This window comes from Xenopus laevis, chromosome 8L, assembly GCF_017654675.1.
Source record: "Xenopus laevis strain J_2021 chromosome 8L, Xenopus_laevis_v10.1, whole genome shotgun sequence".
In the NCBI taxonomy this organism is placed as follows: Eukaryota; Metazoa; Chordata; class Amphibia; order Anura; family Pipidae; genus Xenopus; species Xenopus laevis.
The window spans coordinates 100,483,878-100,555,966 of record NC_054385.1 but is presented as its reverse complement, the minus strand read 5'-3'; the positions used below and the strand labels follow the sequence as shown (position 1 = coordinate 100,555,966).

General features: G+C 37.9%; 1 protein-coding gene across 4 annotated transcripts; it reads left to right on the top strand.

The window, feature by feature from the left end:
• Nucleotides 1-33,781: 33,781 nt before the first annotated feature.
• On the top strand, nt 33,782-61,425 carry mbip.L (MAP3K12 binding inhibitory protein 1 L homeolog). Of its 4 annotated transcripts, XM_018231141.2 has the most exons (10): nt 35,585-35,601; nt 36,072-36,183; nt 36,325-36,444; nt 45,599-45,814; nt 49,110-49,206; nt 50,595-50,660; nt 50,754-50,906; nt 58,484-58,581; nt 59,229-59,267; nt 59,863-61,425. In XM_018231141.2, exons 2-10 carry the CDS (start codon nt 36,148-36,150, stop codon nt 59,959-59,961), a joined length of 924 nt encoding a protein of 307 aa, XP_018086630.1. In that variant the 5' UTR covers nt 35,585-35,601; nt 36,072-36,147; the 3' UTR covers nt 59,962-61,425. The 4 variants fall into 4 exon arrangements, with proteins under 4 accessions (XP_018086631.1, XP_018086629.1, XP_041429255.1 ...); XM_018231140.2 differs by lacking the exons at nt 35,585-35,601; nt 36,072-36,183 and adding an exon at nt 33,783-33,982; XM_041573321.1 differs by lacking the exons at nt 35,585-35,601; nt 36,072-36,183 and adding an exon at nt 33,784-33,940.
• The last annotated feature ends 10,664 nt before the right edge of the window (nt 61,426-72,089 follow it).

Genomic DNA, 72,089 nt, shown 5'->3' with positions numbered 1-72,089 from the left:
TCGAATTTGTTTCTGATAAAATATGAGACAACAATGAGTTTTAGTAAACAACCCCCTTAAAGTATGGTGATCCAAATTATGAAACAATCCCTTAACTGGAAAAGCCCAGGCTCAGAGCATTCAGGATAACAGGTTTCAGACTTGTGTATAGTTAGGCCCATTTATAAACACTGGGCAAATTTACACCTGGGTTCAGGATGCAACTGTCTGAAAAAATCCAGTCACTGATTGGTTGCTATGAGATCTCTCCTTGCTGCTCCATCCCTTTCATATCATATAGAGTAAAGGCTTAAAAGTACACAATATTTGATGGTTAAGTCCTTAACCATCTTCTAAGTTGATAGGTTTCTTCATAAAATATAAAATACAAATTACTTTAAATGCTGTGGCTCATTTTAGCCTAGAAAAACTGATAGAAAGACTGATTTTTTTAACAATATGTTTGATAAAATGTTTACACTCCAAAGCTGGTGAAATATATTCCTTTGCTATGGAAGCAAACATTTCCAGCTCTGAAAATGTTATTGAAATTATAAATAATGTTATTAAAGTATGCTGTACAGGTATGGGACCTGTTATCAAGAATGCTCAGGACCTGGGGTTTTCCGGATAACGGATCTTTCTAAATGAGTTTACTAGAAAATCATTTAAACATTATATAAACCCAATAGGCTGGTTTTGCTTTCATTAAGCAATAATTATATCATAGTTTGGATCAAGTACAAGGTACTGTTTTATTATTACAGAGAAAAAAAGATAATAATTTTTAAAAATTGGATTATTTGGATAAAATGGAGTCTATGGGAAATGGCCTTTCTGTAATTCAGAGCTTTCTGGATAACGGGTTTCTGGATATGGATCCCATACCTGTACTATTTTGATATCAATTCCATTCTGAACTCTACATCTGTTTTACTGTCCTTGGATTTCAAAACAATAATTTAATTTAAATTTAATTTCTATACCTAAAAGATGCTTTATCAAAGTGCTCTTTCCTATGAAAATACAACTAGCATTCTCTCATTTACAACAAAGTGGCCACCAGAGGGCTTGTGTTTTAAGGAGTTCTGGCATTCACTCTCCTTTGAATCTGTAGGACACACTCCCTACTCCTCCTCTTGCACAGTGTGCTGCCAATTGAAGTATAAAAAGGTAGATTTAATAAACTCATTCTGGGGAACGATTTTTAGCAGATTTCATTTGGAAAAATTTGGAACAAATTTGGAAAAATGCTTAATAAATTACATATTATCAAAGTAAAGAATGTGTTATTTGTTATAAATTTTTCGTCTGTTTTAACCCTATATATAACCCTTCTACGCGGGGTGATGCTCAGTGGCATTGCTGAGCTCTAACACACAAAAGAATCTCCTAAAACAAACAAGTATTGAATTAACATGTTTAAGATCTATTTGATTCGTTCTAACTCGGGGAAAAATTGCTAAATCTGAAAAAAAGCAAAACATTGTTTTTAGATTGCAGTCCTTCCAATTTGATTGCATTTAAATTGGTGCTTTGCTCAGATTTTAACTTGCTTTTCAAATGTTTTCCATTATAATCTGTCCCGGTTTTCCTAAAGTTTTTTGTCTTCTGTAAATATTGTATAGTAGTTAGGTTGCACCTCCTATGGCCAGCTACTAATCATTCATTTTGTTAGATTTTGCACCATAGTGTACAAAAGAAGGCATTACGGACATACCTTTTAATTAATACAGTGCAATACTGTAAAGAAAATCTGAAAATTTGAAAATCTATGGATCGTATAGACGTGTTTATTAGAGATGTTGGTGCAAATGCTTGAAGTGGCCACTTATAATTACAAAAAACGAAGCATAATAAAGACTAAAGAGATCCTCTAATGCCCTAGACATGAGCCCACCCTAAATCAAATATGGCATGCCCCTCAAATGGATGAAAAAAAATGTTAACACAAACATTTTTAATGGTTAGAACTTCTGAATTTATTTTTAGAATTTTTATGACTTTTCGGCATACAGGATATGATGTCAATGACATAAGATTGTGGAGGATGAAACTTCATATCATCAGTTCGCCCAGGTTTAAGGTGACGAGGGAAACTGTGGGCAAAGAGGTAATGTTCTGTAAAATCCGCACTTTAGTGAATTTGTGGAGTAACAATCGTTTGCCTGAGCGAAAATTCTTCTGGCGATAGGGTGCAAAACTGAGCTAGCGATGGTCTCTTTCGCTAGCGAATTGTCCTCTACACATGTTAGTAAATTGGCGATGTCCCTGCGGATGGGATTTCTGGTGAATTTTCGCTAGCGACGGCCCTTTAGTAAATCAGCCCCATAGAGACCCATTCCGATTTTAGTGGTTTTAAAGATTAAAGAAACCATTTATTTCAAATCATGAATACCAAGTAATTTATGAAAACAGCCTTACAGAAAAAGCATGAACAACTAAAAATGTGGAATACTAATACGAAAACCTCAAAATCCTCAAATTTTTCATGCAAATACTCTCTAAAAGCTTGTAATAAAGAAAGATTTTACAACTGGAAAAGAACAAATCCCACTTACTTCTATATGACCTCGACAGCTTTTATTCGGCAAAGTTTTGCAGTAGTGTTTTTTGTGGGGGGCTTTTTCGTTTTAATAAATTACACATTTTCATTCATTCAATTAATTAGTATAATCCACACTTATCCGGCAAAATACAAACGTAAGCAAATTGGGCTCTTACATTGTTGCGCCTTTTCAAGTCTTTTTAAGCCTGCCACCAGTGCAAAAGGCAAATCCTCTCTTGTACACAAGTAATATAGTATAAATAAAATTGGCCATTCTGGATTGGCATCACAGTTCTTAAATTTAAGGTTAACGTGTGTATTTTTCATTTGTATATAATACTACTTCTTAATTAGCAGTGAGCTTGTGAGTACCATCCTTGGCAATGATTTGATTAGCATTCTGTGGACAACTTTCTGGCAAAAGGAGGTGCTGGAGACAACTACCTACAATTCCTAGGAGCACAATTAATATCCCATATTTTCTGTATCTGTATGGGACTATCAGCCTTTAGCAGTAAGTTGTGAACAAGTCTTAATGCACAGTTTTCTCTTGTTCTAGGCCTAATGTGGAGCTCTACACCTATCATTAAAATATTATTTCCCCCATCAGAGGTAGCAAGTTTCCCAATTGGCTCAGAATGAATGACCTAAGTATATGTATTTTACTATGTTATAAAACGACCTATTCCTAGCAACTTTACAATTGTTCATCATTATTTCTTTCTTAGAGCTTTTGAATTAATTGCCTTCCTCGTCTAGATCTTTCCAGCATTAAAATGGGGGTTATTTACCCCGGCAGCTAAAAAACAATTGCTCTGTGAGCTTAAAATTGTATTATTATTGTTACTTATTATTCTTTATCTTTCTATTCAGACCCTCTCCTATTAATATTCCAGTCTCTTATTCAAAACACTACCTAGTTGCTAAGGAAAACAAGACCCTAGCACAAATAGCTGCTGAAATTGCAAACTGGAGAGCAGCTGAATAAAAATCTAAATAACTGAAAAACTACAAATAATAAAACATGAGAATCAATTGCAAATTGTCTCAGAATATCAGTGTCTACACCATACTAAAAGTTAAGTTAAAAGTGAACAACCCCTCTAAGTGAGCTTGGATACTTGCTCATATGTATGACGCAGCATGGCTGTCTGTACCAGGAGTTGGCTCCTAGTGCGTGAGACACAGCTAGGGTTGCCACCTTTTCTGGAAAAAAATACCGGCCTTCCTATATATTTATCTTTTTTCCCTATTAATAACATTGGGATCAGCCATCATTTTTACTGGCCAGGCCTGTAAAATACCGGCCAGGAGGCAACCCTAGACACAGCACACATTGGGAAATATTCCTCAGAAAATACTATTTCCCCATCCAGAGTCCAGAGCAAATCAGTCCAAAATGAAGAACTGTATTTTAGAATAGTCGATTATAGGAAATTACCATAATTACTGTATTTACCACAATGCATTACTATATTTCTGCCCTCTCTGGATAATAGGTTTTCATAAATGTAGTTTTCCTGTACTTATAGGGGAATCAAGGTTCAGTATCTTAAGATATTCATCTCAATGACTTTTAGTTTAAAAATTACATAATTAGAGACTATTCAAATAACAAACTTGCACTAATTTGTATTCTGCTCAACTAAAATCAAATTGGGAAATAATAAGAAAAAAAACCCCAGCTCTGTGCCAGACGAGGAAACAGTTACAGAAAAGGCTAAATGAACCAGTGGGTCCTGGCTTTTACTTGAGGAGGGAGGTAAAAGACAGAGAAAGGGTGGGAGGGTTCTTGAACCTGCAACTTGTCCTAATCAGGGCTTAAATCTCAAGGCCTGCTATTGTAACCTTTTCACTTAATCTGCTTTATCAGCATGTCTTAAAGCACTGAGACCTTAGCAGCGGGAGACTCTGTTAGCTATAGGGCCACCCACTCGCCCATTATTCCTCCCTTGTCACTGACATGCCACGAGAACAAAGTTTACATTAACCGCTACATTAAGCCCAGAAGGCAGGTAATCAGCACTGTTATTCCACTAATAAAGGATAACACATGCAGTGTGAAATCCAGAAGACCAATCCATAGCCCTTGGACAATGCTACGTGCCAAACAAATTGCAAATCAATTAGAATCCTTGTTTTCTTTGAAATGCTTGACTATATCTAAGGCAATTACTCGTTCATTAGAGCTAATTTAACAGCATGACGGCCTCAGCAACAACTGGCAGCGTCTGGCAATCACACAGAGGAATGACAGCTCATTTCTGTTTGTCTGTGAATCTGGCCGTGACATCTAACATCAAGCCAGCATGATTACATATACACATAAATACACAGGAATGAAGGGAAGCACCACAAAAACACTATGAACATGATTAGGAAATGGACACATCTGTACAGTACAGTCCCAGTCATACCTAATGTTTATGAACTCTTGAATTACACATTTTACATATAAAGAAAGGGCAATGTTAGGGGTAAATTGGTTTTCTAGGCAGCCAAATTCTAAAAATTATCTTGGATTGTTACCAACACTATTACATATAATATATATATATATATATATATATATATATATATATATATATATATATATATATATATATATATATATATATATATATATATAGACCATGCAGATCCGCACTCTCCTTGTTAACCCTTATGAGGTTCGCCCGGGTGCTGCTCCTGGGATTTGGATATACATAGAAAAAGAATGGTAGCGCACTCCTGGGACTTGAATGATATTGTATTTTATTTCAACAGGGGAAAAAAAAAAAGAAATAAAATACAATATCATTCAAGTCCCAGGAGTGCTCTACCATTCTTTTTATATATATAGCAGGAAAGTAATCCAGATTAGAGGGGTATTTTTTTAAAAAAAAATTGGTGTTAAATAAATGGCATATTTATAAAGCTGTGTTTTTCTTCTTATGTTCAATTTTACACCATCCATATCTCAGTATTTAAAGATGTAAATCAGCCATGGCATTGTGCATTGCATTGTGCGCCGCAAAACCTGGGTGTTAAGGGGCCATGGCACCCAAGATTTTAAATGGCTATATCTAAACCTGTCACCCAGACATAAAAAGCTGCATAATAAAAGTCCTTTTCAAACTAGACATGAAGCCACCAATTTTTTTCTCTTAAAATATCCATACCTGTTATAAACTTCAGCTGCACCGCCTCTATGCAATTACTTTCATTTTGGGCATCAGGTCCTCCATTCTGATGTGTAAACAAGATGTTGGCATGATGTGACACTTGCCTTAATAACAGAGTCCGCAAAATGACAGCTGCCTGCTTGCTAATTTCAAGACTAAAAGAAACAAGATTTAAATAATTTATATAGTGTAATTGAAGTTTAGTTTGCTTGACTAACATCATAAAATGGGATTTAAAATTATTTCTTTGTCTCCTTTTAAAGGCCCATATTGACCTCATGCAGTCCTGGAATCTTGGTGAAAAAAAAACTGGAGGGATGCTATGTGCACCATGCTAAGCGGGCTGCACAAAAAGTAGCCCCACCATAATTATAAGTTATGCACGTTGTAATAATATAATAAGAATTTCCCACCAACAATTCCTGGTTTTGCCCACTTTCAAGGACATGTAACGCCCCAAAATTTAATCAGTGAACAGCCTCTTTGAACCCTGCCACTCTGGTTGTTAAAAGGTTAACAGTAAGGCTGCAGTATCCTCTTAATCACTTATAATTCCTTCCTAATAACTTAAAATTCCTTCTCCTCCTCTAACCCACTCTGCCCCCTCCCTCAGGAATTTCCTTTGGCTGTTGGCTCATGAGCATGCTCAGTTCTTCTCAGCTCAGACTTCTAAACACACCCTCCAGTCTAACAGCCAAAGAAGAGATAGCATTGCTGGTTCCCATAGAAACTCTGCTCTAGCTGTCTGATCCTATTTTTTCTCCTAACCACCTCTCCTGAGCTCAGCTTAACCATTACAGTGCTCAACCCCAGCAGAACTTTTTATCAAAGTATGTTGTGCCTTTGTAACCTGCATTCTGCACTGCATGAACTTTACAGCATGCATGTCCTGTTTGCACATGTCAATGTTACTGATGATGTGTCAGAAGAAAAATGGCTACCGGGTAAAAGCTGAAAGCTTTTTTTTAGAAAAATGTCATGGCACTGGCAAATGGAGGAGGTATATGTAGTACAAATGATGGAGCTTGGGTGGGGAAGATATGCCCAGCTTATATAAATGGTAGGAAAATGTAGGCTTTACATGTCCTTTAAAGCAATGCCATTTTGAACTTTCCAACTACTAAACAGTATGATAGATTTACCAAAGCACGTGTCCTGTAGGGACTGTAAAATGAAAATACTGCAGACAAAAGTTTTTTGTCTTGTAATTCAGCATCTGCAAACAATGCCCCCTGCCTGCCTATTGTGTGTCACAAGACCCCATAACAGTGCAAAGACCTCAGAAAACCATATATTTTTGGAGAGTACACATTTTGCTGCTGGTTGCTGCATCCCAGGATTCAAAACTATTGCATACCCTTGAGTGGATGCTATTTCACAGAAATAAAGAAGTGGAAAGATGCCATCCCACCACCACTTGCAGCACAGTTGAGAAGCAGATTCACCAATATGGCCCCGCAGGCATTTAGGCCCTGACTTCATTAACTGGGTTAACAATGGCCTACATATTTTCCAGCATGTCTAGGTAGAATCCATTTGTTTCCAGAATGGTTTTGATCTGAATATTTGTTTGTTCAGACAACACATAGAAAACTATATATCAAAAATCCAATTTGTGTAGCTTTAGAGTTTTTTTCAACCACGACCAAACTCACATTTTAAAAAATAAGAATGTATATTTATTTATTAAATGCTCTGAATATATAAAGCACGAACGAATAAATAGAAGAATACAAAAACCTTGAAATCCTCATTTTCATAAGAATTCTTGTGGGATTACAAATGAAAAAATACACGTCAACCTCTAAAAGTACAGAGCAAAAATAGATTTTATAATTTGCATAGGACAGCTCCCTCTAACCTCTATATGACCTCTCAAGCTTTTAGATGGAGACATTTTGTATGTAGGGCTCTTACTGACGAGCGGTTGAAGCTGCGCTCCCCTGCGTTGCGTTTTTCTGCATTCAGCCGCAGGGGAGCGCAGGAATAGACACATTTAGCTTTTTTCAATGGGGCTGTACTCTCACTGGCGCGTGTAGACGCCGAACGCAGGTTGAGACGCAACATGCTGCATTTTTCTTGAGTTCGTCGCCTACACGCGCCTGTGTGAGTGCAGCCCCATTGAAAAAAGCTAAATGCGTCTATTCCTGCGCTCCCCTGCGTCTGAACGCAGAAAAACGCGATGCAGGGTAGCGCAGCTTCAACCGTTTGTCAGTAAGAGCCCTTAAAGTCAATATTTTCTGGTAGCTATTGATCATTTTCACTGTAATTTTAACTCTTTTTTCATTGTTTCAGTAGATTATCGGATGTAGAATGTGTATATTTAACGTATAAAAACATATGTAGGATAAATATATATTGGGCCAGATTAAATTTCATGATAAAAATTAACTCATGGATTATCTTGTGAAAACTCAATAGAAGAGGAATTTGGAATTGAATTAGGGGATACGTCTTTTCATTGAATCTGGCACATCTATCTGTTAACCTGTCTAAATAAGAACATGTAAGAACCATGATGGCGGCTCCCAGTGATTGATAAACACAAGCATGCAGACAAATAAGGTTTCCTGCACAGAATATTATCTGCCAATATATTTTACTGATCAATTCTAGATAAAGTGAAGGTATCTAACAAGTTATCCCATCTATTATCAATCTTACATCCAGTAGCTTATCCCAAGTGTAGCCAGATATTGTCTTGGAAACTAAGCACAGTGGTATAGAGACAGTGTCTACGTGTAAAGATCCTACTGGGATCCAATATAGGTGTAAAAAACACCTATATGTGGACACAATAAAATATGCCATTTATCTTTTGAAGATGATAATGAAAGGGTAAACCCATCTTGAATTAAAACAATAAAATGTTATATATTAAAATATTTTCCGTTTAACACTGAATGGATTACTGTTTAATATAATTTAGCAGTTTCGAATAATAAATATGAAAACTGTAATATTACAGTATGATAAATAAAGCCTATAAAACCTATAAATAAGGATTCTTGCCCCCCAAACAACACAACCTCGGCAAATGTATCATGTATTTTATACAGGCAAAGGAAACCCTGCCCACAAGGAAAGAGAGCACAAGAGCAATTGATTTACTCAGTGATATGATGGTATTAATGGATGTATTATAAACGCTCAATCAATAGGCTAAAAGTCTAAGCCTGATAATTAAGCTTGTTTATTTAATAACTTTGATGTTACTGAGACAACAGGAGAACAAGTGGAAAGGTGCTAAAACCTGTGTGTTAAAACCCATTTAGATTAATAACCTAAATCCCATGATGCCTAACTGAAAATAATGTACCTTCTAGAAATTAATGTTTTCTAAACCACATGCTGTCTCCAAATGTCTTTTCCAAAGAGCAAGGGTGAAACTATATAATATGTTAAAAACAAATACCTAAAATGTTCTGCACCAAGAGATCTAAGCTCCTTTGGGCTGAGCCCTCTTTACCTCTTGTATCGGTTATTGGTCTTCATATGTAAATCTGCATGTTCAATAGATGCCCCCTATTTATTGTGCCGCGCTGCAGAATGTTGGTGCTTTATATATTCATGTTTATAATAATAATGAGTAAAACAACAAATCCCTGACATAAATATTTTGTGCATAGATTCTTTTATTTCTCATGCCCAAATATGACGGAAGAATTGCAGATCTGGATAGGGTTCCCAGTTCCATCCACTGCCATCTCTGGTGCCATGCCAATGATAACACCCCCACTCCAAATCTTACATTTCTATTATTATGTACTTTTGCACACAGTAAGGTGAACATACTTCATCAAATATATAAGGCATATATATGTCTTATTTTATTAAGGAGGTTATTTATTAAAAGCTCGACGTGTTTTTTCCAAAAATTTCAAGTTTTTCACAAATAATTTAGATTTTTCGGAATAAAAAAAATACTAAAAGCCCAAATCAGAAAATACTCCTGCTAAAACCTGTTCATGTAGAAGTCAGTAGCAGAGGTCCCTTGAACCATTTGAAGATGTTTTTTGCCCTCATGATTTTTGTGTTTTTTTTACAGTGGTTTTTGCTCAAAAACTAGATCAATTTGAGGTTTTTGAGCTTTTTTAGAGATAACTTAATCAATTCCAGTATTTGAGTTTTTTCCCACAATTGCATTCAATCGAGTTTTTTACATTCAAGTGTTTTCATAAATAAGCATACATTCAAGTTGTGAGCTTATTCAAGTTAGAAAAAAACTCACATACCTCACAAATTCAACCTTTGATAAATAACCCCATCAAGGATTGTTTTTGCATATGATACACCACAAAAAACAATGCATAATATCATATGCTGTCAGGTTCTTTATGTAGATAGCCCCTTGTTTGAACAATTGTGAACTATTTCACTATGCCTCTAGAGTTACATTACTATTGGGGTTATGATGAGAGCTAAATATCCTCCATGCTATATTCTTAATTAAATGCTGAAACCTCTTGATATTATGCCTCCATTGATGGGCTTGCTGGCATTGCACACATCAAGAAATGCAATTCAAAAAACAGAAGGCAGTCCCCAGGCCTTTCCAGACAGCCCACTAGCTCTCCGTTTAAAATCCAAAGACGGATTGCTGGGTGACAGTTGCTATAGCATTTTCAAGCACCTCTTTCTGCTTGTCCTCATAAATTATCTTTAAGTGAGGAAAAGAAGGAAGAAAAAATAGAACTGCTTCTCAGCTCCTTAGTGGAATCCCTGGGCAAACTGCGTGAAACAGCAATCTGTAGAAAGAGCTTGTTCTGTGTTCCTGGGTGTCTTTATAGCCCCCTGTAGAGACAAAGCACATACTTAATGTGTTATGTTGTTATAATACATACTCGTTTTTCATAGAGGACATTATGAGCTAAAATACTTTCAAGATCTTATGAGCTGATACTAAAGATATTCACCAATCCCACTTCTCTCTCTCTCTCTCCCTATCTCTTTTCTTGTTGTGCCACAGGCCTTGATAACCATGTCTCCTTCAAGTATGGTTTTTAAGTGTGTGTGATGGGGACCAAGCATTCTGTGTGAGGCAGAACTTGTTGACTTGTTAAAACACCACACAAGAATAACTCTAGCATCTACAAGTGACAAGTTTAGAGCTGGTAAATGTCATGTCTGAATTGATTCTCTATTAGATGAGGGCTATCATGCCAAATTCGATTCACAGTGAGTGGCATTACAGTGTCCTTGACTTGTCTTATGCTTCAACAATAATTCATCAACAGGACAATAACCCAACATTAAGGGATCTCTAAATACCATACAGCGAGGGTTTTTTTTTCCAGCCGTCAGCTACAACCTTTTTGTATTGTAATTAAAGGTCAATTACTGAAGACAAGAAAAAGATGAAAATAATAATTTTGCTGTTTCAGGAATTTTCTTCTTGTTTGCTTGTTCTCTTTCCTGGAATAGGCAGTCAACAAAGGCACGCAGATTCTGTAGCACGTCATGAATACATTCACAACTCTGTAACACAGAACCGACAGAGAATAACATTCATATAACTTTGCATAGTCCCCTGTTCTGATGTGTGATTTTATTTGTGGTTATTCCTGATGGACACCATTTATATATGCAAGATGCATTATATATGCTAAATAAAAATATCATATATCATATAAAGCTACATTTCATAATACATTAAGGTCTGTGGTTTGTTTATATGTAACTGCAAAAACAAGAAATACCCATGTTATATTTATCTGAATGCCTATTTATGACATGTAAATGCAATATAACACAGTTATAAAATGATTTCAGCTAAAGCTAAAATGTGGTTAGCAATATGCATTATTCAGGACATAGTAGTCTGAATGTACTACTTTTGAATTATTTCAGTCATTCATTTATGTTCAGACAATAGTATGAAACTGGAGAAGTTATATAAAATAATTAGATTTCCTACCTTTACATGTTTTTTTTAATACTGAGTTCTTACCTACTTTCTGTCTGTTGTTTGTTAACATATTGCTATTTTGTTTACATTTTTTCCTTATTATAAGATGTGTGAATACACTAGTGCACACAATTGTAAGCACATTCCAGGACTAACTACAGCTTCAAGTCTAGACAAACCCAGTGATTTAGCTGAATGGAACAGGGTGCTGGTTAGTAAGGCTTCTGTTTATCACACAAGCCACTACTTGTGTGTTCTGATGTGAAATAAATGTTTTTGAGCCCCCATCGATCCCAGACTATAAGCATACAGGGTATTGGAAATTGACACACTATGGGGGTTATTTATCAAAGTCCGAATTTATCTCAATATTTTCTGCTACAAACTTCGATCAAATCCGCTCATTTTTTACATGTATTTATTATTACATTTTCCTGAAGATTTGCTTTGCGGTAAAAAAATCTGATTTTTCATGATTTTTCATCCGATGAATTTCACGTTTTTTTCTGAATTTTCACCCGAAAACTAAGAAAACTGCACAAAACCCAGCACACGTCATAAAATCATTGGGACTCTCCCATTGACTTATATGCAACCTCGACAGGTCTGAGATGCCGGATTTTCAGATTCAGACTTTTTCATTCTCAGAGTTTAAAAAAATTCCGAAAAATTTGTGATTTTTTCAAAAGTCAGATTTTATAAAAAAAAAATCACAAACTTTCAGGATTTTTGTATTCTGAGTTTAGTAAATAACCCCCTTTATATACGAGACAAATTGTGTGAATTTGTATGTATACAGTATATATATATATATATATATATATATATATATATATATATATATATATATATATATATATGAACAAATTATATAAAAATCAACAGAGAATAGTGTCCCCCATATAGCAATTCCATACTGATCTGATTCGGAGAGGCAAATTTCATTGCTAACATATTTCACATTTTGTTAACCATTTAAACTTGTTTGCATTTTTTCCTTTTTTTAAAAATTATCAATAAAAGTTCCAAAATATAGTATTCTCAAACAGATTTGAATCATTTAGTTTTAGGATATTGTTTTAACACAATAGTTTCCGGTTTCAACTTTTATTTGACACGTTTTTGGGCCATTCAAATGTTTACTTCAGTGTAAAAAAATGATAGAACAATATATTATGATTAAAAGTTATTTTATTTACTGCAGTTTATATATATATACATATATATATATATATATATATATATATATATATATATATATATATATATATCCATATAAAATGATCCGCACTAACAGGTCTTTAAATTCAAAATTTCCACTGAAATATATATATTTTCATGTTATGGTAACAGAGGTAATTGGATTAAATATTAGAAAAGTTTTGAAAAACTTAAATGTGGCACTGTGTTTCCATTTAAGTGTGTTAAACTTAAATTTTCACATTTTATTATAATTCACAGCAAGCGTACAGACATAGAAAAAACGGCAATTCCCTGATACAAATTGAATAAGGTTTATCCATTTCTGTTAATACTACACTAAGAAGATCTCAACCATCCGTTAACTTTTTGATTAGCAATAACCTAACTATGACTTGTGTGAAGGTAATTTTAGAACACAAAATCTGATATTTTGCTGTTTTGCTCATATTATTCTATAACTCCATCAATTTGGGCAATTAATATGCAGATACAACAGGGAACTGTATTTAGTAATCACCTGTCTTTAATCTATTATCCCCAAAAAAGCTTTTTAATGTACTGTCGTCATCTGGAGTTTATTCCATAGCACTGTACTTATCGCTTGCAATAAATCATTGGCGCTTTTTTTATCCATTGAGATAACATTCAAACCTCTCTATTGCCCAAAGAATGGCGGTAGAAATAAGCGTTAATTCACTAAGTGTACTCAAATGTGAAGATAACATTATTGGTCTGATTAATAAAAGAAAACAAGTACTTCCCATTTCAAGCAGGACAAGTAATAGAACAAGCCACATGGCTATTCTGATGAAGTAAACCTGAAGCAGAGACTCTTATTATAATCTGCCTCTGTTAGAGGTGAGGTACAAGAATTAACCCCTGGGGTCCTATGTTTCCTTTTTTCATTGAAGAAAATCACGGCAACAATGCAGTGAATGTTCAGAACCCGAGTGGGAAAAACTCTTAGAGATTCTTCTGATTTCCTCGAGTGGCCAACACGGCGCATAAAGTAGTGAAAGGGTTTACAAACGAGTCCTACTTCATTTTGGTATTGCTAGAGCTTTTACCGCTTGGCATTGTTCACCTCCCTGCCCCCTACCCCGATGTTGTCTTGGTACAAGAGTGTGTATGTGTTTGATGGGGGAGGTGATGCTAAACTTGCTCAGCTATCAGCGCGGCTGGCAACATCTCCCCGCCTCACAATGCCGCACGCTGAGCTTTGGCAGGGAATCAATAACGTGAAAATCTGTCCTCATCAACCAGACATTCTCCATGACAATCACCAATCAGAGGCAGGACCTGGCCCCTTTATCCCAAGGGCAAGAGCCTCCCAATTTTCAGCTATGAAAAGCAGCATAAATTAGAACCCTCAGTTCCTGCTGGCGGTGCTTAATGGGCCTGATTTATGAACCATTAAATGAGGTTATGTAAATCGATCTTTTTGAAGAATACTAACACACAGGTGACAGGTGCAGAGAGAGCAAAACCATGATGAGACCACAAGGGGAATGAATGAGATTTCAGCAATGTTTAAAAGCACACAAGGAGGTCAGGGAGAGGAGGGGGGAGCCCAAGAGTCACATGAACTATGCCCGAGGTTCCTAAGCAATTATCAATCCTCTGTCTAATTGTTTACAAATGTATTCATTTTTAGCCAACATAAAACTGTTTTTATTTGTGGGAACGGAGCAAGCTGCAAGGCTGCCTAAAGCCCGGAATCGCCGACAGAATTGTTTGCAGGCTTCATCACATCAGAAAGGTTAAATCAAATGACTGCTCAAGTCAGAGCTTTTTATTTCCATCTACAGTAATATTCTGAGATTTCCATATATCAGACAAAAAGTGGTCTGTGGTTAATGAAGAGCATTTGTTGTTAAGCACGGAGGCTGTTTGAGAGGCATCAAGAAACTTCAGGCCACAACATTCATAGCTAACACGAGTAACTCTTTGATGCTCACTCTGTCCCAAAAGATTTGAAATACATGTGTAGGATCTATTATCCAGAATGCTTGTGACCAAGAGTTTTCCCGGATAAGGTATCTTTCTGGAATTTTTATCACCATACCTCAATTCTGCTAAAAATGATTTAAACATGAAATAAACCCACAAGGTACTGTTTTACTGTTACAGAGAAAAAGGAAACCAATTTTTAAAAAAAAAAAAAAAAAGTTATGGAATCAATGGGTGATGCCTTCATGTAATTTGGAGCTTTTCCGAATAAGGGATACCATACCTGTATAATATTTATGGGTTTTACACTTTTTTTCATTTATTTCATAGCTAATTGAGTAATACAAGTATCCTTTAGATTTCATACTATAGCATATCTTATTACTATGTCATAATAAAAGAAACATGAGCATCAAGTTTCTACATAAAGCTGGAAAATGCAGAGGGATTCATTCATTGCCAAATATGAAAAAATGTTGAACTTCTAGACTGTTAGCTCTAATGAACAGTGCCTTCCGCCCCCTGTATGGATTAGTAATTGTATGTTATTTGCATGTTTCACATATACATCCTCCTATTGTACAGTGCTGTACATGGCTTAAAAATATGTTATAGATAAAAATCACACTTTTTATATGAAAAAAGTTTTAATTTAAAGGTGACGCCTGCCCAAATACTGTTTATGCTTTCTCTGTAATAATAAAGTATGCCTTGTACTTGATGGTAACTAAGCTGCATGAATCTATATTGGTGACACAACAATCCTACTGGGTTTATTTAGGGGCAGATTTATTAAGGTCCAGTTGTGTTTTCCAGTGTTTTCGAGTTGTTGACGTTATTTTTTGGGCAAAAATAGATTTTACGGGTTAAAAAAAAGTTTCACGTTTTTTGGGTTTTTTGCCGAAAATTCGATTAATTCGAGTTGTTAACCCAAAACTCGCTGATTCGAGTTTTGCCATTTGCCATTTTTCTTAAATTAGAAACCATTCGAGTTGTGAGTTACCAAGTTCATTCAAGCCAATTGGGTTTAATTGATTTTTAAATCATTTTTAGTAGACTTAACAGTATAGACATCCAAATTTCATAAAGACTTACATAGATTCCCCCCTATAAAAACACAAGCAATAAACAATACAGGTATGGGACCTGTTGTGCAGAATGCTCAGACTGCTCTGGAAAAGGGATCTTTACATTATTTGGATCACGATACCTTAAGCCTGCTAATATCATTAAAACATTAATTAAACCCTATGTGATTGTTTTGCTTCCAATAAGGACTACTTATATCTTGGCTGGAATCAAGTACAAGGTACTGTTTTATTATTACAGAGAAAAAGCAAAACATTTTTAAAATGTGAATTATTTGTATAAAATGGAATCTATGGGAGATGGCTGTCCCGTAATTCGGAGCTTTCTGGATAATGGGTTTCCAGATAAAAGATCCTATACCGGTTTATTTATTTCACTCATGGCTCAGGCATGGCATCTATTACCGAGAAAAATCTGTAACAATAAAGGTGGCCATACACAGGGAGATCCACTCGTTTGGTGATCTCTCCGAGAGGGCTGATCCGATCGTGGGCCCTACAGCGCAACGATCATAATGGAAGTCATACAGGCAGTCGGATCGCAGGACCGCATCAACGAACAGATGCAGCTGTGATCCAACGGGATTTTTTACCCAGCCAATCGACATCTGCCCGACTTTCGGCCAGATATCGATCGGGGAAGCTTGTCGGGGGGCCCCCACACACCGCCCAATAAGCTGCCGACTTGGTCTGCGGGAAGCTTTTATCGGCTTGTGTATGGGGGCCTTTAGACTTTGTACTTGATGACAACTAAGCAACATAAATCCATGTTTAAGGCTGTCAAGCCCTAGTGACCAGATAGCAGCTGTAATTCCAAGTTCAATTGTTGTAGAACAAAAAATCGTTAAAAAATCACAAAAAACAAAGAAATGTCTTAAAATATGGGTCTGCATTGTTCTAAATGTTTTAAAGTCTAAAATTTTTAAGGTGAATTATGGCATGGCGCCCCACATTAGGGAGAGATCCCTTATTAAACTAAAACTCCTTAGATCCCATAGAGTCCACAACCACCTGCAGTTAGCTTTTCCAAACCACTACAAGCAACAGTTGCTTTGAAAGGTGTGGATGGGCAGCGGGACACGTAACTTCCTGCAGAGCCTGAATAAAAAATTGACGTGGACATTAATTAACTACAAAAAAAATTCACCTGTCAGTATGAGACATGCAAAAGAAGTGCTGTTTCCCCATGCAGCAGAGCACCTCTAGCATATTCCCCGAGGCTTTTGGGAGTGAGATGATAATTTAATCAGCTCTGAGTGAATGGATGGATGTCCTCTTAATTAGAATAACAATGTCATAATAATTTGCATTTATATGGCTTCTCCCATTCACACTTTGCAGCAGAGTGACAGCAGAATCACTTCACCGGGCAGAGAACACAGTCGATTTTCCCCATGGCATAATGTCAGGCCCTACAAACAAGTTGGAAGGAAACTCAGTTAACTCTTTCCCAATTGATTAACGGCATGAAAATATATCATGTAAAAATAAAATTCAACAATTCGCTTTATGGTAAAAACGTTAACAGAAACTTGTATAGGTATGGGATCTATTATATCTGAAATGTTTAGGCTCTGCACAAGCACTTTTTTATACATGCTTTATAGTGCTGGGTTCTTTTCTGTCACATTAGTATTTTCAGAGCCTACACGCTCTTGTGGGGCAGAGGCTCTGATTCTGAGGCTGATAGCACTTACATGTTTTCTCTGTCAGGGTATTTCCCCCGACTAACAGAAAAGTGCCAGAAACCACCCCTGCCACCTTCCATTGACTTCAATGTTAATGGCCTTCTGGCAGTTCATGAATCATTTTTCCTGAATGGAAATGAAAGAAAACCACTTTTCTCCTGAGTAAGATTTAGGATGTATGTTTCCAGGAGTAAAAAAAAAATCGTTGTCGAAATTTAGATCAACATTTTTATAAAATGCAGGAATCTAGATACAATTTTGCCATAGCAGGAACATTTATATAGTAAATAGCAGGAAAAGACACAAAGTAACCTGATTTTTTTAGAACTTTAATGTACAGGTATGGGATCTGTTATCCGTAGCCCATTATCCAAAATATCTCCCATAGACTCAAATAAATGTTTAAAAATTATTTCTCTTTTTCTTTGTAATAATATAACAGTACCTTGTACTTGATCCAAGCTAAGATATAATTATCAGCCTATTGGGGTTATTTAATGATCAATTATCCAGAAGCACTCTCAATAACAGGTCTCATACTTGGATATATATATTTGCACTATTTACTAGGCCCAGAATACAAATGTGAGTAAATGAGCCCCTATTTTTTTTTTTACCTTTGTGGTATGAGAGTAAAATGCTATATTCTTCTGGCTCTTGGCTTTCTCTGTGTATAGATAGACAAATAGATGATGATAGATAGATGACAGCTAGATAGATAGATATAGACAAGCAAAGCAATTTATTTGGCCCACCTAATTTGACTAAAGAGCAGAAATGTTGCTAAACAATAAAAATAAGCCTATTACATAGTTGACAATGCCAATATCATAACTTCAGGTGAGTAAGAAATAGCTCAGGGATAAAATTCCCCAAGAGTGTTACCAAGCATACTGAGTAAATTAAGTGAGCCATTACAGTCACAGAATTACACATCACACTGGGAGAGTGGCATTAACAAAGGGGAATTTTTGTTTTGACAAAAGGCACCATTTACAACTTGCCACATTGTCAAACACGTCAAATCATCCTTACATTTCAACAAATGTGTCAGCGAGAGACTAAACCACCACCAAACCCCGAAGCTACTCTTCGGAATGTTTATTAAATTAAATATATATATATATATATATATATATATATATATATTTAAATACCTACATCTATACATACAGTGACGATGATGAAATTGGTTGATTCTTATGCTTCTTGACATATAAGAAGCAATCTGTTGATGTCTAGCTGATGCTAGTGCATTATATAACTGGCCATGATGTGTGAAAAAGTAAAAAAGACAAAAAGAGAGAGATCCGCTAACATTTTTTAAAGGACGCAGGCAGAATGGATTGAAAATAATAATGCAGACTAAATGATCCCAGAGGAATATAGACTTTGTTAAATTGTACTCGACTCTGTTAGAAGATAACAAAGAAGACAAATAGTCAGACATTCCACATATCAATATAAATATACGAGAAAAAAAATATATTGGTGCACACGATAGAAAATCTATTAACAAGGGGTATGTGACTAAGACTGGAAAGTGGCCAGCACAGTGCCATTAAACTACATGAATGTCTCCTCTATCCCCATTTTAGCAAATGAGCATTAACAAGAAAAAGGAAACAGGGAGAGAAGTTGAAAAGCAGAAAAGCACAGTGTGATACTTTAGATGGCTATGCACTAGGTCAAAGCTAAGTGGGCATGCTTCACTGACTTACTTCCGCCATACATCCTTCTCAGTGCGAGGGGGCACAGCAGGGGCTTACCATGATTTCCTAAAGGGCAACTAGTCCTAGTGAAACTCTCTAAATCATTAATGTGGCTTGACATGATTTCATTTTAAGTTATAAATTTTAGTCTAAAGTTTTCCTTCACATCTTCATTGTACAGGAATGGGACCTATTATCCAGAATGCTGGGGACCTGGGGTTTTCCAGGTAAGGCATCTTTCTGTAATTTGGATCTCCATACATTAAGGGGCAGATGTATGAAGGGTCGAATATCGAGGGTTAATTAACCCTCGATATTCGACTAGGAACTAAAATCGTTCGACTTCGAATATCGAAGTCGAACGATTTAGCGCAAATCCTGCGATCGAACGATCGAAGGATTATTCGTTCGATCGAACGATTAAATCCTTCGAATCGAACGATTCGAAGGATTTTAATACAACGATCGAAGGAATATCCTTCGATCAAAAAATCTCAGGCAAGCCTATGGGGACCTTCCCCATAGGCTAACATTGACTTCGGTAGCTTTTAGCTGCCGAAGTAGGGGGTCGAAGTTTTTCTTAAAGAGACAGTACTTCGACTATCGAATGATCAAATGGTCGAATAGTCGAACGATTTTTAGTTCGAATCGTTCGATTCGAAGTCGAAGTCGTAGTCGAAGGTCGAAGTAGCCCATTCGATGGTCAAAGTAGCCCAAAAAACACTTCGAAATTCGAAGTTTTTTTAATTCGAATCCTTCACTCGAGCTTTGTAAATGTGCCCCCAATTCTACTTAAAATGTATTTAAACGTTAAATAAACCCAATAACTTTGTTTTGCCTCTAATAATGATTGATTACAGTATATCTTAGTAGGTATTAAGAAACTTACATTTTATATTTACAAATTTTTAAAAACATTTACATTTGTTTTTCAGTGCTGGAGACTAAGGGCAGTTAACATGGGCAACAGCACCGGGACAAAGCTGGAATTGGGCACAGTTTCAGGCAGCAGCTGACAATCAAGGGGTAATTAAGAACTAATCAAGAAGCAATTTGTTCCTGGAGCTGCAGGTAAAAAAAAAGTGTAACAGGGAAACATTCACAATTTATGAGTTTTTGACACAGCTAACAATATTTGACTTACATTTAAAAAACTCAACTTTCCTCTTATATTTCCTGAATAAAACAGGAAGAACATTAGCCTGACAGATATATTTACAGTGAATTTTCAGCTTTCACAACTGTACCCACAATTGACTAATAAAAGCTCTTGCTTTAAAGTGATTGTTATACATTTCAGAACATTTTGATGCTTTATATGCTATTACCTAATATAAACGTATGTATTTTCTTTACATATGTAATATAATGTACTATGACAGATGCAGGGAGCAATGTGGTAAAAAGAAAACATGGGGTTATACAATATGGTTAGCAGATCACTGGAAAATTCAGGACACAACTGCTTCATGATCTCCTTTAATTTATCTCACCAGGTCCAGATAGAGATTCAAATTAGACCCTGGCTTTTTAGGTACACAGAGGCCCAAACACCTCCCAAAAGGATCCCCACTGGTTATTTGTAAATTAACCCTTATATCTAATAACCCAAACACTTGCCATTCTATCATTGCAGCCATGTAACTAAATTATTTTGTCGCATATGTAGCATATGGCAAATTTCAGTTGGGATTGTCAATAAGAAAAGTATTTAAAACACCTTCTGCATTTCTTACCATTTTCGGAGATCTTATTGAATAATTGTCTGGATCCCCATTCCTCTGATTCATTACCAAAGATACCATATCAATAATACACAAGTCTAGGTTGGAGATGGCAAACCTTACAGCTCCAGCTCTGATTAACTTACATACAATAAAGAGAACAGACCAGAGCAGCAAAAGTTCTACTGACAATTCAAGCCAAACATATAAGCAGTGGATTGATTTACAAAGGTTCCTTGACCAGAGATGACAAATAATGTTTTTTTCATCTGTGGCTACCCTTTAATGGAAACCTTCTGGCACAAAAGAAACAGGAGGTTAGAGCATTTTTGTATTTTTGGGACGACAGGCACCAGCGTAACATAAGCCTTATAGGACATACTGCATTTACTTGACATGGGTTTGAAGCACATGGTTATAATTAATGCAAAATCGACCTTAATCTTGAAATGAAACACTTGTATCCTGACTTTGAGGATGGCAATGTCTTTCTCCATAGATCATGCAAGTTTCATGAGCATTAAAGATATAAACCACACGTTCTGGTAATTCCAATCACTATAACAATTGAAACCCTTGGGGTCACTCTCAGGACTTTCTGCTACTATCAAAAAACCAACTGATTCTCATGAAAAAAATGTTGTCATGTTCAACCCACAGAGTTTTAGACATTTGTAAATACTATTCCTATGCTCTTAGGAATCATGGCCTATTTACAATACTCTGCCAGTCTCTTGTAATTAAACTATTTTAAACTATTTTACATGAAACATTTGAGATAAAAAATGAGTGTTTGGGAAACTAAAATTTGGATTGTAGCACTTATAATCTATGACACTGGCCTTGGCTACATTATATTTCCATATAGGGAAAGGCTAAGATATATTAAAATATATCACAAAAAAACAAAAGCTTCTGATTAACAGAGTAACAGAAGAAAAGGTTAAGTAAATCTACAATTATAAATGCCAAGCCAAGTTATTCCCACCGAACTTGGGAGGGAAGACTGAATAATACTACACTGAAACAAAATATACTTGTGCCTCGTAATATGAACATGGATCCCTTAAAAATTACCCAATAATCGCAGGTTGTTTTCCTACCCATCACAGCCAGCCATTCATCCTGCTAAGGCAGATAAATTCAGTGCTAATTGTAATTGGGTAATTATAATGTATAACCTCTTAATGAATGCAAAGCGCCTTATAAATACACAATTATTCGTCTTATTATAACAGGACCTGAATGCAGTGATTAGATGAACTTTATTTTGTCACTGTTACATAATTACTATTGTCGAATCACTATTCTTGTGTTCATAAACATTTGTTTTACAAATTCCACTCAGGGCTTTTACTGAGCTGAGCAGAAAGCACTTTTCTTTTATTCCATATCACCCATTCAATCAAATGTAACCTTGGGATCTCACCAGCATGCAATTTAGCTTTCAAGCCAAATATTTCCAAATTACATTTTGTTTTACGTGAAAGAAATCTGCTTTTACACTCTATCCAAGCCTTCCTGAGTTCATCGAGTGGGCTGGAAGCTGTTAAACTCATCCTAGCTATAGAATGAAAATTATAAACACTGATTTTTTTTCGGAAATGAATTAATTGAAAGGTACGATATAAAGGGCACTGTAATGCAGTCTGTGTAATGACAGTACAAGTAAAAACATTGAATGGCCTTATTCTACCCTGGTACACCTAGTAGGAGTCTAAATTCTTTGGCGTTCTTCTGTACTAAGTTAAATCGTGACTCGTTGTGCCCATCACAATACAACAGATGCACCTGATTAATATCTTGTATTACAATGATTCTGGTTAGGAAAAAAAAAGGGATAATTTCAGATTTTTCTTTATCATTTTAAAAGGTGACTTAAAGGAACCAGAGATATTATCAGGGGCAGCTGATTTATTAGGTGATTTGTGGCCAATAATTTAAAGGGGCCAGTAGGGTCCTAACTGATCAAATAGTGTTGGTGACCCTAAAATGATTTTGCAGTGTACAGAAGTTCTGGTTACACTATTCAAAAGAAGTATCTAATGGACATTATCTATCTTATTTTACAGCAAAATATGAAGGCATGACTTAGGGGCAGTTCAATATTTTAGTGAGTGGCAATAATGCTTACAACAAATAACAATGCTATCAGATTTAACTTGAGAGCTTTTCAAATATTTAATCCTCCATTAACTTGCATTGCATAGATTTTAAGAAAATTTGGAGGGATCAACAATGTGGAAGGGGTTAGAGCTCAGCACTGCCACTAAGCTCTAGTGTCTTGTAGAAGAGAAATGGTATTGAAAGAATTCAGACAAACTGATAAATAAATATTCTTATTCCTTAACACTTTAACACCTTAAACACTTTTATGGGAGTAGTAATATTTGCTGAAATTCTGTGAAAGATGTAGGATTCCTCAGTTGGAATTTTTCTAAAACTGCCACAAGGGCTAAAGTCAGACATGGTGTTTCTCCAATGACATGTAACTGCTTACAAGGGCAGATTTTGGCCCTAAAATGCATACAAGCATTTTCAGACTGAAAACTGCCACGTACTGTATATGTAATAATAGGACAATGCCATTAACATCAATAGCATGAGTTACAGCCAACTCAAAAGCACAGGTTATTTGCCTAACATTATTTATTATTATACATTAATTACACAGCGTTGAAATATTACACAGTTGATGTTAATATTTCACATTAGTCCCTTTTCCGGTCTAATTTCCCTATTACAGTTAATTAATCTGAGATTCTTTAGAATCCATTTGACCTGCCTGTATGTTTTTGGATTGATGGATGAAATGTATGCAATCATGAGGAGAGTATATTGACTCCTTAAAGGCTCCTTGCTACCCATTGCTTTACATTTTTATTGTATTAAGAATCATAGTCTGTATTGGGATAATGTTGGTGCAACCCTTCAATTTTAGTAAAGAAAAAAAACAGCATTAGATTCTTTATAATTGGCCTTGTTTGCATAATGTGAGTTGTTGATCAATACACATCACCAGCCACCAACTGGATACTAGTGAAAACTTTCTTCCTCTTACAGAAGAGAAAGTGCCTGGCAGATAGGAAAAATGTGATATATTTCAGAGTTTAAGTTTGAAAATAATTTCAGAATTAGAAGCAAAAGGGCAACATAGTCTAATGGATTAAATCAGCATTATTATATATATATATATATATATATATTATTATAAATATTATTCTACACAGGGAACTTTATTTATCTGCAAATTTGTATTTATTCATACTGTTGGGGCAGCCATGATTTCCATCAAACTCTTAGGGGGTTATTAATTAAACTCTGAATGCCAAAAACCAGAAAAAATTGTTTTTTACTATAAAATCCTAATTTTTAGTGGAAAAAAACAAGAATTTTTCAGAATTTATTATACCCCAAGGATGGGAAAAGTTAGAATTTGAAAATCTGGCAGAGGTTGCACATAAATCAATGGTTTGTACAATAATCCGAAGATATTGTGGTTTTTGGGCAAAAATCATACAAAATCTGAGTTTTTGGGTGGAAAATCCGATAAAATTGTACGATTCGTTTTTTTCAGGGTTTTTTACCCGCACAGGAATTTTTTGGGAAAATGTATTGATAAATAGAGAGAAAAAATAAGTGTGGATTTGGTTGGAGTAGTTTTCAGAAAATAATCTGAATATTCAGACATTGATAAATGGGCCTCAAAAAGTGCCCTCCAGTGGACACGTTATTTGGAGAAATAGCAATATCTTGCTCTATTTATCATGCAATTCTTTTGAACTACACATAATACACACTATTAACCTAGTTACTCTGGAAGAAAGTCCATGCATAGCAGTTATGTATTTATAGAAACAGAAGCAAAAAGACATCTCTCTAAAATATTTTAGTAGAGTGCCTTCAACAGTGGGTTTGATTCACAAATTGGGCCGCCAAGTTTATCACCATTAGATCTCCCATGCTTAGTGAAATTTCTGTGTGGACAGTTCCTTGTAAAACCTGGTACAGCAAAGATGATTACCAATAAGGCTGAGCAATAATTTCAGACAATGGAACAAATTGAGAATGGAGACAACTAATTGTGAAATAGCTGGTGAATTCAGACAGGTTTACTTGAGAGTAAAGTATACATTTCACTGCGAGATACTGGATGTCTCTGGATGTCTACCCTGTATTGTAGCAATGGTTATTTCTTTAGCTATCATCCTTCTTACACAAAAACTATGGTACAGCCACTTACTTTGACTTTATTGCTAGTCTTTATATTGGCCAAAGGATGCATATTTCATCAGCATTGATAAAAAAAACAGACAAGGGAAGGCCCATAGTAGACCCCATTAGTAAGGATATACATATAAAATATTATGCTCATTTCAACACAGTGAAAATGGAACTTTATAATAAAGTATACTGGTTAAACTGGCAATAAAACATTGACTTCTTCTTTTCCGTTTCTGCAAGCATTATTTTAATTTTCCATACTAATTCACTTCCACTTCAGCCAAAAAATGCAAGGCATATTGCTAAATTGGAAGATAGTGTCAAGTGGTGAACATTTTCATTAAAGCTCTAATGGGCTTGAGGCAAAGGATCACTCGTTGGCCCCTAGAGTCCCTCCTGTAGTGGAATTGGGAGTGAACTGTGATAAGTTATGTTGATGCTATATCAACCTTGTAGGTTGAAATTAGTGTGCAGAAATTGTTATTGTATCATATTACTCTGGTAATGCTCTGTTTTAATCCATTGTACATTCCTCATTGTGGAAACTTTGGTTCACCTGGTACAAAGGCTGTGAGTGAGAGTATGTTGCTGCTACTGCTGTTATACTGTTTTGTTAAGCGATCTGTATTTTAGTCCATCTTTGACCCCAATCATGCACAACAGTGTACGTTTACTAAGGTGCGTGAGCGATAATGTCTTGAGCCAGAAAATAACCCAAGAGCAAGCTTGCTAAATTGCGAGCACTTATGTCATTGTGGATTTTCTGGCACACATGTATATTATTGCTTAATATCACGTTTATGCTGTGTAGGTCGTCTCACAAGTTTTACTATTGTCACCAAATACAGACAGAATTGTCTATTGGTAAGTTTTTTTGCCACCTGGTGTGGCGGAGTGTTTTTTTCTTAACAACAAAAATGAAAAAAGGGTTTGGTAAATCAGCACCATATTGTTTTGATTGTGGTCAAGAGAAGAATAAACGAGACATTAAAGATGTTAAATGCACATATATAGTTTCAAGGTAACTTTTGAGTCAAAGAAACAGCGATTTCATTAAAATAAAAATATAAAACTGTCATATGCTCCCTATGTCTCCCTGTGTCAAAGTGTGAAATGAACCATCTTTATGACAAATAGGAATGTTTTAAGGCATGCTACAGAGAATGCATCAAACAATAACTACTATGACTACATTCACTCATGTATCAGCGCAAATAATATGCTACACACTCTTTATTCTTTACTCTTTATAATGGCACATAAATCCTTTTTTATTAGGCTAATCACTAATGACTTAAGACTGGGCCATAACAAAGCTTTACAAATTTGTAGTTCAATTCTGCATTTTATTTGCATACAATGGATCATTACAAAGTCAATTTCAAAGTCAAATTTTTGATATTTTAACATTTTACATTACATTACCTTTCCACACTGGTGTGAAAGAACATCATATTTACACATATAGTACATTTATATTTGTAGAAATTCAGCACAGATGAATAACTTGTTAAAGTGTGTATCTGAGAATGTCTATCCATAGATATTCATTATGTACTTTATACAGCATGCTCTCACCAGCAGAATTATATATTCTGGTGTGCTGATGGTTGATAAATGATTTACCTATTATTTTTCCTTATAGTTTCTTAATAACAAACTATTTATATTTTCTATTATTTTATATGTATAATATATATGAATACTACACAATATACATTTTTCAGATAATTGCACTAACCAGTTCCACTGAAAACAAAAAAAAAATGCTGCTTCCTCAATACTTAAAATGATGAAAAGCAATCTGTTCATAAAGAAATGCATTTTTTGGAGAAAAAAAAAGTGTTGCCGTACAATTGATTAGAAGATTATAATCCGTTCATTACACACATTTCAGCAACAGACAAGTCCTCATGGTCAAGCTTTTTATTATGAGATCCTGATACGAATTTGTCACACAAAATGCAGATATAATTAGCCTATTCGTGCTCAACGACTTTCAGGTCAAATCCCATTTGAGGTAGATATTCGGTAAAATATGCAGGGATACGAGTGTCTTTTTTTCACATTTCATTTGCAGTTGATGTAACCTAGTTTATGCAGCAGTTTGAGTGTCATTTTTCTTTTACTTCAAGTTAAAAGAATATTGTGCTAGAAAAGAAAACATTTTTGAAGTATTTTTTTCATTATTCATGTAGCTAAGAGCTTCACCAAGGTCTTTTTTTTAATTCTCCCGTTACAAAAAAAAAAAACCCAGAAGAACAGACGACTACACTAACACTCTCAATGGCAAATAGCTGTTCCCTAATTGTACTTTTTGCTCTCCTCAATGTCTGCTCTTCAGTGCAAAGCTACAAAAATTGCCTGAATAGCCAAAGAAGACTTTCCCACAGTCATGTGCCACAGAAAAAACTCAATTGTTCCTGCTCACAATTTAGATGAACAACATTTCTATAACTGGATATCCAGAGTCTGTCAATGAAAATGTTGCTGAAAAGACAAATGAAGAAAACAGATTCTGCCAAAAGCATGTTAAGAAATAATCAGGCATTCACTGGCCAGACAGCTGCCCCTGGGACCTGCTGGAACCAGGTGCCCTTTAAGCCATTTCCTATTCATCTAGTAAAAAACATGCAGGCAATACCTGGGAAAGGAGCAGCTTAGTTAGATTGACAGTATTTGTCCTGCAGAATGAAGAGACTTTATTTTGCTACTAGTACAAGCACCATTATATATATTTACCACAAAAACACACAAAATAAATATAACTACACTAACATATTTCAACACAAGATTTTTCTTAGTGCCTGAAAACATCTACTCACAATTACAAATACTGATAAATAATGAAACCTGTTAATTAGTCATTTTAAATAGTCTGACTACTGGTTTATAATGTGTACATGAAAGCAAAGTGGTATTTATGTGCTTTTATTTTGTTTATTGCTGGCATTACTGTATATATTATTATATTTGCATAGCCCTGACTAAGTTGACTATGTTATTTGTACTGTGACTACTGTAATTTTTAATTTTAGAAGAAAAAAATTCTTACAGAAATATATAAAGAAAAAAAAACGGATCAAGAGGATTATGTATGTTGCTGCTTATATCCTATAGCTGCCAATTGTGATCTGATGAAGGAAAATGATATGCTTACAAAAATAGATAACCAACAGACAATTTAAATATTCATTTAAAAAATGACTGATAAAATAACAATATCAAAGTAGCATATATATATATATATATATATTTACATCTTGAGCCACCATTTGTGATGTTCAGTGTTCCCCGATCCCCTGAATGCAGGTAAAAGGGAGAAATGTTGAATTAGTAGACGCAGCTCTGTCCATTCATTGGCTGAGGTAACATAGCATGGATGTTTTTTAGGGTTAGGGTTAGGGTTAGGGTTATTTATTTATTTATTATTTTTATTTTACGTGATATTTTTATAAAGAGATGCCATGTTCAGGGGTATGGATTCCCATTAAGTTAATGTTGTCTATTTCTCTAGCAGTCGTTGATATGCAGTTAACAGGCCCGGATTTGTGGTCAGGCAAGTTTTTAGACGTGGCATGCCTCCCAGCCGCAGCCTACGGATGCGTAATCCCCAGTGCTCCAGCACATATGGGTGTGCTAGTGAGGGTGCTGTGAGCTAGGGCAGCTTGCAGTTAGCAATCTGATCCTACAGCGGGCTTACAGAGAGCAGTCGAAAATTTCCTTGTCTGATAAAATTTTCAAACCTGCCTGATAGAAATTTTGCCGAGATATTTTGTCTTCCACTATCTTTATGACAACGAGAGGGCTTTGTAATTACTGGATGTGCTTACATATATAAAAACTGAGTCAACACACATGTAAAATGGTGGAAAGCATGCATAATATTCTTGCATACTAACAAAATGTAAGAAATAAGATAATATTTAGAAAATATTTAGAAGTAAGATGAAAGAAAGAAATTGTATAAGCTAAGAAAGAGAGCAAATAGGAATAAGCTATGCCTTTAGGTTACTCAAATCAGAACCATGCAAGTTCCTTAAAGGGGATCTATCGTGAAAATCAAATTCTCCTAATGGATAGTTGAGGTGGAAATAATAAAATCTTCAAATATATTTCTTTAGCAGAAATGCAAAATACCCTTTAAGGGTCTCTACAGCTTGAGACATTTTTTGATGCAGGTGGTCTTTTCTTATATGGATGCATCTCCAGTGTGTGTCAGACAGTAGCACCTCCAGTGTTTGAGCTTCTTCAGCCTTCTGAGTCATCAGAATTGCTGTCTTGGTGTAGTGAAAAGCTGTAGAATAAGTCTATTGCTGGAGTTCAAGGCAAGTCCTTCTGTAAGTCCCAGCAAGCAACGTGTAGGTGATTGCATATGTGGCAGTTTTGTGGCAGGTATGCATCCATTTGTTAGTAGAATTGTTGGTTTCTGGTGCAGTCCCAAAATACATGGATATATTCTGCTTGTTCTTGATTACATTTTAGACATACATCTGGGTAACCTGAACACCTCTTATTCTTGGTTTCTCTGTGCCAAACATGTAATTTTCAGAAATAAGTGCACATGTGCTGTCTACTATCAAACATTTCTGATTCTTCAGTTAAAAGCAAGAGGAAAACTGGAAGGGATTTCAGAACTAAATGTAACAGAAGTCATAAAAGGGTAACCAAAACAAAGAAAACAAACTACAAATATCTGGTAATGAAAAAACTAAAACAGAATAAACTCTATTAGTGATGGGTGAATTTATTCGCCAGGCGCGAATTCACGGCGAATTTGCACGATTCGCCGCCAGCGAATAAATTTGCGAAACGCCGAAAAACGGACGCCGGCGGTTGTTTCGTGGAATTTCGCCCATCACTAAACTCTATCCATGGAAAACTACAACATCTATACCTTATACTTACACATGATTATAAGAGGGCAATAGGTTATAAACTATTTTATTTGGATATGTATGGTCATACATATTGTTACTATAGATCATATTTTGAATAACAGCAGTATTTTGGATGATTATATAATAGACAGGAAACTGAGCTCACTAAAACGTAAATTGTAATTTAAACAAGGGAGACATTTTATTTACATACCCTATCCACTAAAACCTTTAAAACACACAAAACACTTTTTCAACAACATCCCCAATGTCTCTTTACTGCACATGCAGGAACTCTCTGGAACCACTTCCTTGTCAATGTAAACCTATTACAGATTTATCTTAAAGTAGAACCAAAGCCCGCTACCCCCGGCAGCATTTTTTTCCCACTGCCCCGTACTCCTTTGATGCTCTCAAAGCATCAAACATATTTGATGCCCTATACCAACTCTACCAAGACAGACCTGTGCAGTGGGAATGGTGGATGCCTTGTTTAGCCACTTCCATTCCTGGATTCCACAGAAATGATTAGTACTCAGGATCATCTGCCAAGACAATGGGTCACCTTATAGTGCACAAGTTCCTGCTTGAGGAGTTAGTTTTCCTGTAACATTATTGGCTCCTCATGGTGATTTCCTTTAGTCGATATCTCAAGATATTCCTTTTCAAAAGGAAAATTCTTTAGTGTTCTTGTCAACTAGATGACTTGTACAGTTTTAATGTAATTTAGTATTACAGGATGCACTGTACACTTCAACAATGAGCTTCCTTCATCCCTTTTTAATAAATGGGTATCAGCCCAAGAAGGTCCCACCATCCTCTTATTCATCTACTATAACAACTGAATGATGCATATTAATCAGCCTATGTCTAAAAATATTTTTATATTTGAAGGGGAACTATCAAGAAAACAATTCTTTAATATAAGCTTCATCATACGGAAATAAGAAATGATCTAAATATAATCAATTAAAAATTCTGTCTGAAATAATGATGTGTCTCTTGACTCAACCCCCACTCTACCCAACTCAGCAGTCTCTCATCATTCCCTCATTATGTAGGAGTCTGAGTCAGATTTTGATTGACAGTAATATCTAATAAATGTTGTGGGATGGGAGTGCTGTTTTTTTAGCAGATGTAACTCAAAAAACAGCACAAAAAAATAATCTAACAAAATAACTGACTTTGGTACAAGCATGAAGTAAGATTTTAAAAGAATGAGCTCTAAAACATATTTTAGGTTAAGGGTGCACCCTCCCCAAAGGCTGTATTACACCTAACTATCAATCTAAATATGAGAGAATGAAGAGACAAATGCTGAGGGGGGAGGGGAAGGTAAAGTGTAACTGGATTATTTCAGATATGTTGCAGATTTTTTACTTGATTATATTTAGACTATTTCAACATAGGGATTAATATAGTTAAATACTCTACTGGCCTGGGAAATTGCCTTCTGTATTGGGAAATCTCCTATAAGGTTTTACATTAATTTTCTTAAAGGAGAAGGAAAGCTACGGAGGCATTTTATTGCCAGTAGATTAGCTGCAATAGTGCAAGCTAGAATGCTATATTTATTCTGTAGAATGTTTTACCATACCTGAGTAAAAAGCTCTAGAAACTCTCTGTTTGTTTAGGATAGGAGCTGCAGTATTAACATGGTGTGACATCACTTCCTGCCTGAGTCTCTCCCTGCTCTGGGCTCAGATTACAGTAGAGAAGGGAAGTGTGGGGGAGAGGAGCAAACTGAGCATGCTCTTGCCCAGGGCAATGAGGTTTAAGCTGAAGGCAGGAAGTCTGATACAGAAGCCCATGAGTACACAATAGAAGGAAAGAAATGCTGTGTTTCTTTTGACAGGGGACTCAGAGCAACATTACTTTGGGGGTTTACTGGTATATTTAGATGGACCTTTCTGATAAGGCTTACTTCGTTTTCACCTTTCCTTCTCCTTTAACAAAGTTGTGTTACCTGTAATCTGGATACCTTGTGGGATTTGTTCACTATTGGCGGTTTGTGACCGATTCCTGTTATAGTTTAATATACTGACTGGAAGCCTAGATCTCTTCCTCTTTGGCTTCCACCTGTTGAAGAAGGTGGATGTCTGCTGGAGAGCTTGGGACATCTAGTCCCTAAGGGAGTTAAGCACTTAGTAAAGTTGGGGAACAGGGCCTCATCAATAAGATATTTAGAAAGTGGTAGGGGAGCTTCTGTTATACTACACTTGAAGGGGCAAATTTATTATGCTGTGCAAAACAAAATTTGCCAAAAAAAAACGGTATAAAAAGCTGCGCAAAATAAATGGCAAATTTATCAAGGTGTGTGTAATTTTATGCCATACGAATGCCAGATTTACCACAGTTATTTTACATTGTTTCTGGTGGAAGGAAATTTTACGCATTTTTTTACACGGCCTGGTGATGTGTGGTGTATTATCCTGCTGTTTTTTACACTGCATAATAAATAAGTCAGATAGATTGAGTTATAAAGAGCAGCTCTGAGCTCCAACGTAGGATAGATTGGCGGTATCTCTGCCAGGTGATACCAGGGCCGGAACTAGGGGTAGGCAGAGAAGGCATGTGCCTAGGGCGCAAAGCTGGAGGGGCGCCAGGCACGCACCTTCTCTGCCTCTGCTATCCCCCTAGTCCGGTCCCTGTTCTGGCCGGCGTATGCGCGAAAAAACGGAAGTGCGCACTCGTATTTTTTCGCACATGCGCACTCGTATTTTCTTCGCGCATGCGCACTAGGGTATTGGGCGCTTTACCGGGACAGGCTGCCTGGGGCGCCTGCCCGGGTTGGCCCGGCACTGGGTGATACTGCCTGTTAGTGTAGGGATCACAGCGGAGAGAGAATTTGCCTGAAGTTTCCCGTGTCACAGAAGTGAAGATGAATCCTGCCAAGTACTGACTTTGGGGCTAGGGTTGCCACCTTTTTTGGAAAAAAAATACCGGCCTTACTATATATTTATCTTTTCCCCCTATTAATAACATTGGGATCAACCATCATTTTTACCGGCCTGGCCAGTAAAATACCGGCCAGGTGGCAATCCCATTTGGGGCTAGGTTTGCCACCTGGCCAGTATTTTACCAGCCTGACCTGTAAAAATGATGCTTGGCCCCAATGTTATTAATAGGAAAAAAATGTAAATATACAGGAAGGCCGATATTTTTTTCAAAAAAGGTGGCAACCCTATACAGTGAGGCTCATTTATAAACAGTGGAAAATGCACCGATAGCAACCAATCAGCGATTGCAAAAGGTTGAGAGCTGAAAGCAATCATGTGATCGGTTGCCATGGGTTACTGCCCAGGTGCAAATTTGCCCACTGTTTATGAATGAGCCCCAGTGTGTGATATGTTTTGCAATGGTATTGCTGTTGCCACTTTATTGCCTCTCCATCATTAGTACTACGCAAATACTTTATTTGTGCGCTAAATAATGAATCTTTGTTAATAAAAAGAGGTAAACAATCTAGTAGCACCAAAAAATCCATACAACGTCAGTTGAATCGACACCAATAATAAAGAGAAACTTGTTGTCGCCCTTATAACGCAGTACCTGAGTTGCATTGCATTGCATTATTTACATAGCTTAGGGTCGATACATTGCAGTTAATTTTCAAATGTACTACAAATTTGTTTTTCCCTGGCGGCACAGTTAAACTAAATCCCATCTTGTGCATTACCCGCCAAGAAAATAGTAGCCCCGCCCCGCCGCGACGTCATACATTGTGCGCCGGCCGGACTTCACTGTTGCCAGGCTACGAAATGTGTGCGGCCTAGCGCCGAATTCTGTTCGATTTCATGGATTTCTTGGAGACGCAGCAGCCGGAGAAGGTTGGGGAAGAAGGTGTAATTTCGCACAGCTATGAGGAGGCGGTGAGGGGAATTCTTCTTGCTTTACAGCGTTGTACCCAACAGGTGAGGGTCAGGCAAAAACGAAGAAGGGGGGGAGGCGCTGCTAGAATCGTGTGTCGCTCTGCTTGGCCCATTCATTGTTGCAGCGTTTTAAATATTATGCTGTAACTTGTTGTATTGGCTCCGCCCTTCCTATAGCAACATTATAGTCTGATCGCTACAACCTGCAGTCTAATAAACTAAAGTACAGTAGAAACCCTATTTTACGTTTTTCAGGGGACCAGAAAAAAAGGTGTAAAATCCAGGAAAATGTGAAATCAGTGAAATGTATTACAACAATGTAAAATGAGGGAAATTTTAAATCAGGGGAAGTAAAATGGGGGTTCTACTGTATTTCACCAGTTCTTTGGTTATGATACAAAAATTGCCTATAGCGTGGGAGTGCTTACGTTCTCTTTTTTGTTCATTTATTGCTTCCAGAGAGCGACTCGTTCATTTGTGTTATCCGATCACATCCAATGAATAGTAAGAACAGAGCAATGGAAGCAGAGCAATATTGGGGGGGAGGGGGGGTACTGTAACTGGAAGGTGCAATGTTTGACAGGAGTGTGTGTTCCATTTCATGACAACCAATCCGAAACTTGCATTTAAACAGGTGACCAGCAAATGCAATCTAGGTGACGACCTATAGCAAACTTTGCATTTTTTACTTCATAATCCCCACTGTCCTTTACTCTTTCAGGATTATATAAATTTTCCATGTGGCCTTTGCAGCAGGAAACAATGAAACCTCTTTTATTTTAAATAGTAAGAAGTAAGGCTAGTGGAACGCTAACTTGGGCTATACAGGCCAACAGGGTTAATGTCCAGCTAGTGGTTACAGCATGGGTTACATGTGACTTAAACACTTCAGGCTAGGGCCTTCGCTAAGTGGAAGATTTCAGGTGTGGTGTAGTTTAACTACAACTCCCGCAGGCTACTGTGCAATAAAACAGGAAAAGAATGGGTACCATGCGGTTCTTGCAGTATAACAGAATAACTTATATTTGTCCGAGACAAATGATCCACAGGGTACTTACATCAATACAGAGGCATTTGCAGAATATATATGCAGACACAGAGCTGGCAGGCTCACAAATAGCTCATAGGTAGTGGCAGAATATATATAGGCACACAACTCACACAGAGCTTCAGACGTAGAGGCAGGTACATTTTCCTGCGGATGAAGTCAAGGCAGTACAGCAGACCTCCAGGCAGAAATACCTCACACGTGGTCACAATCCTTGATGGAGCACAAAGCTGCTCTTTCTGTTTTCCCCCTCTGCCTTACTCTCCTAGAGAGTCTATAACATTCTATTCCTGCCACTCCCCACCTTATCGCTCTAGAGGTACTGGCCCCTATCTCTCTAGAGGTACTGGGCCTTGCTGTACCCAGGCTCCCTGGGTACACCCAGCTGGATCAGCATCCAGAAGCCAAAAAAAGGAAGATCCACCCCTTCTCTCTCACTGGCCAATAGTACAACTATGCAATTCACATCTAACTACATGGGCATCTGCCCAGAAACTAGGGAGTTCAGGAAGGGTTAAGTTGCCATTGGTTTTCATTATTTGTGGTTTTGAGATTATTTTTTTTTTATTCAGCAGCTATCCAGTTTTCAATTTCGGCAATCCAGTTGCAAAGGGTAATTTCTAATATTTTATGATTTGTGGCACCTGTCACCCTAAGAAATAATTCCAAATCCCTCTTTATAGTGTTAGTCAAACCAAATAAATGTTTTTTGCACTATATAAATATTTGAAATCTTGCTTCCTTCAGTCTTGGGAGTCACAGCAAGCAGGCAGTCACCATTTTATGAACAATTAAGTCAAGCTTTGCATCTTTCCAAAATCTTATGTGCCAGAACGGGCAACCATATGCCCATACCCATGCACACGATGCACAGTTATAGATGCTCGGGACAAAGGGGGATGTGAGAGTGCATTGACATCTAGGAAGTGCAGAATGGAAAGTGAAAATAAAAGCCTGCTCCACCTCTATTCCTAAGGCATATGATTGACAGCTGAGATTAATAAATACCTTTATAACAGATATAGGTGAAAACAAAGAATATGGGTCTTAAATTTAATACAGATTTTTATGTCTGGGTGACAGGTCCCCTTTAATCCTTCCAGTCAGAAGACGCTCTACAAAAAGTTCACTTTTGGTTTTGTCAACAATAAGGAAATAGATGTACTTAAAATTTAAGCCAAATCTCAATTTAAAGGTATTGTATTCCCTTTCTTTAAAAAAAAACAAAAAACTGTTTCTGAAAGAATTGTGATACACCAATCTATTAATGCAAGTACCAAATTCAATCTTTACTATTGCCTTGTTGTGATTTTTTTCATTTGTTTATTTTTTTAAGCTTAAGGTGACTGAAAACTCTGTGAGATTTGACATTAACTGGGACAGTCTTCAGTGCCTGCCAGATGCCAAGCCTGCATTACTTTGCTCACTTCTTCAGCAGCACGTTGCCCACATTCAGGTATCCCACTCAGTATGTTTATTGTGTATTTATTTACATAGGAGTCACTGTAAAATAATGGTTGATCCAGTATGATAGCGATAGAACATTGAGAGACAAAAGCAGTAATCAATTGTAAAAATATGACCGTAAGGATTTAGATCACAGTCAGACCAATAGCTTACTCTAATAGGGGGATTGGCCAATGACTGCAAAATGCATCAATGATCTTGCATGGTAATCGATTGAGTATTTATAGTCTGGCCTATGTAAATGGTTTCGCAGCAGTTCACTGCTTTGATGCTGAAGCTTTTCCTGAGAAGATGCAAATTCAATAAACAGTACAAAACATACACTGACCTTTCATTAAAAGAGATGTGAACAAAATAATTGTACCATACAAGAAGATATTGTTTTTAATATGAGTTACTGGAACTACCAGAGCATTTTTGGGCTGCTTGTGCCCTGTCTTTGGGACTTAGTGCTCTGCGACAACACTTTGGAAGTAGTTTAAATAACATCAGTATTGTGCTTTTCGTCAGTTTTACACAAAAATATCTATTAAATGAACCCAGTAAGGGCATTCATGAACTAAATACTCTGGGTAGCTGTGCTGACTTCCCGCGGTTTGGACTGATCCATTAACAGGGCCCACAATTAAATTTTTTGCAAGTGTTCCGTAGATATGATTATAGAGCACAATTATGAAACGATACACATACCCATATCACTAAAATGCTTTCCTATTTAATCTTTTGTTATGTGTTATTTACTGAAGCATACCCACCATTTCCCTGATATTATTTGCTTGTCTTTTTTTTAAAACTGCTTCAAATATATAGTCCTTATTCTATGGCATAATTGAAGTGGCGTGCCTACGCTCTACATTTTGCGTGTGCACAGGTTTTGTTTCAGGTAGCATTTTTTGTTTTTCAAATTCCACCTCCAAAATGCATTAGATGAATCCCATCAAAATAATTGCGCTGTAAGTTTCACTAACAATAGCGCTGAATGTATTCTACAAATGAATTGTGAAACTCCCGCCATTACTCTATTTGGTATAAGTGCTGCATCTCATAGTAATTATCAATGCAATATTTTCTGAGTTGTGTGGGAAGAGTTTTCTAGAAAAAGAAACGATGCATTAGATGTTTGCAGCCAGGAAAACATGAATAGCATCAGCACAGTAGTAGGGTGGTACTGGCTGTAATCCCACACATTAACATAATTAACAGCAAGACACTTAAATGGCTGTTTCAATAGAATTATCTCCAAATGCATTTTTACCCAGATGTGCAACAGTCATTCTAAAACTAAATACATGTTTATGTACAAATAGATCATAAACATTTATTGACAAAGGGACACAATGTTTTTGAATATTGAATGTTGCTAACTGTCTATGATGATGAGCCCACTGTTGTATTTAGAAGGCTAATTGTTTAGCTATTGGAATAATTAACCTATAGAAAACCTTTGTAGGAATTGATAATGGGAGTGAAATGACATCTGTGACAAATCTTTGCTGCTGTATCTAAGACTAATGTTACTCTGGGTAGATTTCCAGCTGTGATTAAATGCAAAAGGCCCAAACAGCCTTCTAAATACAACAGTGGGCTCATCATCATTTACACCTTGAAGGAAGGTGTATGAGCACATCATCAGAAACGATCACTTCCGATGGCCGCTGTCCAAAAATTGTTGGCAGCATTTGCTTATCATGTGAAAGATCCAGCCAGTGCAATTTGCCTTGCAACCTACGGGTTTTTCCTCGTTGTCAAAAAATGTTTTTCTTCTCATCTGTTAAGCGGTGAATCTTGGTTAAACTGCCAGGATATCATTTGGGACATCCCTGGGCACAGCTAAACAACACAACACCATATATCCTCCAAAAGAGGCTAAGTCAGATATGTCCAGTTAGTTGGAGTATTAAGATGCTGGTAGTGTGTAGATAAGTAGCATGAAGATTAGTATAAGATTTTAGTGGAGGTATGGGATCCGTTATCTGGAAACCCGTTCTCCAGAAAGCTCTGAATTGCGTAAAGGCCGTCTCCCGTAGACTAAATTTTATCCAAATAATCCCAATTTTTTAGAAATTATATCCTTTTTCTCTGTAATAATATACTACCACCTTGTACTTGAGACAAACTAAGCTAAAATGAATCCGTATTGGAAGCAAAACCAGCTTATCAGGCTTATTTAATGTTTAAATGGTTTTCTTGTAGATTAGATCCGAATTACAGAAAGATCCGTTATCTGGAAAACCCAAGGTCCCGAGCATTCTGGATAACAGGTCCCATACCTATAGTATGAAGATGCTACTTTTATTTCAAATAATTGGTGTAGGGGGAAATAAATAAGCCCACAACTGCCAATTTTGAACAGAAATCATAACTGGAAAGCAAGTGCCTATTTAGCCAGACCAGTGTCTGACTGGGGCAGCAAGGGACCTACCAGACAAGAGCTTATATCATCGGCCCACCAACCACAAGCAAGTCCTAAGGCTAATTCTCAGCCAGTTTTTATCCGCAGGTCAAAATTTCTCATGTGAGGCACTAGCCTTAAAGGAGAACTAAAGCCTAACTAAAGAATTAGGCTAGAAATGCTGTACATTATGTTTTGGGCTTCTGTACAGCCCAAGGCAACCACATCCCTTTAAAAGTAAAGATCTGTGTCTCCAAAGATGCCCCAGTAGCTCCCCATCTTCTTTTCTGCTGATTCACTGCACATGCTCTGTGCTAATGTTATTTACTTAGCTTAGGAACCGACTCAAAATATACAGTACACATAGACTATAAGGGGCCGATTCATCAAGAGTCGAATATCGAGGGTTAATTAACCCTCGATATTCGACTAGGAACTAAAATCGTTCGACTTCGAATATCGAAGTCGAACGATTTAGCGCAAATACTTCGATCAAACGATCGAAGGATTATTCGTTCGATCGAACGATTAAATCCTTAGAATCGAACGATTCGAAGGATTTTAATCCAACGATCGAAGGAATATCCTTCGATCAAAAAAACTCAGGCAAGCCTATGGGGACCTTCCCCATAGACTAACATTGAGTTCGGTAGCTTTTAGCTGCCGAACTAGGGGGTCGAAGTTTTTCTTAAAGAGACAGTACTTCGACTATCGAATGGTCGAATAGTCGAACGATTTTTAGTTCGATTCGTTCGATTCGTAGTCGGTCGTAGTCGAAGTAGCCCATTCGATGGTCGAAGTAGCCCAAAAAACACTTCGAGATTCGAAGTTTTTTTAATTCGAATCCTTCACTCGAGCTTTGTAAATGTGCCCCTTTATGTCACAATGTAAGGCTGATTAATAATTAATACAAATAATTTCAACATGGCAGCATAGAAACCAGTGCAGCTAACATAAGAATATAGTATCAGCCTTGTAGCATCAGCTTATATTACAGGCAACCCTCAATTTCTGCTTGATAATTTGCAACAACCCCTAAGCTTAGCTGCTCAGAGCTCAGTAAGCATGTGAGTGTCGCAGACACTTTCCAAAATGGTGAACCCCTTTGTCAAGTTTGATGTTCTGGATCATTGCTGCTATTGACAAGCTGAAACTTTCCGCTGGTGCAATAAAATCAGCATATAAAATATGGCATTTTTAGCCATATTCAATTTTAGGGTTTAGTTCTCCTTTAAACATTTTCTCTTTGCAGAGAAGAATAAATGGTACTCCAATGTTTGATAAATTCATTGTTTATACATTACTACTTAAATAAACAAGTAGGCATTGTTTTTGTTTTAAATCATTTACTCACTAGACTAGAGGATGCCAGTTCAGTGTAGTCTATTGGAAATATTATATACATAGGGCACACAGCTGCTCACAAAGCATTAATCTCTACATGTTCTGTTGGTTTTGTTGTGCTCCATTTGCTAAGGCAAGCTGCATGAGAGGACAAAACAATGCTGTGGAGACAGACCGACGTGTACACTAAATAAATTCTATGAATATCTCTCCTACTTGTGCCAGGAAATTCCCCAGTAGGCCCTACTGCATTTATAATTGCAAATGTTCCCTGAGAGACTCTCCCTGCCAGCCCCATAAGAATACCAGCCTTCCTGAATCCACCTGCTTATCTGTGGCAATAAATTTGGCATCTCATTGACAGAAATCGGCTAACTAACTTTCTAGAATTTTTAAATAAAGGTTAGCAAAAACGCCGTTTTAATATTGCTAATAAATATATTGATTCTTCCCTCAAAGTGGTATCATATTACACTCCTATTACTCAAACAATTAGGGGCCCATTTATTAAACCTCAAATTTTTCTGGTTGAGTTTTTAAAGGGGGAAATTTAAAATTTTTAGAGGAAAAAAAACTTAAATTTTTAGTAGGGATGCACCGAATCCACTATTTTGGATTCAGCCGAACCCCCGAATCCTTTGTGAAAGATTCGGCCAAATACCGAACCGAATCCTAATTTGCATATGCTAATTAGGGGTGGGAAGGGGAAAAACATTTTACTTGTTTTGTGACAAAAAGTCACGCGATTTACCTCCCCACCCCTAATTTGCATATGCAAATTAGGATTCAGTTCGGCTGGGCGGAAGGATTCGGCCGAATCCTGGAATCGGTGCATCCCTAATTTTTAGAGATTTATTATACCCCAAAGCTGCTAAAAATCCGAACATACCCCATCTCAAACCTGTCGAGGTCATGTAGAAGTCAATCGCAGATGTCCTTGAAGATGTTCCTTGAAATCTTGATCCACGCTGGTTTTCATATGAGTTTTTGCATCAGTACTTCGATAAAGCTGATTTTTCTGAGCGTTTTTCAAATTAAATTCGATCAAATGTGCTATTACTTTGATTCGTACAATTCCAACGGACCTACAGTATTTGATCGAAAACTGACCTATTCGGCCAAAAAAAACTTCGACTTAATTTTGGTTGGTCTCTTTGAATTTCTAAGTTTTTCAAAATCGAAATTTGACCCTTGATTAATATGCCCCTTAGTATTCTCTGAAAAGCAGATCTTAGCTAGTCCAAATAAAGAAGCAGTTTTGCAAAAAAAAAAAAAAAAAAGCAGTTTTGCTTTTAAACCGGCTTGCTTTGTATGGATTACTAGTTGATGCATGGAGAGAAGCATATTTTGTCAATTTTCCCACTATTCAGCTTCACACAAATTACTGACTAGGACAAACCACATTTTTCTTACTTCAGCATAGGTAGTTTCACTTCAGTTCTCTGGAATGATGAATATTAGGTGGTCTTATCATTGTGCAGTTTCTACTTCTTTTTCTATTTATTTTAAACACATCCAGTGTCGATCCCATTAAGGCACCTTGACAAATTTCAATATAAAATTCTCCATTTTGCCTGGTCTGGGAGAACCATGAGCGTTTTAAAAATGTTTTTAAAAAGAATCTAATGGAGCTCACATCTACTTTATCCCAGGTCCAAACTACTGTTTGTCAGGGTTACCATGCCTCTTGAAATCCAGATTTGCTCCTTGCAGATCCTAAATGTTTCAGAGGCTGTGGAGAAAGGGGAGTCGGAGACTGTGGGGAACGGGGAGCAATGTTGCATGTATGGTGGTTATGCCCAAAAGCTCAGAGGTTTTGGAGTAGAATATTTATTATGATCTATTCTGTATTTAGCCGTTTCAAAACACCTTAGTATAGCATTTTTATTATTATTATGCAAACTAAAAACCATACCCAATTTCATCTCTGCATAGTTATCATGAAAGCCGCTAAAAGAACGCTACCTAGATCATGGAAAATTAAGCAGTTGTAGCTTGAGCCAGTTAAAAACAGAAAAGAAAATTTGATTTATGACTTGAGAAAAATGACCAGTATTCTACTTGATACCCACAAAAAATTACTGCTAATTTGGAACCCATGGATTAGATATAGTAACGATTCTTCTAATGTACTCCTTTCCTTATAGCAATAGTAATTTTATACGTAATAAGTTGGCAGATAAAGGCACTCTACATTCTATGCACCGGTTTTCTACAGCGCTCTCTGATTTGTGCATTTTTGCATCACTTTATAATCAGATCTCAGGCAGGTAACTTACACTGGAGCTTTTATTATTTAAACTACGGTAGTTTTTGATTGTGTATACAGGGAGTCCTCGAGTTACATACACCCGACTTAGATATAACTCGTACTTACAAACAGAGGCTATTGCAGTAACATACTATGGTTTGCTTGACCTTTATTAGCATTCAGCTAAACCACCTGCCCAATCCCCTCTGGCATGTGTTGTCTACTGCAGAGCACAGAAAGTTAAAAATAAATACAGGCATGGGATTGGTTATCCAGAAACCCAGAATTACGGAATGCCCGTCTCCCATAGACTCCATTTTATCCAAATAATCCAAATTTTTTTTAAAAAAAAAATGTATTCTATGTAATAATAAAACAGTAGCTTTTGCTTGATCTAAACTAAGATCGAATTAATCCTTATTGAAAGCAAAACCAGCCTATTGGGTTGACTCAATGTTTACATATTTTTCTAGTAGACTTAAGGTATGAAGATCCAAATTACGGAAAGATCCATTATCCGGAAAAGCCCAGGTCCCGAGCATTCTGGATAACAGGTTCCATACCTGTACTATCTTAAGATAAACATCTGTCTTGTTGCATTTAATAAGTAAATGTATATGTTTCAACTTACCGTATATACTCGAGTATAAGCCGAGTTTTTCAGCCCCCAAAATATGCTGAAAAACGCTACCTCGGCTTATACTCGGGTTAAGCGCAAAAACGTCTAAGAATAGTCGCCGGCGTCCAAGAATAGTCTCCAAGAATATTCACCGGCGTCCAAGAATGGTTGCCGGCATCCAAAAACAAGACGCCGGCACCTCCAATGGGAGCAGAAACCCTCAATTTTTTGATTGAAACTTACCAGAAGCTGCTGCATTTCTCAACCTAGGCTTATACTAGAGTCAATAAGCTTTCCCAGTTTTTGGAGGTAAAATTAGGTACCTTCGGCTTATACTCGGGACAGCTTATACTCGAGTATATACGGTACATAGAAATTCAACTTAAGATCAAACCTACCTATCGCTTATGTAACCCAGGGACTGCCTGTATCTACGTTGATATTTACACAATTGGATTGTTTATGATTAGTTGTATAACTGCTTCTTGAGATAACTTGAAGAACAGACATCCATAATATACTATTCTACAGATCTACTTTTGTTTTGACAATGTGGTCTTCTATGGCAACTTCATTACTGATTTGTTAACATGTGCTACTTTCCTGGATATAAATGTCTGTATACTAAAACTTGAAAAATGTATTCAAATAAAAAACAAAATTTAGATGGTGGCTGAATAGCACCCCCATATATGCCACACCTTAGCTGGTGCTTTCCTAAGCTCTGTTTAGAGCAAACAATTGATACAAGCCAAACATAGATTTATTTTATGCCACAATAGAAAGCTGAAGTAGTCCCAGGTGCATTTGAAAACCTGAGTCTTCTGCTGAAGGATAATTCGCCCTGTATTAGAAATGTGTATGTGTTTAGCAACATAGTGAAATGCATATTAGAAAGCCAGTATGATAATAAGATGTGATAAAAGGCTGCTACATGCTCTGCAAGTAGAAAAGAACAATGGTCTGTATAAATAAAGCACAGAGTACTAGCAAATCAGAAACCAAGAATAGGAAATGTTCCTCACAATATTGCATATAGTATATTAAATGACATGGTCTCTATAAGTTGGGCATTATTTATTACCTTACTTTTTAACCTCATTGTGTAATTGTTATTCGGTATAACAAATTATATGAACAAGTGTATAACATTTTTTAGTCTAATGAGCACTGTTACCTCCTGTTTTGGTCAGTATTTGCATGTATGTATATTTTTATTTGTATAGCGCTCCTTGAGGGCAAAGCACGGTAATGCAGAACAATAAATTAGTAGAACAGGGGGTCACTGCAATAATAAATACAAATAAGTACAAAAATACAATACATATAAATATAAAGTATAGTTACAATACAGATGAAGTGATTATTGTCATGGAGACAAAAGGATGGAGTCCCTGCCCTCTAGAGCTCACAGTCTAAATGGTCTAACTTTAAATAAAGAGAAATGTGTTCCCTATTTTGGAATTTAAGATAAATACAATCTAAGTTAATAAGTTAGTCAATAAACAGTGCTTAAGAAAACAGATCCTCTCATCTTCACACTGTTAAAATACTTATGGAGATTTATTTGGTGGTAGCCTTTCACCCTTGTCTTAAAGGAGAAACAAACCCTTAATTATACATTACCCTACTAAAACCCCCCTCCCTGCTCCCCCCAGTCTAGGTGTTAACCCCCGGAAAATGCCCCTACTTCTTTACTTACCCCTCGGTACAGAATCTGTTCACTGGCGCCATCTTCTTCTCTTCGGGAAGAGATCAGCGCAGTTGGAGCAATCTTTTAGTTTGCGACAACTGTGCATGCGCCGAAAGTGCTGGAATAAGACCCGAAGATTACCGAAGGGAAGAAGATGGTGCCCATTAAATCTGCTATACAGAATCTGCACTGAGGGGCAAATAAAGAGGTAGGGGCATTTACCAGGGTAACACCTAGTCTGGGGTAGAGCAGGGAGGGGAGGTCTATGTAGGGGTTTTTATAATTAAGGGTTTGGTACTCCTTTAAAGGAGAAGGAAAGCTATAGAGGCATTTTATTGCCAATAGATTAGCTGCAATAGTGCAAGCTAGAATGCTATATTTATTCTGTAGAATGTTTTACCATATCTGAGTAAAAAACTCTAGAAACTCTCTGTTTCTTTAGGATAGGAGCTGCAGTATTAACATGGTATGACATCACTTCCTGCCTGAGTCTCTCCCTGCTCTGGGCTCAGATTACAGTAGAGAAGGGAGGGGGGGGGGAGAGGAGCAAACTGAGCATGCTCTTGCCCAGGGCAATGAGGTTTAAGCTGAAGGCAGGAAGTCTGATACAGAAGCCCATGAGTACACAATAGAAGGAAAGAAATGCTGTGTTTCTTTTGACAGGGGACTCAGAGCAGCATTACTTTTAGGGTTTACTGGTATATTTAGGTGGACCTTTCTGATAAGGCTTACTTAGTTTTAACCTTTCCTTCTCCTTTAAGGCACAAGAGTGGAACAAGCTTGGTCATTTCTATTTCTAATAGATACAAATACTTTTATAATAAATATACATTTTGTTCTATAGCCTTTTATAGACAAGCTGCAGGCTCTGGTAAAGGAAGACGTTCATCGAAATGATAGCTCTGCAAAAACACAAAATGTTGCAGAGAAGGGAGACCATGAATTGATGGACATTGAGGCTGATGGAAAGATTACACCGGAATCTAGTTCAGATGAATTCTTACGAACAAGTGATTGCTTTGACCCCTCAGTGGTACAGATAAAGGCAAAAAAATCAGAGGTATGTTTTGTTTTGGTCTGTGGTTTTCTTTTTATATTTATTACTATAGAACACATAGAATAATATATGCTTTGATGAACAATGCCTGTTTCTTTATCCCACATGCACTGTTCTTAGCATGCAATTCCAGAAATTCATTGGAATACATACAGTTGCCTTGAAAGCCTTGATCTGATTTTTTTTGTTAGATTGGGAACTTACCTGTGCAATACACCTGGTTACCCTTGCATGGTTATACACAGTTATGTGAAATGAACAGTACACACTGCTACACAGAGTTGTTGGACTGCCACAAAATGTGTAACGGCTCGCATTTCCCCTCTATTTTTGACAAAAAAATATATTTTTTCACAGAGGGGGAAACAAAGCGTTTGCTATCACCCAACTGTTTCCCATTTGTTTTTCTTCTTTCTTTGCCACAGCTAGCAATACGAATAATAATGCATTTGCATAATATCATACAAGCACCATACTGCAACAACATTCTTTTTATACAATAATAGGAACAGTTTTTCAGTAAAGCCTCTAGAATAGACACACTGGTTACTGGGTAGAAGGGTTTGGTGAACTTTTTTGCATTGTTCAATTAGCTGTGGAATAGTAACCATGATTGGTAGTCTCATTCACTGCTGTACACATGAGTACTAATTCAGTATGTATTCAGTCCCCATAGACGCAAAGATTTTTGTTGCCGAACGACCGATTTTAGCGAAGTTCGACCAATCCTTTTAAATTATCGTGCAGCTAGTGGGATTTGAACGATCGTACATCTTACGATTTTTCAGCCGACATCTGTCAGAAAATTGGTCGGCCAGGTTAAAAAATCTTTGTCGCATAGGATCACCACTAGTTTAAAGGGGGGGTATGGGGTGCTACAACCACTGAAGCTATGCCACAGCTCCTGGCTAAATATACAATATCAAAACGGGGGTTGTGGGAGCACTCTAAAGGCTTTAAAGTGTATATATATATATATATATATATATATATATATATATATATATATATATATATATATATATATATATATATATATATATATATGTGTGTATATATGTGTGTATATATATATATATATATATATATATATATATATATATATATATATATATATATATATATATATATATATATATATATATATATATATATATATATATATATATATATGTGTGTATATATGTGTGTATATATGTGTGTATATATGTGTGTATATATGTGTGTATATATATATATATATATATATATATATATATATATATATATATATATATATATATATATATGTATAATAAATGCTATTGCATATGTACCCAAAACAGGGGTTATTTTGTTACAAAGTTATGATCATAAAATTGATAAGCCACCATAACTTTGTAACAAAATAACCCCTATTTGGGTACATATGCAATAGCATTTATTATACTTGTATATATACTTTAAAGCCTTTAGAGTGCTCCCACAACCCCCCTGTTTGATATTGTATATTTAGCTGGAAGCTGTGGCATAGCTTCAGTGGTTGTAGCACCCCATACCCCCCCCCTTTAAACTAGTGGTGATCCTATGCTTTTAAAATTGGGCGTTTGTTTTGGGAATATCTCTCCTTTAAAAGCCTGATTGCTGGCTGGGGAGGATTGAGCCCTCAGTGAAAAAACAGCGTTCAATGGACATTGATTACAGGTAATGCTAGAATGCACATAAAAAATAAAACAAGTTAGGGACCGCCATTCGGGGTTTACCTTGACTTGGTATGGTGGCTTATCAATTTTATGATCATAACTTTGTAACAAAATAACCCCTATTTGGGTACATATGCAATACCATTTATTATACTTGTATATATACTTTAAAGCCTTTAGAGTGCTCCCACAACCCCCCTGTTTGATATTATTTTTATATATATATATAATATATTCCAAAGAGATCCACACTCACAGTTAAATGTTTTTATTGCAGTGCTACAGACTGACGTTTCGGCCTACCCTAAAGCCTTTCTCAAAGTAACTAGTTACCACTTAACATGCAATATATACATGATCTGGAGGGAAAACGGCAGTAGTGATGACGTCAGGCAATTGTCACACAGAAGTCACCGCCAATAAATATACTTCATTATATATATCCTTTCCTCGAAATAGCATTAGTCCCATAAGTATTTATATACCCAAAGCTCCTAAATGGATTACATGAAAACCAGTTCATCTATTATTTGTACAACTAATAAACTGTTAAAAACAGACACAAAGTAGCAATATTAAGTTTTAGATATATTATACAATAAGTTACAAAAACTGTGTTGCAAACGATGCTACTGTGTGAAACTCAATCAAGGTAATGCTCATCCTGCCTCTGAACTATAGTATCTTTCCTATAGTGGAGAAGTCGTGTTGGCCCTCGAATATACTTGTTAAACTCCCTTAAACCCAAACTCTACACACTGTCTGCATTAACCCGAGGTATCTCCGCATACGAAAATAAAGTTTAATATAAGCTTCGGCATACTGAAATAAGATAAATATAATCTAAATACAATCAATTAAATATTCTGTACCTTTTCTGAACTATTCAAGTTTATTTTCACTATCCCTCTCTGAGCATCTGTTTCTCTTCGTTCTGTCTTCATGTAGCCGTTAGGTGTCAGATATTCATTGACATTTATGTCCACTATGTATTATTGGGGGGTGTTTCCTTTCCTGGGAGATGAATTAGAGCTCACTCAAATAACGGATTCCAGTACAAAGAAAATCTAACAAAATAACTGCCTTTTGCACAAATCCTACATGTAGAGAGACATGATATCTGGTGATTTTAATAGAGTAAACGAACTCTAATACATATTCTAGGCAAAATCGGCTCCCCTATAAGATATATTGGATCTAACTGTCCATGAATATCTGACACCCAACTCCTGCATGAAGACAGAATGAAGAGAAACAGATGCTGAGAGAAGTGAAGATAAACTTGATTATTTCAGAAACGATACAGAATTTTTAATTGAACGTTTCTTATTTCAGTATGATGAAGCATATATTGAATTTTCACAATAGTTCCCCTTTAAGCAGTTGATATAATGTGCATATTCTGTGTAGCTCAAATTGCCTTGTATGATCTCCAGTGTGCTCTTCAAAGCTCTTCCATGCCTTGGCTTTTAGAGCTTCATTTTCAAATGTCCAAAATCAAAGCAGCTTTTTAAAACGGATTGATGGAAGTATATACATGCACTGCTTGGAGGTTTTAACAGGCAATTCCCACTCCCTCCCTTATTCCATTTCTCTTGCTGGCTCTTTCCCTGTAGATCGACAGAAGGATATTGGCATTCATCGAGAGAAAGCAAGCTGAGATCAATGAAAACAACGTCCGGGAGTTCTGCAATGTTATTGATTGTAATCAAGGTAAGCGCTCCTGCAGTCTTTCCATTTCTCAGTTGGCTGTCAGATGCATGGCTAGAGATGCGCGCTTTCTCTGAACCGCTGCTTTGTAGAGCCAGTAGTTCTTTGATTTATGTTGCAAATAATGGGTGGTTTAAATTAATACAGAAGCTGTACTTTCATGTTATTTGTACATTAAGAGAAGGTAGTATGCTTGTCAGTAAAAGGAATGAGACGCTGCTTTTGAACCAGATCTCTTATTGTGTGTTTGGACATGTAACAAATACTGTAGTGTGCAGAGTGACTGTGATAATGGGGTTTCATACAGTGATGTTTCTTTTCATTTCTGCTAAATTGCCATTGCTTTACAGAATCACTGGGTATATAAAAGGAAACTATTGCGAAATTTGTCCAAAGCATGTTGTAATTTTACTTTAAATTCTGAAAAAGTTATGTCTAGTTGTGCTTACTTTCCAAGTATTCTTCAAAGAACTAATGTCTCTTTGCAGCAGTTGATTGTTGCCATTGGAGCTTCCTTTAGTTATTATCCAACAATTTACACCTGCTTTTCTTGGTGCTGTACTAACGATACAATTACACGGCATATTCAGGAATCTGGTTGGCCAAACTCTGTGCCTTCTAGATATATAAATCAAGGGGTCTACAAAAATTCTGTTCATATTAGAACCATGAAGCTGTTTATTTCTTCATTTGTGCAAGTTAAATGTATTTCCTGAATGCTTGTGACTGGGAATTTTCTGAATAACGGATCTTTCCATAATTTGGATCACCATACCTTAAGTCTGCTAAAAAATTATTTAAACATTAAATAAACCCAATAAGATTGTTTTGCTACCAATCTGAATCATTCAGCTTAGTTACCATCTGTTTTTTTACAGACAAGAAGGAAATCCGTTTAATTGTTTGCTTAAAATAGTCTATGGGATATGGTCTTCCCATAATTCAGAGCGTTATGGATAACTGGTTTCTGATTAGGAATTCTATAAATAAAATGATACTTAGGAGCATGTTTACTAACATTGGAGACAAACCTCACCGATAATGTTGCCCATAGCAACCAAACAGCAATTAGATTTGTATAGTCACTTACAAGTTAGAAAACCAAAGCAATGATCTAATTGATGTTTGTCTCTAATATTAATAAATACCAATATGTAATAAAATGCACTGACATTGCCTAGGAGTAGTAACCCATAGCAACCAATAGGAAGTTTGCTTTTAAACAAATGACCAGTAAATGCTACCTGCTTAGTGGTTGCTATGGGTTCCTGCACCTGGGTAAACTCCATGCCTTTTATTGCATAACTCCATTAGAGTCTTGCCTTTAAATGTAGTAGCTTGTATCGCAATGTGAGTTTTTAAGCAGGTTTTAACTGTTTTTTCCTCTACAGAAAACAGCTGTGCTAGAACAGATGCAGTTTTTACACCATATCCTGGATTTAAGAGTCATATTAAAGGTTCCATTTCTCCATTATTCCTTATCACATTTACATATAATTATGTAAAAGGGCTTCAAAAAGGGCTGATGTTTGTTGTTTGTATCGCTTAAGTTTCTAGAGTTGTGAACACTTATGGACCACAAACTAGAAAGGAAAATACAGTGGCTCCAAGGTTAAGACCAAATCCTCTCCAACTTGAGTGTGGGAATCAGGCTGTGGAAGAAAGACTCCAAAACATTGAATCTCACTTGCGGTTGCAGAGAGGTATTGGCTAATTTTTAAACTTATATATTTTTTTTTTTAAACTTAGATTTTCATTTTTCAGCAAGATTCTTTTAATTTTAAGAATGCTGAAAGCAAGTCACAGTATTCACTGGTTCTGTGTTAAAGGAACAGTAACACCAAAAAATTTAAGTGTTTTAAAGTAATGAAAATATCATGTAGTGTTGCCCTGCACTGGTAAAACTGATCTGTTTGCTTCAGAAACACTATTATAGTTCATATAAACAAGCTGCTGTGGAGCAATGGCGGAAATTGAAAAACGGCTATATGGTACAGGTTAACTAATGGATAACAGATAACACCATTAGACAGACAGAGCTTATCTGCTATCTGCTGTGTAACTTGAGCTTTTTCTCCTTTGAATGGCTGCCCCCATTGCTACACAGCAGCTTATTTATATAAACAATAGTAGTGCTTCTTAAGCAAACACAGTAGTTTTACAAGTGCAGGGCAATACTGCATTAAATTTTCATTACTTTAAAACACTTCTTTTTTGACGTTACTGTTCCTTTAAGTAAAAATACACTTTTATGGGGGAATTACTGATTTCCAGTTCACCCTATACCTGCCCATCTATAAACTCGTTGTGCAACTTTTCTTTTTAATCAGGAAATTTCAGATTATTCTTGCAGCTAGTGCCATATTTGCAACAGCACACACATTTACATTATTTTTGGTCTCTTCCACAATAAGATTGTATTCTATATATGGATATACTGAATCCAAAATGTTTGCATTCCTCCAAACACAAAACCAAATCTGAACATTTATTTGCATGTCACAAATGATTAAAAAATAGCATTTTATCGTGTACAAAAAAAAACATTTGAGTTCTTCAAAAAGTGATAGGATTTGTTGTGTTGCGGAACTGCAACAACCGGAGACGACTTGAGGTGAAAAGATAAAGTTTATTTGAAACGAGCTCCGTGGATTCTAAACTCACACAGAACCCTGAAAAAGAAATCAGAGTTTTATAAATTTGACATCAGAGCTTACGGCATAAAAGGGTGTTACCATTACGAGAGCATAGAGATATCTAATCACAGCACAAAAAAACAGAACTGCTCAAATAACCTATAAGATCGTTATACAGAATTTTATTCTTTCTCAGTTGCGTCCCTAATTCTTTAGGCAAATGCAGAAGTTCCCAAACTAGGTGGCTGGACCCTGTCTGGAAAGTTTTGAGCAGGGGCTGGAGTCCAGTTAAGGCAGGGATCCCCAACCTTTACAACCCGTGAGCAACATTTAGAAGTAAAAGGAGTTTGGGAGCAACACAAGCATGAAAAATGTTCCTGGGTGCCAAGTAAGGGCTGTGATTGACCATTTAGTAGCCCTATGTGGAATGTGAACCTACATTGAGGCTCTGTTTGGCTGTACACCTGGTTTTAATGCAATAAAACTTGCCTCCAAGACTGTAATTCAAAAATAAGCTCCTGCTCTGAGGCCACTGGGAGGAACATCCAAGGGGTTGGAGAGCAACATGTTGCTCGCGAGCTACTGGTTGGGGATCACTGAGTTAAGGAATGATTTGGGGTGAATGACTTTTGCCTTGCTGGATACCACTGACAATGTAGCTTGAAGGTCAGCTGAGATAAGAATTAGAACGAAAACATATTGGCTGTCCTAGATGGTCTAATACTGTGGCGAGGTGATTGATAATCCATTTTTCTCTTGCCTAATTGGGGGACACAGGCACCATGGGGATGAAGATCCTGCAGCTGGAGAATGGACACTAACTTGTTAACTTGTGACTCCTCCTCCTGCTCTGGGCTTCATCCCCTGCCTCCTCCTGTTACTTCCAGTTTTCTTTAGTGTCCTCAGAAGGAGAAGACACAGGATTTTTGTGGCTGGAGCAGGTGATCAAGGACTCCGGTCAGATCATGCCACATTAAGGGCCACTGATCCATTCAAGAGCCCTTCCAGCTGACTGAGTATTTCTCTGCCCGACAGCCTTCCCGCTCTACGGAGGACTGCAGGCTTGCTCCCAGTTCCCCCTGCACTGGATTCCCGCTCTACGGAGGCTGCACCAGTGGTATACACCTTATCTGGTGTTATACGCATATGTGTTTATTTATAGGTTTATATACTTGTATTTAAAAATATATAATAAGCACATATCTATTTCAGGGTGGCAGATTTACAACATATAGGGCATATCGTCAGCTGGCTACACTTGGTGAGTATACTCTCCTCTTTCCCCCATCATAACTTTACGTGCTTCCTTCCCTGGGCTCCCTTTTAGGTAGTGTGTTTGTGCGCGGACAGGGTCCCTTTTTTATTCGTTGTGTGCGCATGGTTTCTAAGCCTTCCCTGTGTTCCCCGCTATTCTAGCTCTACTGGTGCGCCTATTCGCGCCTTCCTGCTTCCCTCACTTCCGCCCACGCTGGCGCCCTAATTCTCTCGCGCACTTCCGGTGCGCGCCTTCTGTTCAGCGCATTCCGGCTCTATTCTCAGCTTGGCGCTTCTTCTTGAGCTACGTACGGCGCCTTGACTCCGGTTGTTTGCGGCTCTTCTCTACAGGCGGCTCCTTCTTAACGCGCTTTCACTGCACACTGCCCACAGGGACCCGATTGTACTGAGGTACAGCTTAACAGCTTTTTCTACAGGCAAGTACTTACTACTTACTATGCCTCTGTGTTTGGGGAAGGATATAAGGGATGTTTCCTTGGGGATCTAATGCTATTCCCCCCCCCTCCCTTCTTCTCTCATACTACAGAGCACATCTTTGCAACCAAGATCTGCCTGTCATCCCTGCCAAGGGTATCCCCTGCCTCCTTCTCTCTTTAAAGTTTTAGTACTTAAATAAAAAAAAAAAAAAAAAAAAAAAAATTGAGAGAAAGAAAAAGGTTTTTTATGAGCATTATGGCAGACAAAACTGAAGAGCCCAGGATACCAAAATCCTCAGCTCAATCTCGTAAGGCCAATCAGGTCTCTTATCTGGCTTGTACTTTCTGTAAGACCAAATTTCACACAGCTTCTGCCGAGTCTGTGTGTGTGGACTGTAGTTCCAAGACCCTACCCTCTTCTGACACTACAGAAGCTGATTTAGTTAGGGCCCTGTCCCTCTCACTCGCAGGCATCCAAAATTTAGCCCGCATACCCGAGACTTTAGACAAAGTCCTCGAACGCTTGTCTCAGCCACAGGTTCCTGACTGTAGACCCTCAGGCTCGAAGCGTCCCACTACCTCCCCTCCTGACTCTCCAAGGGCGGCTATGTCCCCTTCCGATGAGGATGGACAACTACAGTCTGAGGGTGAGTCTGACCAGGACCTTGATCCTGAACAAGATATGCCTAGAACTCAAAAGGAGGTTGAAGGCCTCATTCAGGCGGTACTTTCTACCCTTAATATTGAAGATACTGTTTCCACTGCAGAACCTGCAAAGAATATCTTCAAAAGACAAAAGAAGCGTTCGGCCATATTTCCAGCATACGAGCAATTAGAAGAGATAATCAAATCTCAATGGAAGACTCCTGACCACAGGGTTCAAATTTCTCGCCGCTTTTCTCAGACTTACCCCTTCCCACAGGAGTGCACAGAGCTATGGGCGTCACCCCCAATGGTGGACCCTCCTGTTTCTAGACTGTCTAGGAATACTACCATTCCTGTAGCTGACGCTGCAGCGTTTAAGGACCCTATTGATAAACATCTTGAAGGCTTTTGTAAATCTACCTTCACTGCGACGGGTACTGCTTTTCGTCCTATTTTCGCTATCGCCTGGGTTGCTAAGGCAATGGAAGTTTGGGTTGAACAAGCGGCCCAGTCGATAGGTTCTGAAGACCCAACGACAGACAATCTCCTCTCACAGATTGCTGATGCGACTACCTACATCTGCGATGCAGCCCTTGATGCAGCAAAAATGGTGGCCCAAGCTTCAGCCCAATCTATTGCTACCCGTCGGTTCCTTTGGCTGAAAACTTGGTCGGCAGATCTAACTTCTAAGAGATCCCTGGTCAGCCTCCCCTTCCAAGGTAAACTTCTATTTGGGGCAGAACTGGACAAGATTATCTCTCAGGCTACAGGCGGTAAGAGTACACTACTCCCTCAGACCAGAACCAGGAGAACTACTTTTAAGAGACGTCCCTTTTTTCGCCCCTTTCGCCAGACTCAAGGGCACAAGTCTCACACGGAAAAGACCAACTCCAACTTTCGTTCCCGTTTCCAGAACAAACAACGTCCCAGTGGCTTGCCCTCGCGCGGTCCATCCAAGCCCTCTCAGGATAAGCCCAGCACAGCCTGAAGGGGTGCCCACCCCCGAAGAGATCCCTGTGGGCGGACGCCTCAAATCCTTTCGGGAGGTGTGGTCAAACAAAGTAAAGGACCGCTGGGTTCTACAGGTGGTCTCGCAAGGCCTTCTTATAGAATTCACCCAACCCCCACCCCAACGATTCTTCATATCCCGTCTTCCCACACACCCGTCCAACCGGGCACAGTTCCTTTCGGTGGTTCAAGCTCTCGCAGCAGCGGGAACTATCCAACCCGTTCCAGCTCCTTACAAGGGAAAGGGGTACTATTCCAATCTCTTCACTGTACCCAAGAAGGACGGTTCTCTACGACCAGTACTGGACCTCAAGTCTCTCAATCCGTTTGTCAGACACTGTCACTTCAAGATGGAGTCCATTCAATCAGTTCTCAACTCCATGGAGCTGAACGAATTCATGACAGTGATAGACGTCAAGGATGCATACCTCCACATCCCAATCCACCCATCCCATCACCGGTTCCTCAGATTTTTCGTAGACAGGCAACACTGGCAGTTTGTCGCCCTACCCTTTGGTCTATCGTCCGCCCCTCGCACCTTCACCAAGGTGATGGCAGCTACATTGGAAACCCTTCGCATCGCAGGGATCTCGGTCATCCCCTATTTGGACGATCTTCTCATAAAAGGCCCGTCGGCGGAAGTCGCCTCCAGCCACACCTCTCTTGTTCTCAAGACCCTAACAGAATTCGGCTGGCTCATCACCAGTCAGACAATCTCTGGTTTGGTGGCTCCTACCACGTCGCACGTCCCTGGGCAAACCCTTCCCCAGTCATCAATGGACAGTACTCACGACAGATGCCAGCCTTTCGGGGTGGGGAGGTGTCCTGGGTCAGAGGACAATTCAGGGTCTCTGGACAGCGGAGGAAGCCTCGCTGTCGATCAATCTCCTCGAACTCCGAGCCATCAGGTACTCCTTAGAAGGGCTAGCCCCATTCCTCAGGGGTCACCCGATTCGAATTCAGTCGGACAACGTCACCGCTGTGGCGTACGTAAACCACCAGGGGGGCACAAGAAGCCCAGCTGCCCTGAAAGAAGCAAGTTCCATCCTACGGTGGGCAGAGACTCATGTTCCAGAAATCTCCGCGGTACACATTCCCGGGGTAGACAACTGGATTGCCGACTACCTCAGCAGGGAAACATTAGACCAGGGAGAGTGGAGCTTACATCCCGATGTCTTCCAGTCAATTGTAGACAGGTGGGGACTTCCAGAGGTAGACCTCATGGCGTCTCGGGACAATCGGAAAGTGTCAAGATTCGTGGCCAGAAGTCTCGACCCTCTTGCTCTCGGGGTGGACGCTCTAGTCATCCCATGGCCTTTCGCCAAGGTTTACATCTTTCCCCCGCTGGCCTTGCTCCCCAAGGTCATCAAGAAGATAAAGCGAGAAAGAACTCTGACCATTCTGGTCGCTCCCTACTGGCCGCGGAGAGCCTGGTTTGCCGAGGTGGTGAAGCTGGCTCGGGAGGATCCGCTTCGACTTCCAAGAAGAGTAGATCTTCTCACCCAAGGTCCAGTTGTCCACCCGAATTCACATCTGTGGGCTTTAACGGCTTGGCTCTTGAGACCTTAGTGCTGAAACGCAAGGGCGCGCCTCCGGATGCCATACCTACCATGCTGCGGGCTCGCAAGCCGGTTTCCGCCAAGATCTACCACAGGGTCTGGAAGACTTTCATCTGCTGGTGTGAGGCCAGGGGTGTTAACCCACAGGGGGCTGACGAGAAGGTTATCCTTTCCTTTCTGCAGGACGGCTTGTCGAAAGGATTGGCATTGAGCTCTCTGAAGGTTCAAGTTTCGGCCCTCTCCATTCTTTATCAGAAGAAGCTTGCTATGAAGTCCAACATTAAAACGTTTCTTCAGGGCGCCATGAGGATTGTACCTCCCTATCGGTCACCCGTACCCCCTTGGGACCTCAATTTGGTTCTGTCGGTGCTTCAAGAAGATCCTTACGAACCTCTAGACTCCGTTCCCTTGCCGTCCATGACTGAGAAGGTGGTCTTCCTACTAGCTATCACTTCAGCCCGCAGAGTATCCGAGATTGCTGCATTGTCGTGTAAAGCTCCTTTCACCATCTTTCACAAGGACAAGGTTGTATTACGTCCGACCCCGGATTTCCTACCTAAGGTCGTTTCTGATTATCACTTAAATCAGGATATAGTCGTACCGTCGCTATGCCCAGACCCGAAGAATCCGGCTGAGCGTAAGCTACACACTCTGGATGTGGTTCGTGCACTCAGGATTTACTTAGACGGCACCAAGAGCATCAGACGAGTGGACGCTCTCTTTATTCTGCCCAACGGCCCAAGACGGGGAACCAAGGCTTCCAAGGCCACCATTGCCAGGTGGATTCGTTCCACGATTGTCAGAGCTTATGCAGTCCGTGGTCGTCACCCTCCGCTGAGGGTCACAGCACATTCTACTCGATCTGTCAGCACCTCCTGGGCGGTTCGACATCAAGCATCGGCTGAACAGATATGCAGAGCGGCCACTTGGGCTTCCCATCATACTTTCACGCGATTTTACAGGTTACACACACAGGCTTCGGCAGAAGCTGTTTTTGGGAGAAAGGTGCTCCAGACCGTTGTTTCTGAGCATTAGGGGTGTATACAGTGTCCCGCCCCCTGGGATTGCTTTGGGACATCCCCATGGTGCCTGTGTCCCCCAATTAGGCAAGAGAAAGAGAGATTTTTGTACTTACCGTTAAATCTTTTTCTCTTGTCCTATATTGGGGGACACAGGCCTTCCCTCCCTGCTTTTGACACTGTTCATTCTATGTACATAGTTCCTCTACAAATTTTTGGTTATGTTTCTGGTTGTTGAGGGGTATCTTGTGTTCCTCTTCTGTTTTGGGTTGCTTTGCTCCTTCTTCGGTTAAAACTGGAAGTAACAGGAGGAGGCAGGGGATGAAGCCCAGAGCAGGAGGAGGAGTCACAAGTTAACAAGTTAGTGTCCATTCTCCAGCTGCAGGATCTTCATCCCCATGGTGCCTGTGTCCCCCAATATAGGACAAGAGAAAAAGATTTAACGGTAAGTACAAAAATCTCTCTATTTCCTTTTTCTGTTATCTTTGTTATGAGCTAAGTGGTCCCTTAACAACAAACTAAAAATGTCTTGTGATCCACTAGCACACATAAGGCCCAACACGCACGCATGCCATTATAGCACTTTGTCTCCGGTCTAACTACTTTGAAACCTAAAACATGTATTAGTGTATTTATTGCCATAAAAGCTGCCAACTTGCTTATAAAATGTATGTAGTTCAGAAACTCAATCACTAATGAATGTTATTTCTATAATAATGCAGGCGGGCCTGTGCCAAAAGATGTGTACCAGAGAATTAAAAGGCTAGAAGACCGGATATTGGAGTTGGAAGGCATTTCACCAGAATATTTTAATTCTGTAGTGAGTAACTTTCAGTTTCTTTGTTTTAACGCTAAACTTATGATCAGTCCCACAACCTTCTGGCTGCAGTGTGTTGTGTTGCTAATGGAACTTGATCTGATCCCACAAGCTTCTGTTTTTTGGGAAAATGTTTCTGTGGAAAAAAAGGAATAGTCAACAAGCAATGCATAGTAATCTGGCTTGTTTTTGGTACTGCGATCTGACGTTCATTAATATTCATTGTAACATCTGTCACATAAAAATCATGATCTGTTTGCATCAAGGGTAATCCTTTTTAATATATTTTCTGTTTAAGAGGATACCTTTTTTTATGAACACTAAAATGTGTTTTCCCTAGTCAATATATGCAGCTGGTCACATCTACTCTTCTTGTCAAAGACCTTTACTGTCTTCCGCAGTGTATGTAAAAGCTCAGACTTTGCCACTTCCATTAAAAAGTGTTGCCCATTTGAACAATGCACGATTTTAAGCTGAAGTGAAAATGATAATATATCAAAAACAAAAACTGCACAACAAGATTAGGTGATTCATGATATAATGTCCATATACGTTACATCTAGAACAGAATCTGTGGCTTTTCATGTTTTGAACTGTCTCTTAAAAAAAAAAAAAAATCTGATCTTTTTTTTTTTTTTCACTTTAATCAGGATATTTCCAAAAAGCGGAAAGCACCCCAAACATCAGAGGTAAGGATTGAAATGTCAGGGTGTGCTGTGCATAAGATCTTCATTTATAAGTGTTGATAAGATGATTAGTTGCAGAACAATACAACACAAAGGACACGTTTCACTTATTTCCTTACACAGCACAAACAATTCTACCTTGTGGTTTAAATTTTAAAGCAACTAAACTTATTATTTTAAGTTGGCACAGATAGTTCATCATCTGAGAACTATACAAACCCCATAGAAGTTCTCTTATGGCAAAATATCTGTTCAGTCTTTGATAAATATGCCCCTAGGAATGAAATGTGTTTAGCTTTTACGGTATACATTATTTGGCAATGTTCCTGCCTCTAAATGTGTTTTTTCCTAAAGATTGATTAATAGGCGCTCATAAACGTACAGGGTTAAATTATAAAACTTAATGGTATGCTGTAGCACAAAACAAAAATTGGGGTTATTGCTGTTTTGGAAGTGCAAACACATGGCACTTCTCTTACTAATAATCAAATTGTGTCCTAGTCATACACAATTATGGTTTTATGGGTATTCTTCAGAACTGTATAGTGTGCCTGGCTGAAGTCTATTTATATTTAACTTCAGCTTTTTAATTTTTCAGAACTATTCTTTGGCAGAAATTGACCAAAAGATTAAAACCCTCAAACAGTCCCTTCTGCAAAAGAGCAGCAGGTTCAATGCAGAAGCAATGCAGACTTGAACTTTGCTGGGAATCTTGCCTGGATTAACTGATGAACTGGATAAACCACAATGATCAAGATGTTTTTGGGCTCGTATGATATTCATATGACTAGTGTCCTCAAAAGTATTATCATTTGTCCTGCAAATCAAATTAGGGCAACTTTTTTCACTTCAATGGTTGCAAAAATACAACTTCTCTGGCTGGCAAATGTTGCCGTTTGCACCTTGAGAAATGGATGCTATATTTCCTGTTCTGTAAATAGCTGTTCCATTCTTCTCTTTACATTTTCAACTATTTATGGTATGATGCATTGCTTTCCAGTGTTTACTTATCCTTTCATCTGTAAATCAAGCATGACTCTGTATGACTGTAATACCCAACTTAAAGGAGGCGTTTATCATTAAGTTAGTGTTTAATATGAAATTTTCCTTTTATTATGAACTTTTCAATTGCTCTTTGTTGTTTACCTTTTTTTTATTTTTTTCAAATGTTGTTCTACTTCTTTCCAGCTTCCAAATAGGGGTAACTGACCCCATAAGTCAGTAAACTATTTCTCTATTTCTCTTACTTTTTATTACTTCTCTTTCTATTCATGCCCTCTCCCTATAATTCTTCCTGTCACTTATTTGAAAAAAATGCCTGCTTGCTGGGATAAATTGGACCGTTGCAACCAGATAACTGCTAAGATTCCAAACTTCTGAACATAAAGGTAAAACATAAATAAAAAAACGCAAAAAATAATTAATAATGACCAATTGGGGTCATGTTTTAGAATAGCACTATCTGCATCATGTTAAAGTTGGCAATAGACGTAGAGATCCACTCGTTTGGTGATGTGGCCAAACGAGAGGATCGCTCCCCGATGTGTCCACATTGAAGTGGGTAATATCGGTTTGATCCTATTGTGGGCCCTAGAGCCCAACAATGGGATCATAATGGATCCGATATGGGTGGCCCGATCGCGGGACCGCATAGATGCGGCCGCAATCCAACGGGATTTATAAACCTGTCCGATCGAGATCTGGCTGACTTTCGATCAGGGAAGCCCATCGGATGGCCCCGCACATGGGCCAATAAGCTGCCAACTTGGTCTGTCGACTGCTTTTATTGGCCTGTGTATGGAGGCCTTTAAAGTTAATTTATAGGTGAACTACCTTTTTAAGACTTTATATTCCTTTATATAACCAAAATGGGAGACTCGCTTTTGGTTGGTATGAAACTCGCCACGATGATAAATGTACAGACAGAGTAAAATGAAATGAAGCGCATCCTTCAATATGAGCCTATTGATGCCAGTGACAGTAGATAAGCTGCCGTACATTGTGTGTCCATGATGTTGGAGCCCTTTTATTAACAACAGCCGATGCATGCTCCTTTGTTCCATCTGTACCTGCAAAGTGTAACAAGCTTTTTGTGCTTTTGTTTGTATGTATCATGGAAGTGTTCTGTGTAAAAGCACAATAAAGAACGTTAAATCTAAAATATGTAACATGTTGGTGTGTCCTGCTTATTAAAGTCCATATTGTTTTTGTTATAGGTCTTTTTGACTGTTCATCAGTCTGTTAAATTGCAATTGCTCATAAATCACATGCCAGCAACATGGTTTGTTTTTTTTATAATTTCATATACAGTGGTGTGAAAAACTATTTGCCCCCTTCCTGATTTCTTATTCTTTTGCATGTTTGTCACACTTAAATGTTTCTGCTCATCAAAAACCGTTAAGTATTAGTCAAAGATAACATAATTGAACACAAAATGCAGTTTTTAAATGAAGGTTTACGTTATTAAGGGAGAAAAAAACCTTCAAATCTACATGGGCCTGTGTGAAAAAGTGATTGCCCCCCTTGTTAAAAAATAACTTAACTGTGGTTTATCACACCTGAGTTCAATTTCAAAGGTTATAAAGCCATTTCTAAAGCTTTGGGACTCCAGCGAACCACAGTGAGAGCCATTATCCACAAATGGCAAAAACATGGAACAGTGGTGAACCTTCCCAGGAGTGGCCGGCCGACCAAAATTACCCCAAGAGCGCAGAGACAACTCATCCGAGAGGCCACAAAAGACCCCAGGACAACATCTAAAGAACTGCAGGCCTCACTTGCCTCAATTAAGGTCAGTGTTCACGACTCCACCATAAGAAAGAGACTGGGCAAAAACGGTCTGCATGGCAGATTTCCAAGGCGCAAACCACTTTTAAGCAAAAAGAACATTAAGGCTCGTCTCAATTTTGCTAAAAAACATCTCAATGATTGCCAAGACTTTTGGGAAAATACCTTGTGGACCGACGAGACAAAAGTTGAACTTTTTGGAAGGTGCGCGTCCCGTTACATCTGGCGTAAAAGTAACACAGCATTTCAGAAAAAGAACATCATACCAACAGTAAAATATGGTGGTGGTAGTGTGATGGTCAAAATTCCTCCAGAGCGCTGTAAAAGACTCGTTGCAAGTTATCGCAAACGCTTGATTGCAGTTATTGCTGCTAAGGGTGGCCCAACCAGTTATTAGGTTCAGGGGGCAATTACTTTTTCACACAGGTTTGGATTTCTTTTCTCCCTAAATAATAAAAACCCTCATTTAAAAACTGCATTTTGTGTTTACTTGTGTTATCTTTGACTAATAGTTAAATGTGTTTGATGATCAGAAACATTTTGTGTGACAAACATGCAAAAGAATAAGAAATCAGGAAGGGGGCAAATAGTTTTTCACACCACTGTATAGTGTATTGCAGCCTTTATCACCGTAAGCCTCCAAATGTGTGCTTGCACTGGCTTGCAGTTTCTTTTAGAATAAAACTTGCATAAAGGAAAACTATACCCCCAAAATGAATACTTGAGCAACAAATCGTTTATATCAAATTCAGTGACATATTAAAGAATCTTATCAAACTGGAAAATATATTTAAGTAAATATTTTTGCCTTTTACATCTCTTGCCTTGAACCACCATTTTGTGACAGTCTGTGTGCTGCCTCAGAGATCACCTTGTAAGAAATTGGCATCTTGATTTTGTTATTTAATATGAAAGCTGTTGTTCAGGGAACTTGCATGAAGCCCTGATTTTCATAACAAAGGTTTTCCTGTGATTACTAAGGCCTATGTCTGCTGTGGGACCATAAAACTGATTTTGTATGCGAGAAAACTTGCTCAACAGGATGTAGACAAGGGTTTATCACAGCATCTTGGCAGTTGGGAGGGTTTCTGTGGGGGCAGGTGAGAACCCAGGAGAAAAGAACGCTGGACAAATGTGACATGGAAGCTGGGCAGCTGAGAGGAGGCAGCTAGAGAGCTGAAGAAGCCGGAGGAGCCTGGGACAAGACAACATGTGAGGAATGAAGACCAGAGTGGAAGGCAGTGATGAAACTGAACACTATTCCCCTGCCTTTTTGGTAACAACAATGTAGACTTGTGTAATGTGTAACTGTAAATATTGTAATTATTGTTTAGTCTAAGTGTAATCATTAATGTATAACAATCAATTGATTTATTTCACAATATATCACTTTTTATATCCGCTCATTGGTGTGGATTCATTGTCTGCTTGCTCAAAAGAACCAAAACCCTAGTAAGTGGGTTGAGGTATATTGATATTATTATTAGTATTATTATTATTAATGAAACTTACAACCTGACCAGAAATACGACAGCTCTAACTGTAACAGGAAGAAGTGTGGAAGCAAAAGACAGAACTCTGTCTGTTAATTGGCTCATGTGACCTAACATGTATGGTTTGTTTGTGTGCACCGTGAATCATACGATCCCAGGGGGCGGCCCGTCGCTAGCGTTGCCACCCGCAGGGACATCGCTGATATACCAACAGATGCAATTCGCTAGCAAAAGAGACCGTCGCTAGCGTCCATTCACAGTCTATCACCAGGCAACTTTTCTTTCTGGCAAACGGACGTTACTCCGCAAATTCAATAAAATTGATTTTACAGAGCTTTACCTCTTTCGCCAGAGTTGCCTTCGCCACCTCAGACCAGACTAAGTGCTAAAAAGTAACTAGATCTTCCTCAATCTTCTGTCACATTCTATCCTGTGTGCTGAAAATGCATTGAAGTTCTAAATACGATGGTGACTTTTCCTTTTTTGAAGCGGGATTGCCTGCAAAAGTCCTAATAAACTTTTTTGGGTAACTGGTTTTCCCCATACATTTTCAAACATATGTAACATTAAATTTACAGTGGGCACATGTGTAGGCCATAATAATAACGCTATTGTCTTTATTAAGGTTCCCTGGACATGTGTTTTAAAAGTGGAATTTGTAAGTATTTGCACCAACATTTAACATAAAGACGTTCATACAACTTTACAACAATTTCCCGCCGTATACAAATTGACCTAAGCGCAGGATCACTAGCGAATTTTCGATAGGCACAAATGAACGCTAGCCCATCTTAGCTATGAAATGCTCATACTGCCGAAGTACCGCTACCGCAAATCTGCCCCCTGGTTGTTACTTTTTAAACAAAGTTGCAAAAGTCTTAGTTCCCCAGCAAAGTCAGATCTGTTAATCAGTTGCCTTGTTTTACATTGTATCAACAGTCTGAGCCATCAGGGCAGAGAATTGACAGGGACAGACAGACAGAAGCTGCTTTTAATAGCAATACGGATACAAATAACTTAAAAGCCATTGAAAATTTCGAATGAATATATTACATTATTAGATTGAATATATAAAGGTGGGTCCATTAAGTTCAACCTAGACTACCCATTCTGTAAAACAAAAACCAACCTACAGTTCTGCTGGGGGTCTCTGGGGAAAAAGCTGCATCCGGTATTATATACATAGACTGGATTAGGTTGATCGTAATACAAAGAATCCTGATACCTGCAGCCTGCCTCTGTAACATGGAGTTAAGGGCAGAATAGCAGGTCCCAAGTTCAAACAAAGCTGAGAGTAGCAAAAGAGGGGGCTATACCCAATTCGAAACCCCAATTGTAAAGCAGAGAGCTTGTTCATCCTGCTGTTCACAAGATAGAGTTTAGCAAGAAAAGACAAACGGCAGTGTTTACTTATTCCCATGTTTTATTGAGCAAATGACATAAACTGTAAAGGGAATCAGCTACGACTTGGGATGAGCCCAATATTTTTCGGCAAAAAAATGGCCATAGATGCTAATGCAAAAGAAACTAAGGGCACCACTCAAAAACTCACGTTCCCGTGGCTGCTCCCCCACAAAGGTCCGGATGCTCTGTACACAGCGTCCCCACTGTCCACACAAAGTCAACAATCAAAAAAGGACGGCACTCCAGGGTCCTGCAGATAACAATCGCCTTACGCGTTTAGGGAACAGATCCCTTAATCATAGGCTTTATCGATGCTAATGCATAGTTATAAAAATGTGGGGTTTGAAAAAAAGTCACGTGAAAAAACGTCCATTGACTTGGCAAATTATTTGGCATTTCGCAAATTCGAAACGGGTCAGATCTGCCCATCACTAGCTGCCACCTGTTCTAGAAATTTTGATCCAAATATTTTTAAGTAAGAAGATACAGGTACGCAGCAGTGGTGCATGATATTTCATTCATTATTTTGCATAGTGTCTTAAGCAAATCTAGATCATTCACTTTGCCAGTAATGGAAACCTTTCCAAATTATAATAATAATGTAAATATCCAGTGGGATGAAGGGCCAGAAGTGGGACCCTGAACCTATACACCCTGGTGGTGGGGTTTTCTATGATGGTCATAATTTGTTTGACCAAACACAGATCCGTAAAAAGTCCTCTATAAGTTCAAAACATGCATCAAAATTGTCTTGCAGCCTGTTGTGTCAGTAGCAGAACCTCTTGGAGCTGAGTTTTTTTTTATTATACAAGTGTGTGGTCACTATCAAGGCTTATATGGCAGTTGAGATCACAGGGTAAATTTACTAAGCGGCGAAAATTCGCCAGGGACGGCTTCGCAGCCATCGCAACACGTTGCTAGACGAAAATTCACTCAGACAGTGCTAATTTACTAAAATGCGAAGTTGCATCCAGGGCACTGAACGCTGGTGAATTTTCTCTAGCGTTACTTCGGCAATGCAAGCAAATCCTAGCGCAACTTCGTTAGAGGTATTCGCTCAGGCTAATTTGCATATGGCAGGAAATTTAAAGTTGAATGGACATATATGCTGCAGCAAATACAATACATTGCACAAGTCCAGGGAACCTTAATAAAGACAATAGAGTTGTTATATTGTCCTACACATGAGCCACTGTATAGTTTATGTTCCATATGTTAGAAAATGTATTGGGGAACCCGGTTACCCCAAAAAAGTTTTAAGAACTTTTGCAGGCCATCACTCTGAAAAAAGAAAAAGACTCCAGCGTTTTTAGAAACTTAGAAACTTTTTCCACTAAAAATATGATGTAAGTAACAGAAGATTGAGGAAGATCTATGCACTCCAATGCACTTCGCCTGGTCTGAGCTTGCAAAGGCAAGTCTGGTGATAGAGTTAACGTTCAGTAAAATCTGCATCTTGGTGAATTTGCGGAGTAACGTCCATTCGTCCAGAGTGAAAATTCGAGTGAATGAACGCTAGCGTCTGTCTCTTTCGCTAGCGAAGTTACGCCTGCACCCGTTAGTAAATCAACGAAGTGCCTGAAAACGGTAACGCTGGCTAATCGTCGCCAGCATTAGTCACTTTGCTGTTTAGTAAATCTGCCCCAATGACTGACATTTTGGCTGGGATTTAGCCAACAGTTTTGTGAATTTTTATCAAATTCTAAACCATCTTCTTGTTTCAGTGCAACCCTTCCATTTATAAAACCTCAGCCTATTCCATTTGTTTTGCTTTCATATTTTATTGCTTTTATATTTTACTGATGTCCAGTATAAATGTCAGCAAATGCCCCATCAAATCAGCTTATCATGACGTTTCCAATATGGGAGCCTTCCCTCCCAGCTGGCTCTTTAACAACACTGAAATTAAAAAAAATATATTTTATTCTTTCTCAACAGCTTTTTTTTTTTTACATTCAATTAAAATTTAGGATAACACTCTAAATTAAAAATAGTTTCCAGGTAACCAAAGACTCAATACAAAATCTGCAATTATTTCAAACGTGTTTTGCACTTCTCCATGCACTTGAAGGTACAGGCAGGCCCTTCACTTCCGAAGCTTTTCCAGGTGTTCTGCTCCTAAACCAACACCTTGCAGGCTGCACTTACTCACTGACCATTTAACACATTGTTTCTACACCTGGCGTTTATGCCCAATTACAAAAAAAACAAAAACCGCTATCCAATAATTTTTAAATGAATATGAGTGGAGCTAACTGAATGTTATATCCCGCTCCTTCATTTGAAACTTTAAATACCTAAAATCTGCAAAGAAGTTAAGGTAAAGAGGAAAACATTATTTTGCAAGACTGTTGTCTTGGTGGCAATGATTCTTTAAAAGGGTGGTTCATCTACATCTATAGAATGGCTAATTCTAAGCAACTTTTCAATTGGCCTTAATTTTTTATTTTTCTAATTATTTGCCTTTTTGGCTTTCATACTGGGGCTAGTGTCCTGCAGCGGGTTGGGTACCCGTGGGTTACCTGCAAAAACCTGCGGTACCCTGTGAGTTTCGGGTAGAGGTTCCGGGTGCGGGTATAGATGCGGGTCGGCGGTTCTGCAGGGTCGGGCCGTGGGTCTTATCAATAGTGATTTTTACTTCTTTTTTTCTGATCACACTTACTTCTGATGATGTCACTTCTGGTTTACAATGACAGCACTTACTGATCATTTCTAGAGCTGGGATCCCTGGTCTAGAGCTTATAAGATATCCTAATGTACAAGCTATATGAATATGTCTTTATGGTATGAACATGCCATTTACAGCCCTGGCTGGCCAGAAGCCCATTGACTCACAGTTGCTAGTTCCACTGTTTCATTTAATTCTTCCAAAGTCAGTAATAGGAAATATGGACATTTCGGCCCCACATGTTTAGATTAGCATAAAATAAGGCAGAATGTCTCCAATGTGCCATTGCCCTAAAACTGCAAACTGAGACAATAATACCATCACTGAATCTTTGGACAAGTAAATGGCAAATAAATTGGAAAAATGTATGTTAAAAAAAACAAATTTGCTGTTTGCATGTTTTTTAGGGTCCGAATGCTTTTGTAAAGCACTGTAGACACCCACAAGGTATGTAACAGTTGCCAAGTTTTAAAATGCCAATTTTACAATATATGCTCTTAAAATGCAAGTTAAACACCCATAGATACCAACCCTTATTAAAAAATGCAGGGTTAGTTTTATTTCCCCTTTAGAAATCGAATAGTATACCCAAAAATTCCTGGAGTCTCCCTTTCTTTGCCGGCTCCCTTCTCCGAGTGTATGCTATTTTAGAGCTGACTCCGTGTTAATTGAAGGAAGCCTTATTTCCCCTTTATCCAGGTTGAACTGTTGATAATAAAGATGCAAGTAAAAATACCTAGTGGTACATACCCTTAAAACCTAAGCTTAAGGACAGCACACAGCAGTTGTATCAAAGTTTTGGGTGTAGCAATAGATTTTACATTGGATCCCAAGAACTTTTATTAATGGAAACATTTCTTTTTATTTAGCTTTCTATTTATTGTTACTAAAATCCTCCTTTTTCAAAAAATTGAGAATTGTGTTTTTCACTTGAAGTCAAATTATCACCAGAATGATTAAGACCAGTTGTATATTCTTCATCCAATCCTTACCTCTTGCCTTTTTTCCCTCTCTCCTTCTATTACTCAAAACTTAAAGGGGAACTGAATCATAAAAACAAATATAGCTAGAAAAGTTGTAAACGTACTGTATCAGCCCATAATGTTTCTAGCCAATATCTTTGTTAAAGGGATACTGTCACGGGGAAAAGTTTTTTTAAAATTTTTCTGAATGTATCAGTCAATAGTGCTGCTCCAGCAGAATTCTGCATTGAAATCCCTTTTTTAATATAGCAAACACATTTTATTATATTTAAAATTTAAATTTGGCATGGGGCTAGACATATTGTCAGTTTCCCAGGTGCCCTCAGGTCATGTGACTTGTGCTCTGATAAACTTCAGTCACTCTTTACTGCTGTACTGCAAGTTGGAGTGATATTACCTCCCTCCCCAGCAGCGTAACAACAGAACAATAAACAGTAGACCAGATAGCAGCTACCTGAAACTTTTGCTGAAGTATTTGTTTGCATTGCTAAAGGTGCTAGAGGTAAACATGAGGAAAGCACCGAGACTTAAAGCTGGCCATAGATGCAAAGATACGATCGTTCAAATCCTCGAACAATCGGACTTCCCCATCTCCCGCCCTGCCACTAACCATTCAGTTCAAATAAAGTAGTAAAAGAACAGATCCCTGACCGCAATCGTATGAAAGTTATGTCCGACAAAGCTGGTGACAGTCTCCCAATGAAAATCATACGATCGGTAATACATGCAGAGAAATTATCTGCAGCCGACAGAAATCTTTTAACCTGGCCGATGACCAAACGACCAATCAATGGGGAACGAAAAATGTTGGGACTCTCCACACATGCTCCGAAAATCGTAGGAATCCTCAGTTCTTAAGATCGGATCTTTGCGTCTATGGCCAGCTTAAGGTGGCCATATACGAGCCTATAAAAGCTGCCGACAGACCAAGTCGGCAGTTTATCGGCCCTCCGACGTGCTTCCCCGTTCGATATCTGGCTGAAAGTCGGCCAGATGTCAATTGGGCAGGGTTAAAAATCCTGTGGGATCGCGGCCGCATCTGTTCGTTGATGCGGTCATGTGATCTGAATGTCCGTTTTGTCTACATTATCCAATAGTTGGGGCCCACAATCTGATCAGTCCGATATTACCCACCTCAATGTGGGCATATTGGGTAGAGATCCACTAATTTGGCAAAATCGCCAAACGAGCAGATCTCTACGTGTGTGGCCACCTGTAGGTGTTTGTGAATTATTTGCAATGTCAACTGTAATTTAGAAATAAAAATTAAACCATAAAAATCATGACCAAATCCCTTTAAGCTTTAGGGTGGTGGCAGATGGGGAGATTAGTCGCCCAGCATGAAATCTTCTATACTGCGGGCAACTAATTTTCCCAAATGCCTTCCCGCCGGCAAGAATACCCGGCGGGATGGCATACGAATCGCTTCAGATTTCCGAAGTTGCCTCACAAGGAATCGCCGGCAAGAAGGCATTTCAGGGAGATTAGTCGTACGTAGTAGAGAAGATTTGTAGCTGGGCGACTAATCTCCCTTTAATTATCACACCATTAATTTCCACATTACTCCCTTGTTCCCCACAAATCCTCCTGGCACTGAATTCTTTTTTTACTAAGATCAGTAATGTTCACCTTACCATGTTCAGAATTTTTATCACTTGGTTTCCACCGTAAAACGTTAACATGGCAACACTTATATTAATAGACACCATGACTATTTAATGACTTCAGCAAATCAGGTCAGGAAGATAAATTATACTCCTTTTGTTAGAAAGGATGATTACGGGCAGTTCTAACAGGCTGCATAAAGAGAAAAATATGACATGATGAATTAGTAGCCTACTTGAGTACAACTGACCTAACTTCCTTCTCACTTCACCATTGGCACCAGCTGATTGTTTAAACAATTCTCATAAACGTTGGCCACAAGGTTATTTCTAATTTTATTTGTGTCCCAGAGGGTAGATTTGATTCTTTGGCTCAACTAACTTTATTTCCAGTATTGACAGAATTATTTTTGTTTGGAAATACAATTGTGTCTTCTCTTTATGTACCTTATCAGAAAGACAAAGAACTGAATTATTATTGTTTGAATATTACATAGCTGCATAGTCTATGAAACTGAAAAAAGACATGTCCATTCAGTTCAACCTTCTGTCCAATTGAAGCTATCTGCAATTTGCCTTGGTGACTCCAAAAAAATCCCAGTTTCTGTAACCTTTTTTCAACCCCTTCTTGAAACTATCTATTGTTTTGCAAGTAAAAACACTTCAGACAGAAAATTCCACAACTTCACAGAGTATAAAAAGTTTAGTAACTAAACATGGACCCTCTTTTCTTCCTGTCTCATTGGATACACTTGTTAGAGACCTGCTCAGTTCCATTTTCTTAGACTTGTATCTGTATCCTGCATATGTTTAAATCTCAAGGGCATAACCTTACATTTCATCTCATCTGCCACTAAACTGCCCAGAGTGCTGAACTCACTCTAATAGGATGACATGGGTTGAGTATGGTTTCAATTATCCAGCAATGTCTTGTCCAGCATACATTGCCTCCCCCACATCATCACTAAAATAGCATGGCCTAGCTAAAACTGAAAGGTGTGTTCCATCAGGCACAGGAGCCTTGCTCCCATTAACTTTTCTAACACATTAAATTACCATGTCCTGCTGCAGCCACTAACAACTTGAGCTAAGCCTTCTGTACTATTGAAGAGTGGGTCCTGTAACTATGGTTCCTCAACAGAGCCCCCTGTGACCACAATACTTCTATTTTAACAGTTGAGCCACGCTATTTTTTTGCATAATCAGTTATCCATTCATTGAATCAATACAACAGGTTTTCTTGTAACTACACTACTACTACACTACTAGTTCTCTGAAATCATGGAATTGGGCAGTTTAATTGGTAAAATGGAAGATGTGTGCTTTTGATGATAGATAGATAGATAGATAGATAGATATTATAGATAGATATTATAGATAGAGATAGATGATGATAGATAGATAGATATTATAGATAGATATTATAGATAGATAGATATTATAGATAGAGATAGATGATAGATAGACATTATAGACAGACAGATATGATAGATAGGTAGATAGATATAGATAGATAAGATAGATTGATAGATAAGATATTATAGATAGATAAATATTATAAATAGATAGATATTATAGATAGATAAATATATAGATAGGTAATTATACATAGATACATTTTATAGATAGATAAATTGATATATAGATAGATGATAGATAGATATAGATAGATAAATATTATAAATAGATAGATAGATATAGATAGATACATTTTATAGATAGATATGATAGATAGATAGATAAATATTATCGATAGACAAATAGATGATAGATATAGATAGATAGACAAATAGATAGACAATATGTAGATAAATAGATAGATAGATGATAGATAGATAAATATAAATAGATAGATATTATAGATAGATACATTTTATAGATAGATA

What these genes read in the sequence shown, in the direction of transcription:
- mbip.L (XM_018231140.2), top strand. Translation starts at nt 33,866, where the DNA reads ATGGATTTCTTGGAGACGCAGCAGCCGGAGAAGGTTGGGGAAGAAGGT. An exon ending in AGCACGTTGCCCACATTCAG is followed by an intron (nt 36,445 to 45,598) that starts GTATCCCACTCA and finishes TTTGTTCTATAG; the next exon opens with CCTTTTATAGACAAGCTGCA. An exon ending in AAGCACCCCAAACATCAGAG is followed by an intron (nt 59,268 to 59,862) that starts GTAAGGATTGAA and finishes TTAATTTTTCAG; the next exon opens with AACTATTCTTTGGCAGAAAT.